Genomic DNA, 72089 nt, shown 5'->3' with positions numbered 1-72089 from the left:
AGCAGAATATGTCGACTTAATAATTTTAGTTAGATTTACTCGAGGTACAAAAGTCAAAACCGAAATTTGAAACAGGAAGCTTTGAATGAAACGAAATTTTAACGGTTACCAGTAACGGGAATGAACAAAATCCGGAAATCGTCAATTTTATAAAATAAAAAAATTCGGGGCGGGGCGATTTCAGAGGGGCGGGCGGGGATGAAAATCTATCAATTAATTTTAATTGGCCTTAACATGTTTAATATTATATAAATCAATTGAAGTTAAGTTAAGTTAAGTTATTTATTATTATATAAATCAACCGACGTTAAGTTAAGTTAAGTTATTTAATATTATATAAATCAACCGTCGTTTATGGGACTCGTACCGTTGTCCAGTCTGATTGCGTTGATATCTGCATCGTTAGCGAGAGCCTTATCCACACTGCTACCGGGGTTAACATTATCAATTGGCAATTCAAGCCATTTAAACTGTACTTTGAAAAAGATTGAAATATATGAAATAAGTCATTAAAAATCTTGATAAAACAAAAGGGGGTCTCAACACTTGCAGGTGCGTGTAGTTTACAGCTTAAGGATATGAGGAAAAGTAAATGTGTTTTATAAATCACAAGTCTACTACCAATAATTATGCACACTTTTTAGAATTTCGTAAAATTTTCGTTTGTGTACCTTTTCTTATATGGACTGGCTCATATCATACTAATACCCTTAATAATGCATAACGTTAGGCATAATATATTAATATGAAAGGCACAAAAATATTGAAATGATAAACACAATATAATTAAATGATAAGCAAAATATATATTGAATAATTGATGTTTTGTTTTTAATACTGACTTTATCAGCAATAATATCAAGCGAGCCCTTTTTGATATTTATTGTATCAGTATTAATAATATCAAGCGAGCCCACAAGGGCGGGTTGATGAAGTTAGTATTAAAATATTAACATGATTAAATGGCATAATTAAATGATAAGCACAATATAATTAAATGATAAGCAAAATATATATTGAATAATTGATGTTTTGTTTTTAATACTGACTTTATCAGCAATAATATTAAGCGAGCCCGTTTTGATATTTATTGTATCAGTATTAATAATATCAAGCGAGCCCACAAGGGCGGGTTGATGAAGTTAGTATTAAAATATTAACATGATTAAATGGCATAATGATTTTTTTTTTATCGTATTGTTTTAGCAATTGCTTTTAGGTTGAGATATGAATTAAACTGAAATTGTCATCAAAACTATTTTTACGCGTACGTACAATCTTTTTGATAAATGTTAATTTTATGCACAATATTTTAAAAATTAACATTTAATTTACAAACTAGATTTGGATGGCATCGACTATTAAAATTGAGAATGGAAATGGGGAATGTGTCAAAGAGACAACAACCCGACCAAATAAAAAACAACAGCAGAGGGTCACCAACAGGTCTTCAATGTAGCGAAAAATTCCCGCACCCGGAGGTGTCCTTCAGCTGGCCCCTAAACAAATATATACTAGTCCAGTGATAATGAACGCCATACTAATTTCCAAATTGTACACAAGAAACTAAAATTAAAATAATACAAGACTAACAAAGGCCAGAGGCTCCTGACTTGGGACAGGCGCAAAAATGCGGCGGGGTTAAACATGTTTGTGAGATCTCAACCCTCCCCCTATACCTCTAACCAATGTAGTAAAGTAAACGCATAACAATACGCACATTAAAATTCAGTTCAAGAGAAATCTGAGTCTGATGTCAGAAGATGTAACCAAAGAAAATAAACAAAATGACAATAATACATAAATAACAACAGACTACTAGCAGTTAACTGACATGCCAGCTCCAGACTGCAATTAAACTGACTGAAAGATTATGATTTCATCATATGAACATCAGGCACAATCCTTCCCGTTAGGGGTTTAGTATCATACCATCATAACATATATGAGAAGAACATAACCCGTGTCATGCCAACAACTGTTTTTAGAATAAATGTGTTTCGTTCCGATGCAAAGACCTTATCAGTGACTCAATATTAACGCCAAAATATGCAATCTTTAATGACTTGACAACAGTATCGTAATTATATCCCTTCTTAATAAGTCTATTCAAAGGTTTTGTAAGTTTCTGAGGTGAATACTGACACCTTTGTGCTTTATAAAGAATATTACCATAAAAAATTGGATGTGAAATACCTGAATTACACATTTGTCCTGTTTTTTTACATGTATATCTATTAAATTCATATTTGTTTTTACCACAATATTAACATTTAAAAAACCGTGTCCTCCATATCTAATCATATTTTACGGCACGTCTCAGAGAAATAGAGTTTTTAGCACAAACATCTGAAGGTACCAATGAAGGGAAATCAGCAACCTCAAACTGATTTCTTGTATTAAAGATCCGAACAGGAGTCCATTGCTATATGGCAAGGATCTCCCTTTCCTGGCACCACTTGTGGAATTGGTTTGAGATATATGTTGTTTTTCTTCTGCAATTTGCATTAACCTTTGAGCATACGTTTTTCTTCAACCCAAGCAGCACCTGTGCCTGTGCCGAGCTTATTTGTTAGTAGCATAATGATGTTCAACACTTGGATAAAATATAAAGGAAAAACTCATCACTTAAGAATCAAATAGTAGATCAGGAATGAAAACTGCATGTGTACTTAAACTTTCAAGGAATAAGAAATAAATGATAATTTGTCTATGTTAATTTGTTTCAACATCTTTGGATCTTTTAATTATTGATACTCACTGAAATCACGTTAGGGAATTTGTAGAATACTAATTAAAATTATCAGTGATTATGTGAAATCACTGGTAATTTTCAGGGAATCTGTATAATCACTAATGATTTTAGTGATTCTACATAATCCCTGAAAAATCAGGGATTCTACATAATCACTGATTATACAAATTCACTGTAACATATATATTGATATACTAGTTTTTGTTTGATTGTATCTGAATTATCTCCCCTTGACTTAGGTTGACATTTATTATGTGACTCTGTCCAACATGTTGTCCAATATGGGTGGAATCAGAAAAAATGAAGCAAAAGTGTGACATGGGGGGTCCAATTTCAAACTTAATATTTTGTATTTCTTTTTGTCTTGCCCTATTACCAATACTTTAAATTTTATAATTCCAAAGTTTCAGGCCGAACGAAACAGACACATTGAATAATCTTAAATTTTAATAGCATACATCTCAAAAATATTTAACAGAAACCATACTACTTAAAAACAAGTTTGGTAATAAAACAGTCAAGAAAACATTGCTCAGACCTTTTCCAAATGAAAGTCAATATAAAAAGGAAAATTTTAAAACCAAAATTTCCATCTTTTCTGCTAAATCATATAATAACAATCAAATTGAATAGCTTAATTTGAAAAAAATAATAGTAACTAGTGATTGAAGTTTTTGCCAATAAAAAGAATCTTAATATATTTCAGTTACAATAGTAAACTTTGAAAGCCCTGAGATTTTGTGATCATTTGCAAAAAACAAAATGTCATTTCATTGTACCGTTTTAATGTAATTGTATGTAGAAAAAGCCTTCTATTTTCAGTATTTTGTCACACTCCTGACATATTTTATAAAGATTGAAAAATGCTTTAAACTTTCACAAAAAATCACTAAACACATTGCTATATCATTGATTTCAATTTCTGATATCTTTACCCATAGAACAGGACTTTCTTTTTAGGACCATTTAAAAAAAACACAAAGAGAGGCACCCCAAAATGTCAGAAGTGTGACAACTGTCTTTAAACATCTACCAAAGAATACAAAGGACTTAAATATTTTATTTTTTTTATTTTTCAGTAGTGGCTATTCAAAAGAGAAGAAAAAAAATCATTACCACTGTGATATGTTTATATCATAGATGTGGGAGTGCATTATATATGTCAGGAGTGTGACGCTTTTTTAAGGCATTTTCTGTCAATTCATTATTTCACAAGAACAAGTTCCACAAGTTTCTTTATGTAAGAAATGTTAAAACCAAGTAATATTCATATCATTTACCTCTTAAATGTGTTATTTATCATGATTGTTTTGGCACAATCAGTTTTAATTAGTCATTTTTCTATTTTTTGTGCACTGAGTAATGCAAATTTATCAAAGGAAATAAGTGTGTACAACTATAATATCATATAGGAAAGTGAGGAAATGAATTTTGTACAAAATAGAACAATTATTTTGATTTAAAATGGTATATTTAAAGATGTTTCAAGGATTAACCATTCAGATGTAATTCGTCACACTCCTGACATGAATTTAACAATTTAATAAAAATATGAAAATTAGCTTTATTTTTAGGACAGATAATTGAAAGACAGCTAGTAAAATGAAGAAACTTTTGGTAAACCTTCCATTCCTTAAAACATCTACCAGATTTGCTGAAATAAGCAGGGCAAAATTATCTAGAAGAAATGATTCAAAGAAAGAGACTTCGAATGAGAGAACTCGCAAATACTGGCTGAATCTGAAATTAAAAATTGATCAGCGGAAGTTGGACCATCTTAAAATAAAAACCTATAAAACCAAGCTAACAAAAAAAAGCTTAAAGAAAGAAGAACTTCAAATTCCAAATTTTATAAACAATATAAAGAAAAACAAAGGCAGTGGCAGAAAAACAGTAGAAAAAAAGGAAGAAAGATAAAAAAGAAGTTGGGTTGAATAAGGACTTAGAATCGAACAAAAACAGCTCAAAAATTCAAATGAGAACAGATCTGTAACTGTGTCAGATTCCAGATCTACAGAGAGAAAACCTGCACAACACACAAGAAAACAACTGACACAAAACCCAAATGCTTGGACGAGTTCTTTGAAACACATCATAAAAAATGCTACACCCAGAAGGGCCTTCTAGAAGGGATCATTTATAAGCATTTTTGTTTTGTGGCAATTGTTTTCTTGTTTGTTGTGCAGGTTTTCTCACTGTAGATCTGGAATCTGACACAGTCACAGATCTGTTCTCATTTTAATTTTTGAGCTGTTTTTGTTCGATTCTAAGTCCTTATTCAACCCAACTTCTTTTTTATCTTTCTTCCTTTTTTTCTACTGTTTTTCTGCTACTGCCTTTGTTTTTCTTTATATTGTTTATCAAATTTGGAATTCAAAGTTCTTCTTTCTTTAAGCCTTTTTTTGTTAGCATGGTTTTGTAGTTTTTTATTTTGTTTAAGATTGTCCAACTTCCTCTGATAATTTTTTAATTTTATATTCAGCCAATATTTGCGGGTTTTTCTCTTTCCAAGTCTCTTTCTTTGAATCATTTCTTCCAGATAATTTTGCCTGGCTTATGTCAGCAAGTCTAGTGGATGTTTTAAGGAATGGAAGATTTACCAAAAGTTTCTAAATTACTAGCTGTCTTTCAACTATCTGTCCTAAAAATAAAGCTAATTTTCATATTTTTCTTAAATTGTTAAATTCATGTCAGGAGTGTGACGAATTACATCTGAATGGTTAATCCTTGAAACATCTTTAAATATACCATTTTAAATCAAAATAATTGTTCTATTTTGTACAAAATTCATTTCCTCACTTTCCTATATGATTTTATAGTTGTACACACTTATTTCCTTTGATAAATTTGCATTACTGTGCACAAAAAATAGAAAAATGACTAATTAAAACTTATTGTGTCAAAACAATCATGATAAATAACACATTTAAGAGGTAAATGATAGGAATATAACTTTGTTTTAACATTTCTAACACAAAGAAACCTGTTGAACTTGTCCTTGTGAAATTATGAATTGACAGAAAATGCCTTAAAAAAAGCGTCACACTCCTGACATATATAATGCACTCCCACATCTATGATATAAACATATCACAGTTGTAATAAAAATTTTTCTTCTCTTTGGAATAGCCACTACTGAAAAATAAAGAAGAAGAACATATTTAAGTCCTATGTATTCTTTGGTACATGTTTAAAGACAGTTGTCACACTCCTGACATTTTGTGGTGCTTGTATAGAAGTTAATCCAATATGTGAATTATGCACCTCAGGATGTCTGTATAGCCTTTTATGGATAGCTTATACATGTATACAATAAATTCTTACCAGTTTTACACACAAATACTCCTTTAAAATACAACCATAACACTTTAATTTAGAAATTATCAAATTTTGCCAATATTAATTTTTGGTACATACCTTTTCACAATGTATATTTATTTACATAATATTTGTGCAATGATAACACCAATCTATAATCTACAAAACCTAGTATTGAAGAATGATTATAAACCATCTTCATATACATGCATTCATCATAATAATTTTTACTCAACATGTAAATTATTAAAAAAAAATCCTGTCACACAAAAAGCGTCACACTCCTGACAAATTTGACATGTTTTTTTAATAAAACTTTTGGCTGGTACAAGATATCTAAATGAAATTTGGCTGCAAGTTAGCTGGTATTGAACTTGTTGGTTTGACATTTAATTTACTTTCCTAAATATAATGGGGGAAACAATATGCCCCAATATGTTAAAATCTTCATTTTTTCTGATTCCACCCATATGTTATCTGTTAATGATCTCTGGTGGCCTCTCCTGGTACCTCTCATGTTTTACATCACTGTATAGGCAGTGATGCATGTGGCTATAGGAGAGGGCTGATGCAATCATAAACCTTATCAGCATATTCAGGTATTCTAATCCAGAGTGATAAAGGATGTGTATGATCCAGTAGAAAATTTAGAACAATTAGCATAACTAACTTTTTAATTTTAGACTGTTATTGAAAAATTTAATATCATTATATGTATTATGAATTAATTATATAATTATGTATCACAATATATACTTGGTGTATTTTCAGATGAAATAAAAATAAATTACAAAAAAAAAATGATGACAATATTGAGACCTGCATGCTATCTATTTAAGTCAAAACTGTCAGAGGACTCCTTATAGGAGTTATAGCCCTTAAATTTCAAATTTTTTATATTTTTTTAGATTGTCAAAGGAAAAATCAGTTATTGCTTTGCAGAAAAAATCAGTTTGCTGACACTCTGACAGCCTCTTGTTGTCTATTATTTTGAAACTAATATAGATGCCAAGAAATTTTTCTAAATTACTTTACATTTATTTTATTTGTTTGTTGGCTTGATGTCACATTGACAGGTATCAAAATCTCATATTATTCATTATTATTTTTTGCCTACTTTCAGATCAATACACTGGAGGCAAGTTGAGGAGTATTTTGAACCAACCTATGAGATTTTTCAGTTGGTTCTCCATGCATGTGTCAACAATAATATATCATACATTGGCTTGGATAACATTGATCTGTTACAGCTATCCAAAGGTAACCGTAAGAATTTACTTTAATTAAACTGCTGTAAATCCATTAATTTTTGTGGATGAGGTAAAATTGTATCTTCATGGATATATAATTTCTTGGTTTTGCATAAGTTTTCGTAATAGAGCTTTGAAATATTTTTATTTTGTTAAAAAAATGGTGTACCCATGAAATCCATGAAAAATGGTAACTTGCAAATTGAAAATCGTAATGAATCCTCAATACATGCTTTGTTCAGAGATATACTATGTGAACAATAATTTATGTAACTTCATTCATTATCTTACATGTTGTTATTATGTTGTTAATATATCTTTGGTACCATCTTCAAAAATGCAAATTCCAGTTTGGTCATTTGTTCAAATGTCATCTTCAGAATTATCTTTATACACAATGATTTAAATGATATAATCTGTGACCACTAAATTAAGGCATACATTACGGTTGCCGAGAACTCGTTATGAAGTTGCTACTGTAGAATGTTATTTTTCTCAATGTCAAACTGATATATATAATATTAAATTATTGCCCTTGAATGATAATAATATTATAATATTATGCCCTAATTTAGTGGTCACAGATTATATCATTTAAATCATTGTGTATAAAGATAATTCTGAAGATGGCATATAGATATAGGAAGATGTGGTGTGAGTGCCAATGAGACAACTCTCCATCCAAATAACAATTTTAAAAAAGTAAACCGTTATAGGTCAATGTACTCTGGATTCATTTATTTTCGTGGATATCGATTTTTCGTTGATTGCTGAAAAACTTGCATATTTATGGATATTTGATATTGTGGTTTAGCTAAACTCTGTATACAAAGCCTATTGAAAATAAGTTATTCATTGAACATTTAAATTTGGGCTTCACCTGTACCCACAAAACCTGAAAATTGGTTTCCAACAAATGCTAATAAATTTAAGATGTAAAGATGTATTTTTCCACAAAGGAGTATGTTCGATAAGGTCCTAAAATGGCCCCCTTTTTTAGCGTAAATTTCAAATTCGGATTTATTTACCAATATCACGATAAATTGTAGCTAATACATTGACTAGATAGGATATAAGCCATTTTATTGAAAATTTCACGTTTCTGCGTTTCATTATGACGTCATTATGAGTTGTACTCATATTGATTTTTCACAAAAAAATCAATGAAAATGGGTAAATTTCCATAGATTATTGGACAGGAAACATAGAACGCATACCTCGACAACAAAGATCTTTTAAAATAATGTTTGTGAAGACATTTCACATGTCTTATTTGAATATTAAGCTTGTCGACGCCTGCGCTCTATGTTTCCTGGTCCTTTATTTGGTTGAAATCCAGCTGATTTTGTCAAATTTCACAAAAAATCCCTTATCTTGACCTTTTTGGGATGTAAAAATCAATGTGTTAGAATTAAACTTTGACAAAAACAGTTCTGTTTAACTTTCTCACATGTCTTTAAGGCAACTTACTCATCTGACCTGAATGGTCAAGTGAGCTTTTCTCATCACTTGGCATCCGTCGTATGGCGTCCTGGGTCCGTCGTCCGTAAACTTTTACAAAAATCTTCTCCTCTGAAACTACTGGGCCAAATTTAACCAAACTTGTCCACAATCATCCTTGGGGTATCTAGTTTAACAAACCAAGATGGCCGCCATGGCTAAAAATAGAACACAGGGGTAAAATGTATATTTTGGGTTATATCTTTAAAACCAAAGCATTAAGAGCATATCTGACATGGGGGTAAAATTGTTGATCAGGTCACGATCTATCTGCCCTGAAATTTTCAGATGAATGGGACAACCTGTTGTTGGGTTGCTGCCCCTGAATTGGTAATTTTAAGGAAATTTTGCAGTTTTTGGTTATTATCTTGAATACTATTATAGATAAAGATAAACTGTAAACAGCATTAATGTTCAGCAAAATAAGACCTAGAAATAAGTCAACATGACCAAAATTGTCAGTCAACCCCTTAAGGAGTTATTGCCCTTTATAGTCAATTTTAACAACTTTTTCATCATTTTTTGTAACTTGTACAAAAATCTTCTTCTCTAAAACTACTGGGCCAAATTTAAACTTACTTGGCCGTAATCATAATTGTGGTATATAGTTTAAAAAATGTGTCCGATGACCCCACCTACCAAACAAAATAGCTGACATGGCTAAAATTAGAACATAGTGGTAAAATGCAGTTTTTGCTTTATATCTTTGAAACTAAGACATTTAGGGCAAATCTTTCAAGATTTAAATGTCCATCAGAATAAGATCTATCCCCTCACAAATTTCAGATGAATCCTACAATCCGTTGTTGGGTTGCTGCCCTAAAATTGGTAATTTTAAGGAAATTTTGCAGTTTTTGGTTATTATCTTGAATACTATTATAGATAGAGATAAACTGTAAACAGCACTAATGTTCAACAAAGTAAGATCTACAAAAAAGTCAACATGACCAAAATTGTCGGAGAACCCCTTAAGGAGTTATTGTCCTTTATAGTCAATATTGAACAACTTGTACAAAATCTTCTTTTCTAAAACTATGGGCCAAATTTAACCAAACTTGGCCACAATCATTACTAGGGTATTTATTTTAGAAAAGTGTCTAATGACCCCACCAACCAACCAAGATGGCTGACATCAGTAAATACAGTAACAGGTGAGCGACACAGGCTCTTGAGAGCCTCTAGTTTTTAATGACATTTTTTTTGGTTTGATTATGTATGAATGTTATTTGGACTAGGTGGAAAATAGTTTGTATGCAAATTTAGAAAAAAAAATACTAAGCAATCTAAACTGTATTGTATGCCCTTGAGCTGAAGTCAGTAAGTGAGTAGAACTTACGTTCAACAGGATATCATCGTCATTCGACCTTCTGGTGGAAATTTAGATGATCTGCAACTTCAAGTATCAGAGATAATAAACATTAATATGAAAACAAGGAGATGTAGTATGATTGCCAATAAGACTAAATATAAAAATAAGGAGATGAAGTATGATTGCCAATTAGACCAAATGAGGTAGAAGTAAGCATGCAATTATAGGTCACTGTACTGTCATCTATAATTTACAACCCATACAGTTTAGTAAGTAATAGAAGGACCTGGCTGACAAAATGTGAAACCATTCAAACATGAAAATCTGAAGCCTGATATATATGACAAATAATAAATGAAAAACAAATGTGATATAGTAACTAAGGACAACCACTGAATTATTCATTCTAACATCAAACATAAAACAGATTTGACTTTCACCGAGAGACATGTGTTTGTCTAAATTACATTTTCTTCTCTAAATATGTATCCAAGGTATTTGTTCTGTTTTGTATACCGACGAGGAAACCAAAGGTTCTTCTGATATAGTTCTGATGAGTTATGTCAGCCCAAACATTTATTGCATTTATTTTTTGAAACTGAATTAAGATATTAGTTTCTGATTTATCTTGTTTATAACAATGAAAAGTAAGACTTTTGATATGGCATATATTATAATTTATGTAATGTCACAAAAATGTTGGCCTCTTGCATGTCAGTACAACATCCAAACATTATTTTAATTTACTAAATTTAAACGTGGATGTGTTTTATTTTTTTTGGAGATAAAATTTCCTGTTCAATGTTAAATCCAGTGTTAAATAAAGTACATTTTGTGTTGAATAAGAAGAAATTATGGGCAATTATGGCAATTATAGATAATTTTGTGTTGTTCCTGTCAGTAACAGCGTGGATAATTTATGGAATGACTCTTCTGAGAATTCTGTACATTCCATGGTAATTGATAGGTGATGTCATTGCTGCACGTTCCTAATGGTGTGGGAGACAACTAGATTAACTCTGCAGGAGCAGCAAGACTATTATTAGAAAATTTCCTATATAAATTGGTTGTAACATACTTTTATCATTTTAGTTGAAACATATTTATTTATAGTGAATTGGGAAACAAGTTACAACAACCTATATTAATCCCTTTCCACTTTTCCTTTTCCAATTGTTCCAAAAAGTTTCAATTTGTTTTCTTTTTGATGCAAAGTGACCAGGTGAGCTATACGGCCACCTTGGAATATCCTCTAGAATTGGTAATGATTTAAAATGATTTTATAAAATGAATTTTATAATACATGCAGCTTGAGTGTTCCAAAAAAAATGTTTACATAATAAAATATCTGTTTTGTTCATTATTTGACCAAAAATTGTGCAGAGTTTGGTGGACCAATTTGTTGATATTAGGCTAAAATCATGCTCTTTAAATAGGAAAGTAATAAATGTTAAAAACCTTAGAGGTTTATACTGGTTACAACATTGTGTTCCAATGATAAAAAAGATAGATCTGACACAGAAAGAAGCATGAATTTAGGAAATTGTAACATTTGGACTTATATATAAATTTTTATGATTCTTGAAACTTCAAACTATTTCTGATTTTTAAACCATTGCCTCTGAGAAAGACTGGATGTGAACTCTTTCTGATATTTCTTACAAGGTTTAAAGGCTTGTAATTGAAACTAATCATAATTGTGAAGTGAAGGAGAGTTCGGTTTGGGAAGACTTAATCTAATCTTGTTATTTGACATTAAGATGCAGTATTGTGACAATATGATAGCAAATAAAATAAAGTTGACAAGTATTTGCTGTTTATGTATCCAATTTCCCCCAATCTATTTATTGGATATTATCTTGTGTCTTTGTTTGGTTTGGCAGATAAATGGCAATTGACATCGCTGAAATCAGATAACGGAAAATTGTCTTTGAAAGCGTAAGGGCAAATAATCTAAAGATGTATAATTAATGTAAGATGGATTATGAAAACTTGGTCTGAGATCCACTTTTCTGGAAACAAATGCATGAGGTCCTTTATTGAATGTTTCTGTTAACAACTGCATGAGGTACATTTATTGAATGTTTCTGTTAACAACTGCATGATGTCCTTTATTGAATGTTTCGGGGTAAAAAATGTATGAGGTCCTTTATTGAATGTTTCTGTTAACAAATGCATGATGTCCTTTATTGAATGTTTCTGTTAAGGGGTCATCCATAATTGTCAACCATTTTCCAAAGTGTACAAAACGTACACTTGGGGGGAGGGGGTTAAAAAATCAACATTTTTACCGTACGCTTTTTTTTTTATTTCCGGAATTTATATCGTTTCCGTAGGGAAAGTCCATTTATAAAATCGAGAATTGGCTTGGGTGTGTTTCTCTTCTTATTTCTTCTTTATTATTTTCACTTGATGATATTGATTTCGATATCATAATTCTACTCAATCGGGATTGAACGATTACAAGATCAAATCATATGAAAACTAAATCTTTCAAAAAATATGAACTAGTAAAATTATTTAAACAAAAAGTTTGCAAGCATTTCTCAGTACCCCTGATTGTCAATTTCACCTGCTTTATTATTGATCGATATCGTTTTACTCTGTTTAATAAACAAAATTGATGGAAACACTAACATGCTAAATTCTTTGAATGTTTTGATTTTGACAAGACGTCATTTTGTGAAAAGATTTTAAACTGGTCCTTCGATTAATTTCCTTGTAATGCGTTCCAAAATAGTAAACCAGTAAACCGGAAGTAAACTGATTTTTTTTTAGTATAAGCCTCCTTTAATTAGGAGCACCTCCATATGAAGTTTAACCTTAACTTAAAAAATATCCAATATATGTACACATTAAGTATATATACATAAACGATAATAGTGCCATGAATGGCATATTTACAGGGACCTTTTAAATAGAAATACAGGCGGGAAAATTAAAAACTCAAAATGTTTTAAAACATTACACTTTTATTGATTACTGTCTTGAGCTCTGATTCCATCAACAACTGTCAGTCCATACTTTAGAAATGCAATATAACCATGCATTTCCCTTTCTTTGATTCTTAGCATAATATGTGTGCCCTTTTGATAATCTTTTGCATGCTCAAGGTGCCCTTTTTATTGGAGTTACCATTCCCACTGTGTGATAGGGGAAACACTAATTTTGTACTCTTTATTCTGACAAAACACAAGCATCATAGATGTCATCAAATAAAACAGTCAGATATGTTTTAGTTTTTTTTTCTATGCAAATTTCTGTATTAAACTAAAATATAATAGACAGGATCTTCTTTTTATTAAGAATTAATTTAATGACTGACTCTTCTCTTGAAATCTGAAAATGGTTGATGTACACTTTTTGAGGGAGGGTGGGGGGTCTGAAAAAGTGTACGTTTTGTACACTTTGGAAAATGGTTGACAATTATGGATGACCCCTAACAAATGCATGAGGTCCTTTATTGAATGTTTCAGGGTAACAAATGTACGAGGTCCTTTATGAAATGTTTCTGTTAACAAATACATAATGTCCTTTATTGCATGTTTCTGTTAACAAATGTATGAGGTCCTATATTGAATGTTTCAGTTAACAAATGTATGATGTCCTTTATTGAATGTTTCTGTTAAAAATTGTATGAGGTCCTATATTGAATGTTTCTGTTAACAAATGTATGATGTCCTTTATTGAATGTTTCTGTTAAAAATTGTATGAGGTCCTATATTGAATGTTTCTGTTAACAAATGTGTGAGGTCCTATATTGAATGTTTCTGTTAACAAATGTATGAGGTCCTATATTGAATGTTTCTGTTAACAAATGTATGAGGTCCTTTATTGAATGTTTCAGTTAACAAATGCATGATGTCCTTTATTGAATGTTTCTGTAAACAAATGTATGAGGTCCTATATTGAATGTTTCAGTTAACAAATGCAGGATGTCCTTTATTCAATGTTTCAGTTAACAAATGTATGAGGTCCTATGTTTAATGTTTCAGTTAACAAATGCATGATGACCTTTATTGAATGTTTCTGTTAACAAATACATAATGTCCTTTATTAAATGTTTCTGTTAACAAATGTATGAGGTCCTTTAGTAAATGTTTCAGTTAACAAATGTATGAGGTCCTTTATTGAATGTTTCTGTTAACAAATGTATGAGGTCCTTTATTGAATGTTTCTGTTAACAAATGTATGAGGTCCTATATTGAATGCTCCAGTTAACAAATGCAGGATGTCCTTTATTGAATATTTCTGTTAACAAATGCATGATGTCCTTTATTGAATGTTTCAGTTAACAAATGTATGAGGTCCTTTATTGAATGTTTCTGTTAACAAATGTATGAGGTCCTTTATTGAATGTTTCTGTTAACAAATGTATGAGGTCCTATATTGAATGCTCCAGTTAACAAATGCAGGATGTCCTTTATTGAATGTTTCAGTTAACAAATGCATGATGTCCTTTATTGAATGTTTCTGTTAATAAATGTATGAGGTCCTATATTGAATGTATCTGTTAACAAATGTATGAGGTCCTTTATTGAATAATTCTGTTAAAAATTGTATGAGGTCCTATATTGATTGTTTCATTTAACAAATGCATGATGTCCTTTATTGAATGTTTCTGTTAACAAATGTATGAGGTCCTTTATTGAATGTTTCTGTTAACAAATGTATGAGGTCCTTTATGGAATGTTTCTGTTAACAAATGTATGAGGTCCTATATTGAATGCTCCAGTTAACAAATGCAGGATGTCCTTTATTGAATGTTTCAGTTAACAAATGCATGATGTCCTTTATTGAATGTTTCTGTTAATAAATGTATGAGGTCCTATATTGAATGTATCTGTTAACAAATGTATGAGGTCCTTTATTGAATAATTCTGTTAAAAATTGTATGAGGTCCTATATTGATTGTTTCATTTAACAAATGCATGATGTCCTTTATTGAATGTTTCTGTTAACAAATGTATGAGGTCCTTTATTGAATGTTTCTGTTAACAAATGTATGAGGTCCTTTATGGAATGTTTCTGTTAACAAATGCATGAGGTCCTTTATTGAATATTTCAGTTAACAAATGTATGAGGTCCTATATTGAATGTTTCTATTAACAAATGTATGAGGTCCTTTATTGAATGTTTCAGTTAACAGATGCTTGATGTCCTTTATTGAATGTTTCTGTTAACAAATGTATGAGGTCCTATATTGAATGTTTCTGTTAACAAATGTATGAGGTCCTTTATTGAATTTTTCTGTTAAAAATTGTATGAGGTCGTATATTGAATGTTTCAGTTAACAAATGCATGATGTCCTTTATTGAATGTTTCTGTTAAAAAATGTATGAGGTCCTTTATGAAATGTTTCTGTTAACAAATGCATGAGGTCCTTTATTGAATATTTCAGTTAACAAATGTATGAGGTCCTATATTGAATGTTTCCGTTAACAAATGTATGAGGTCCTTTATTGAATGTTTCAGTTAACAAATACATGATGTCCTTTATTGAATGTTTCAGTTAACAAATGCATGATGTTCTTTATTGAATGTTTCTGTTAACAAATGTATGAGGTCCTATATTGAATGTTTCTGTAAACAAATGTATGAGGTTCTTTATTGAATGTTTCTGTTAACAAATGCATGATGTCCTTTATTGAATGTTTCTGTTAACAAATGTATGAGGTCCTATATTGAATGTTTCTGTTAACAAATGTATGAGGTCCTTTATTGAATGTTTCTGTTAAAAATTGTATGAGGTCCTATATTAAATGTTTCTGTTAACAAATGCATGATGTCCTTTATTGAATGTTTCTGTTAACAAATGTATGAGGTCCTTTATTGCATGTTTCTGTTAACAAATGTATGAGGTCCTTTATGAAATGTTTCTGTTAACAAATGCATGAGGTCATTTATTGAATGTTTCTGTTAACAAATACATGATGTCCTTTATTGAATGTTTCTGTTAACAAATGTATGAGGTCCTTTATTGAATGTTTCAGTTAACAAATGCATGAGTTCTTTAAGTAAATGTTTCAGTTAACAAATGTATGAGGTCCTTTGTGAATATATCTGTTAACAAATGCCTGAGGTCTGTTAGTAAATATTTCTGTTAAGAAATGAATGATGTCTGTTAGTAAATATTTCTATTAACAAATACATGAGGTCCTTAGTTAAGATTTCTGTTAACAAATGCATGAGGTCTTTTAATGAAATGTTTCTGTTAACAAATGCATGAGGTTCTTTATTGAATGTTTCTGTTAACAAATGTATGAGGTCCTTTATTGAATGTTTCTGTTAACAAATGTATGAGGTCCTTTATGAAATGTTTCTGTTAACAAATGCATGAGGTCCTTTAGTATTTTTTTCTGTCAACAAATACATGAGGTCTTTTGTGAATGTTTCTGTTAACAACTGTATGAGGTCCTTTGTGAATGTTTCTGTTAACAAATGCCTGAGGTCTTTTGGAAATATTTCTGTTAAGAAATGACTGATGTCTGTTAGTAAATATTTCTGTTAACAAATACATGAGGTCCTTTATTAAATGTTTCTGTTAACAAATGCATGAGGTCCTTTATTAAATGTTTCAGTTAACAAATGTATTAGGTCCTTTATTGAATGTTTCTGTTAACAAATGTATGAGGTCCTATATTGAATGCTTCAGTTAACAAATGCAGGATGTCCTTTATTGAATATTTCTGTTAACAAATGCATGATGTCCTTTATTGAATGTTTCAGTTAACAAATGTATGAGGTCCTTTATTGAATGTTTCTGTTAACAAATGCATGATGTCCTTTACTGAATGTTGCTGTTAACAAATGTATGAGGTCCTATATTGAATGTTTCTGTTAACAAATGTATGAGGTCCTTTATTGAATGTTTCTGTTAAAAATTGTATGAGTTCCTATATTGAATGTTTCAGTTAACAAATGCATGAGGTCCTTTATTGAATGTTTCTGTTAACAAATGCATGATGACCTTTATTGAATGTTTCTGTTAACAAATGCATGATGTCCTTTATTGAATGTTTCTGTTAACAAATGTATGAGGTCCTTTATTGCATGTTTCTGTTAACAAATGTATGAGGTCCTTTATTGCATGTTTCTGTTAACAAATGTATGAGGTCCTTTATGAAATGTTTCTGTTAACAAATGCATGAGGTCCTTTATTGAATATTTCAGTTAACAAATGTATGAGGTCCTATATTGAATGTTTCTGTTAACAAATGTATGAGGTCCTTTATTGAATGTTTCAGTTAACAAATGCATGATGTTCTTTATTGAATGTTTCTGTTAACAAATGTATGAGGTCCTTTATTGAATGTTTCAGTTAACAACTGCATGAGTTCTTTAAGTAAATGTTTCAGTTAACAAATGTATGAGGTCCTTTGTGAATATTTCTGTAAACAAATGCCTGAGGTCTGTTAGTAAATATTTCTGTTAAGAAATGAATGATGTCTGTTAGTAAATATTTCTATTAACAAATACATAAGGTCCTTAGTTAAGATTTCTGTTAACAAATGCATGAGGTCTTTTATTGAATGTTTCTGTTAACAAATGCATGAGGTCCTTTATTGAATGTTTCTGTTAACAAATGTATGAGGTCCTTTATTGAATGTTTCTGTTAACAAATGTATGAGGTCCTTTATGAAATGTTTCTGTTAACAAATGCATGAGGTCCTTTAGTAATTTTTTCTGTCAACAAATACATGAGGTCCTTTGTGAATGTTTCTGTTAACAACTGTATGAGGTCCTTTGTGAATGTTTCTGTTAACAACTGCATGAGGTCCTTTAGTAAATATTTCTGTTAACAATGTCATGAGGTCCTTTAGTTAACAACTGCATGAGTTCTTTAAGTAAATGTTTCTGTCAACAACGTCATGATGTCCTTTAGTGATTTTTTTAGTTACCTGTCTGGAAGAAATTCCTTCACCTAGTGGCTAAGGAAATATTACCTCCTCTCGACTGATATTTTGACATTTACCTCTCCTGAACAGGATATTGATCTTCAGATTATATGACCTAAAGAAATAACCCGATTTAACCAAATTAGGTTTGAAAAAAATTTGATTTTTTGTTTTACAGATGGGAAGTACACAAAATCATGCTCAGTGAAACAGTTTTCATGTGGAGACAACTCATGTATTTCTATTGATAAAATATGTGATTTTAGAGAAGACTGCTTAAATGGACAAGATGAGAGCAATATTACATGTGGTAAGTTGAAATATTATATTAGGTTTGGAATTTTTAAATTAGTTTTTGCCTTAATCATTCTGGACAAGACGTTATTTAATGAAATGCTCACCTGGTGTAGTAAAATTGGAAATGTTCATAAATATAAAAAAGAAGATGTGTCTTGATTGCCAATGAAACAATGCTTCACAAGAGACCAAATTACACAGAAATTAACAATTAATAGGTCACCATACAGCTTTCAACAATGAGCAAAGCCCATACAGCATAGTTAGTTATAAAAGGCCCCCAAAAAGACAAATGTGAAAGAATTCAAACAAGAAAACTAAAGGCCTAATTTAAATACAAAATAAACAAAAGAAAAACAAATATGTAACACAACAACAAACGACAAACACTGAATTATAGTCTCCTGACTTGAGGCAGGGACGAACATACAAAATGTGGTGAGGTTCAACATGTTACCAGGATCCCAACCCTCCTGCTAACCTCAACATGTTATCAGGATCCCAACCCTCCTGCTAACCTCAACATGTTACCAGGATCCCAACCCTCCCGCTAACCTCAACATGTTACCAGGATCCCAACCCTCCCGCTAACCTCAACATGTTACCAGGATCCCAACCCTCCCGCTAACCTCAACATGTTACCAGGATCCCAACCCTCCTGCTAACCTCAACATGTTACAAGGATCCCAACCCTCCTGATAACCTCAACATGTTACCAGGATCCCAACCCTCCCGCTAACCTCAACATGTTACCAGGATCCCAACCCTCCTGCTAACCTCAACATGTTACAAGGATCCCAACCCTCCTTATAACCTCAACATGTTACCAGGATCCCAACCCTCCCGCTAACCTGGGACAGTGGTGTAACAGTACAACATAAGAATGAACTGTAAAAATCAGTTGAAAAAGGCCTAATTCATCAGATGGATACAAATAGAATAACATCTTACAAAAACACAGAGTGGACATGGCCGGGTACTTTCCAACAACAAAAAGACACTATGTACAGATCTGTAAGTACTTGCAGTTACTGACAGCTAGTTCAAAGCCAATTATAACTAATACAATTAATCATGCATCTAAGACTGGATAAGGTTATTACTTTCTCGCTGCGTTGAAGACCTGTTGTCTCTTTGACACATTCCTCATTTCCATTCTCAATTTTATTAAAAATTAGTTGGAAATTATTATCTATAGTGGACAATTTGAGCAGGTATTTTTCCTCACATTCTTAATAAGAAAAAGACTTTTTGTCAAAATGAATGCATAGACAAAGTCACGTGGACAAAGTACTTCATGACCATCTGTGAACAACTCATTCAGGGTAAGAAAGATAACTCTACACTTTAGAATAAATATAGATGAAGATAAATAATAAAATTGGTCAACGGAACTTGGTATAACTGATTTTATTAAAGATTTGTAATTTAATTTGACTTGTAATGATGAAAGCTAAGCATAGGCCTTTGCCAAAGCATGTTATTTTAAAAGAAAGTCCATTTACATGTGTTTTTATTATAGTAAAACTTTGCAATGCAAGAATATATAACATATCCAACATTAGAAAAAAATTGCAGTATCAAATGACTAATACCACAATTATTGATACTAATCATTGCAGGTTCCTTGCCGTTAGGAGCATATTGTAACTTTGATAGTCCTGATTGGTGTGGCTGGCATAATGTAAAAAGTGGAGATTTGATCAAAGATGATTTGGACTGGAAGTGGCACACAGGTTCAACTCCCACCCAAGATACAGGTCCAATGGAAGACCACACAACAGGGAATGGTAAATAGTGTGTAATGTTATATGTGTTGATGATGTGTGTTATTGTGTAAACCTTTTACAGGTCCAACTGAGGATCACACGATAAGGAATGGTAAATAGTGTGTAATGTTATATGTGTTGATGATGTGTGTTATTGTGTACTAACCTGACTTGTCATGTTTCCATTTAGATCCTACTTTTCTCTATAATCACTGAGTGTTTTGCTATATGTAACTGCATTATACATATCCATATATAGATACCTATATATAGATACCAACAAACAGAACAGATGATCTTCATGGACACTAAATGTCTTAATTTTAGTCCTGGTATCTATGATGAGTTTATTTACCAAATTTTTAAAAACTTATTTTGGATTGGCATTTTCCCCCCTCTATACGGAAGATTTTACATTGTAAGATGTGTCTTGTCTGTTTGTAGGGCATTCTGGTCATTTGAAAAATATTAGATGTGCCATTTGCTCCATTAAAAAAAACCAATAAAAAAAAAGAAGGAAAATATATATCTCACTAGATAAATCACTGAATTGATAATGTAAAATAAACTGTTATAATATTTATTGCAGGCCATTATATGTATATGCATTCGTCAGGTGGAACCTTTCTAGAAACCACAGTGTTAGAGAGCCCTGTATTTGATGCACCTAATGAGAAACTAGGTCAAAATTGTCAGGTAAGCTTGTGAGGTTACCAGTGGGAAAATGTTCTGATATACTCCCATATGTGTCAATCTTCACCATTTAGGTGTGAACTACACAATTTATCACCTTATCCCTGATGCACAATCATGATTGTAAAAAACGCCTTAAAACAAAATTTTGTGAGTTGTGTTGGTTCACCATATTCAACTGTTTATGGGGTATTTCAATGATACTTACATCTATGTCACATGTCTTTTACAAAAGTCTGCAACGTAGACTGATAAAGAAAAGAACGTTGACCACAGTGGTCTGAATGACCTTTGAAAGCATACAAGGACTTTTAATTTCATCAGAAGAAGCCCTTCATAGCTTAGAAAACTACAAAATATAGTTGACCTATTGCATATTGCAATTTTTATGTCCCATTAATGGGCATTATGTTTCTGGTCTGTGTGTCCATTTTTTGGTTTGTTCGTCAGTCCGTTCGTTTGTTTGTTCATCCGTCTGTCTGGCTTCAGGTTAAAGTTTTAAGTCAAAGTAGTTTTTGTTAAGCCTGTAACTTTAGTCACAGAAAGCTCGACATAGGGATAGCGATTTGGCGGCTGCGGTGGCATTAGCTATCTTCTTAAAAGCTTTATATTTTAGAAGGTGGAAGACCTGGATGCTTCGTACTTTGTATATGGATGCCTCATGTTACAAAGTTTCCGTCAGTCACATGTCCAATGTCCTTGACCCTATTTTCTTGGTTCAGTGACTACTTGAAAAAAAAGTAAAGATTTTTTGTAATGTTAAATTCTCTCTTATTATAAGTAATGCATAACTATATTTGGTATGTGGGTACCTTGCAAGGTCCTCATGCCTGTCAGATAGTTTTTCACTTGACCTCGATCTCATTTCATGGATCAGTGAACAAGGTTAAGTTTTGGTGGTCAAGTCCATATCTCAGATACTATAAGCAATAGGTCTAGGTTATATAATAAAAGCTGATTTTGTCTTTTCAGAAACCTAAATCAGGGGTTATGCCCCTTACAGAAAGGTCAAATCTCTTCGGTCAAAATGTAACAAAGTTGCGCCTTAATGACCCAAACATTTTCCACTATTCAAAACTTCTATAAGTATAATGGTTTCTGAGATTATCCCATAACAAGGTGTAAGGTCAAAGGTCAAGGTCAACATACACATTTGACCTTGAGGTATTTTTCAAAGTCACATGAATTGATGATGAATGGTGAAGATCCTAGGTGTCTACGACTTACGGTTTCTGAGTTTTGGTGGTCAACCGACGCCGGTTAATTTTCATAGGGGCATAACCCTACCAATGAGTCGTTGAATCCTTTCAATCCAAATGTAACGAAGAACCGGGGTCTGGTCCTGAACAAATTTCACCCTTCGCTTTTTTTCTACCTCTTAGGGTTACAGTGTTTGAACGATAACAAGGTTTTTTGGTTTCAGAGGGATTACTCCGAACCGACAAAATATTTCGACTCACAGGGTGAGTTCAGGATAGGTATTCATGACACCGATACAAAGTGTGAATATGAAAGCGACACGTCTTACTGTTAACGCGGATAAATTTGTCAAAGTTTGGCGGAACAAAAAGAATAATAATAGTCAGAAGAAATACAGTAAGGTCTTTCCCTTTAGTAAAAGGAAAGACCTTAATGATTGCTTTTAGCAGCTAAAATGCTTCAATTTTGTTAAATTAAGCTAATAAACATTGATAATGAATTATTCACTAGCAAGTGAATAATTCCACCTCATTAAATCTCTATTCGTGTGAACTCCAATTTAACCCTGTAGAAAGAGATAGAATAACACATGCATTGTCTGTGTACGGATATTTAAAGGAAAAGAATGTCAACATTGAAAGTGAAACAAAGGTAAATACTTTGATTAACTGATTCGATCCACACAAAACCATTCTTATAAAGGAAAAAACGACGATAAACACAAATTTTTAATCTATAATACAAATTTAACAGATCTATAAAAATCTAATCGCATGAGTTGCTTAATCTATTTATATCTCTGTTTATGTTTACATCGCTTATATGGTATAAGAAGGTTAACTCGATAGTTAATTAGATGGCGTCTTGGCTAAAATTCACACGAAACAAAGCTACATCTTATTGAGACCATGTCCTGGAAATTGTTTCTTTTATACTTTTAAAATTTGGAAAAATGTTTTACATTGTTATAAATAAAATATGAGAATTTGAGTCAAATTGGTCAACATGAATTTGACAGCTAGTGTCCCTTTAAACTACAAGCAATACAGCCAACTATATTTGTTGTATGGAAGAATTGTTAGCTGTACATGCCTGCCTGGCATGGTTCATGTGACCTTGATCTTATTTTCATGGTTCATTGGTCAATGTTTAGTTTATGTGACAGTTGTAATGAAGCTATATTATTAGGACTATCAACATAATATCAACGATAAGTAAAGAAAGCGAGACATTTCAGCGTGTGCACTCTGGTTGATGAAGTTGAAGTCAAATCAACTTGAAACTTAGTACATATGTTCCCTATGATATGATCTTTCTAATTTTAATACCAAATAAGAGTTTTTACCCCAATTTCACAGTCCACTGAATAAAGAAAATGATAGTGGGGATGGTGCATTTGTGTAATATGAACACATTCTTGTTTTCAATTACCACTAGAACACACCCGCGAAATCGCGGGCATATACAGCTTGTAAACTGTTGTAGGATGATTTTTTGTAAAAGATATTTTGACTGGAGAATTTCATAAAAGGTATCAAAAAGCCCTCCGTTATGTGTTTCCTTTCTGTTAAATCTCGTATAAATGATCAACGCTCATTTGAGGGGTGGTCTGAGGGGCCCTGATTCTGAAATCCCCGGCTTAAAAACATGAAATCCCGAGATGCGTATTTTAACGAAATTCATATCCCGACATCCCGAAATAAAAAAAAAATATTCCCGCATCCCGTAAAAATCAGTTCCGAAATCTTAAAAGCACCAGATCCCGACGTTCCTAATAAGTCTTGCCTCCCGCTAATCTCTACCCTAATTTCATTTTGATCCAATCACTACTTTCACTTTCAACAATAAATTTGTATGCCCAATTCCTCCGTTCGTTTGTAAGTCCGTCCTTCTGTCCGGCTTCAGGTTAAAGTTTTTACTTTCAACAATAAATTTTCATGCCCCATTTATGGGAATTACATTTTCTAGTTTGTTCTTCCGTCCGTCTGTCCCGCTTCAGGTTAAAGTTTTTGTCGAGGTAGTTTTTGATGAAGTTGAAGTTCAATCAAATCGAAACTTAGTAAATATGTTCTCTATGATATGATGTTTCTAATTTTAATGCCAAATTAGATTTTACCCCATTTCACGGTCAAAACATAGCAAATGATAGTGCCGATCGGATGTGGCATCTGTAAACTATGGACACATTCTTGTTTTTCATAGGGCCTGTGTCGTTAAATCTTAAACAAAACATGATAATTTAGGCTATGTCTGTGTCGTTATTTACGTGACGATAAGTGAATGAAAAAATGATTGTGTTTATTTTCACACCGGCTGGTTCGTTGCTTACACTTGGGACAACATATAACGATTCAGTCAATGTGAAAATGGCTTGCATGAATCTTAAATAAAACATGATAATATAGGCTATGCATGTGTCGTTATTTACGTGACGATAAGTGAATTACACAAATGATTTGTTTATTTTCACACGGCCTGGATTGTTGTTTACACTTGGGACAATATTCTTATAAAACGATTCAGTCAATGAATCTTAAATAAAACATGATAATATAGGGTATGTAAGGGAGCTACCATTTGATTTTTATGGGGGGGGGGGGGGGGGTGGCTAGGATGAAATTTGAAAAAAATAGGCAGGACAGGAGTTTTGAGATAATTTAGGTAAAAAAAGTCAGGATAAACTAAAAAAAAAAAAGGCAGGACCGAACAGAGTGAAAAATAAAAAGGCAGGACAGAGATTACAGCTAAAAAAAAATGCAGGACAAAATTTTTCATCCTAGCCCCCCCCCCCCCCCCCTAAAAATCAAATGGTAGCTCCCTAATGTCAATTTACAAAACTTCTGGGAAAATAAACGGAAGAGGAAGTTGTCTATGAATAAAAGCCGGTGTGATGACGGACACATATCCGGACTTCTTTTTTTCCGTTTTTCTCCCAAAAAAAACGAAACTGAATAATCATAAGAATGGATGACAAATGCGACTATGCATGGTACCTATTGGACATACAGTTACAATGATCAATTTATTGTGGAAGGAGGAGAAGCGACACCCAAAATGAGGTCTTCTCGTTTAATAGTATAGATAAGCAACAGGTCAACTTTATTTGGTGTATGGAGTAATTGTAAGGTGTGCATGCCTGTCTGATATTGAAAATTGTTAATCCTTTTGCACTTTTGTTTAGGAAACTATAAAAGTAATTTTTCTGCAAGGTAAGCTGATATTGTTAGTCTGTCTGATCTTTACAACTTTCTTGTTTTTGCCGGTACAATTATTAATTGCTGAAATTATGAACACAAGGAGATGTAGTATGATTGCCAATGATACAGCTATCTCAAAAGACTATTTGAAAAGAAAAAAAAGGTCAACAATTATTTGATTTAAAGTTAATGGTCACTGCAGCAATTAATAGACAGAAAAATTAATTGTAACTAGTTTTAAAGTAGTCAAGACATTATGGCATGCGCACATATTGCTGAAACTTTTATATTATTGGCTTATTTTAGATGGAAAGTTATTGAGGTAATATCTATGAAATGTTTGCCTGGCTCAATGGGTATCATACTGTTTAGACAAACTGAATAGTTTTATTGCTAACCTATGTCTTTAAATACAATGTTTAAAACAAATTCATACTTATATATGGTAATTGTTTTTGCAGGTACACTTCCATTACTATATGTATGGGGGATATGTCAGCAAGTTAGTGTTAAAACTTGTTCCATTGAACGATGATGATTTAAAGCCATGTGAGGAGAAGAATCGTGTTATACTATTTGACAAATTCAAAGATCAAGGACAAAAATGGCATTTTGCAGCAGTGGATATTAAAAACATAACAAAAAGGTAGATAACTCCATCTTATATTTAAAAGAAGAAAAAAGACTCCGAAATTTTTTGAGTTGCCTTTCTTTGAATTGAGGAACAGAAAGCTCTCTTTGATAATTTAGATTAATAAGAAAACTAGGTTTATTTAGGCTTCAATCACATTAAGTAGATTAACTTTATTGTATTTCAAATATTGAAACAGCAACAATGTTATCCTAATTTTTATATAAAATTAGAATATGAAATGACTGATAGCTATGTATAATCCAATAGACTTAAAACATATTCTAATTTACCAAATAATTTAAGAGAACATTGTATGGTCTTCTATGTGTATACAGGGAATCTGTTCGTTAATTTTCAGAATAAGCCGAAACATATAAAATGCTTATGTCAATAAATAGAAGTTAATATAAACTGCTTAACACAAATAATAGATAAATTTGTAAATTGTAATTTGCAATAAGAGTACTAAATAAAGTGTTCCTATGAATTTTTTTGGTAATCATTAATAGGGCTCTGGTAATTATAAAAACTAGAATGGCAGCTTATATTGACACTCAAGGTGTATATCTGGTTTGGACACAATTGTTTTTCCCCTAATTGTCTTTGTTAAATTTGCACGTTTCAAAGAATTGTGCAGAATGTATCTTTGATTCAAACAAAGAAATATTTGGCATGAGTTAAGTTTTATCCTGTGCCGTACTTTAGACCAAAAAAAATCACATATTTCATTGCAAAATTATAAGAAAAAAACCCATCACTGGAATTTAACACATACAATTGTTACATCAGTGTACTAAAACGTATTCTAATTTACCAAATAAATGAAAGACAAAATTGTATGATCTTCTATGTGTATACTGGGAATCTGTTAATTTTCAGGATAAGCTGACACATATCAATAAATAGAAGTTAATATAAACTGATTAACACAAATAATAGATAAATTTATAAATTGTAATTTGAAATAAGAGTACTAAATTATTTTTTTGTAAAAAAAGAAGAGTTCCTATGAATTTTTATTCCCCACATACGATAGTAGAGGGGCATTATGTTTTCTGGTCTGTTAGTCCTTTCGTCCGTCCGTCTGTTCGTCCGTTCGTTCGTTCGTCCGTCTGTCCCGCTTCAGGTTAAAGTTTTTGGTCAAGGTAGTTTTTTATGAAGTTGAAGTCCAATCGACTTCAAACTTAGTATACATGTTCCCTATGATATGATCTTTCTAATTTTAATGCCAAATTAGAGGGTTTACCCCAATTTCAGGGTCCACTGAACATAGAAAATGATAGTGCGAGTGGGGCATTCGTGTACTGGGGACACATTCTTGTTTTGGTAATCATTCATAGGGCTCTGGTAATTATAAAAACTGTAGGCTGGCAGTTTATATCCACACTCAAGGTGTAATACCTGGTTTTACCACCATTGAATCCCCTAATAGTCTGTTAAATTTGCACTTTTCAAAAAGTTATGTGGAATTTATGTTTCATTCAAATAACGAAATACTTGGCATGAGAAAAGTTTAATCCTGTGCCGTAGTGTAGAAAAGAAAATTCCATAACATTTCATTGCAAAATTTATAAGAAAATAACCATCACTGGAAGTTAATACATAAAACTGTAACCTAAATATTCCAAAATGTTCTATAGAAACCCCAAATAAAAAAACATTGGTGCTTTGAAACACCCAAGATATATATATTTATGACCTAGAATTTTTTTACTGCAATTAAATTTAGAATTAATTTCCTACAACTGTCAAATTCTAAGTTTGTTTTTTTTCCAGCTCTTTTTCGTATGCAACTTGATGTGATGTACTATTGAACTTTTCCCTTAAATGGTAAAAAAACTGGCTGTATGTACTTAAACCATAAAGTTTTATCAAAATATTTTCCTCTGACACTTTTGGGCCAAGTTCATTATAGATAGAGATAATTGTAAGCAGCAAGATTGTTCAGTAAAGTAAGATCTACAAACACATCACCAACACCAAAACACAATTTTGTCATAAATCCATCTGTGTCCTTTAAATTTGTTAAATATGCACATAGACCAAGGTGAGCAACGCAGGCTCTTTAGAGCCTTTAGTTTTATATTACGTCTTTAAAAAAAAAACATCATGTTTGTGTCCACATGTGTTATTGAAATTGCAGAGTTTACAACTTTTTGAGACGGCGCCATTCGTGTTGTTTTGACCGTCTAGTTTCAATTATTTTCTTTATTTACAGGTAAAAAAAGTTGTCTACCTAATTCTTTTGTTTTATTTATGAACATAATTATATATTTAACTTTTTGCATTTCAGATTTAAACTTCATTTTATTGGATACATAGGGTTCAGTAAACAAAGTGATATAGCTCTGGATGACATCTCGCTTAGCCCTTCATGTTTTGGTAAGTCATACAGCCCTTGATGATATCTCACTTAGCCCTTTATGTTTTGGTAAGTCATACAGCCCTTGATGATATCTCGCTTAGCCCTTCATGTTTTGGTAAGTTATATAGCCCTTGATGATATCTCAAGCGGCCCTTTATGTTTTGGTAAGTCATACAGCACTTGATGATATCTAGCTTACCCCTTTATGTTTTGGTAAGTCAGAGAGCTCTGGATGATATCTCAAGCGGCCCTTTATGTTTTGGTATGTCAGAGAGCTCTGGATGACACCTCTCTTTAAAAGCCCTTCATATTTTTGGAGGTCATAAAGCTCTGGATTTAGAATATGTACATTTTTTCCTGATAATTTTATAAGCTGAAAGGGTTGAATTTAAAAAGGAAATTAATACTGATAATTTATTAGTGAAATAATAATGAATAAGGCCTCAACTAATATATTGTTTGTTTCCCAAATCCAGAACGTGTCAAAGCAGTTGTGGGAAGGTAGGTAGGGAAATAATTTAAATTTTTCCAAAAAGCTGGAACAATACCAGTCAATTTAACAAGCCTGAAAATCAGAAATGAATAAAATGATATTTGTCTTAGGTTTGACAATAAAATTTTATGAGTAGCACCAATTTTGCAGGGTCAATCAGGATTGGGGAAACAAACTATTTTTAATTTTAGGCCTAAGATAAAGTTTATATTTCAATCCTAGTGTTGCCTTTTTTTTAAAACTTTTTTATTTTATATACTGGTAGTCCCTTGGTTTAAATGTCTTACAGATGCTTGTATAAAGAAAGAAATAATCAAAATGAGATAAAATGTCTGACTGTCTGTAGCTAAAAAACATGCTGGAAAACAGAACTGACAGTGCTTTGATTTGCTAATTATTATGATTTTGACAATTATCTCAAAAACTTTAATATAGGTATATACTGTAAACAGTAAAAATATCATTAATGTAGGATCTACAAAAATATCATAAATGTAGGATCTACAAAAATATCATTAATGTAGGATCTACAAAAATTTCATTAATGTAGGATCTACAAAAATTTCATTAATGTAGGATCTACAAAAATATCATTAATAAAATTGAGAATGGAAATGGGGAATGTGTCAAAGAGACAACAACCCGACCAAATAAAAAACAACAGCAGAGGGTCACCAACAGGTCTTCAATGTAGCGAGAAATTCCCGCACCCGGAGGCGTCCTTCAGCTGGCCCCTAAACAAATATATACTAGTCCAGTGATAATAAATGCCATACTAATTTCCAAATTGTACACAAGAAACTAAAATTAAAATAATACAAGACTAACAAAGGCCAGAGGCTCCTGACTTGGGACAGGCGCAAAAATGCGGCGGGGTTAAACATGTTTGTGAGATCTCAACCCTCCCCCTATACCTCTATCCAATGTAGTAAAGTAAACGCATAACAATACGCACATTAAAATTCAGTTCAAGAGAAATCCGAGTCTGATGTCAAAAGATGTAACCAAAGAAAATAAACAAAATGACAATAATACATAAATAACAACAGACTACTAGCAGTTAACTGACATGCCAGCTCCAGACTTCAATTAAACTGACTGAAAGATTATGATTTCATCATATGAACATCAGGCACAATCCTTAACCGTTAGGGGTTTATATATATACCATCATAACATATATGAGAAGAACATAACCCGTGTCATGCCAACAACTGTTTTTAAAAAAAAAATGTGTTTAGTTCCGATGCAAAGACCTTAACAGTGACTCAATATTAACGCCAAAATATGCAATCTTTAATGACTTGACAACAGTATCGTAATTATATCCCTTCTTAATAAGTCTATTCAAAGGTTTTGTAAGTTTCTGAGGTGAATACTGACAATACTGATAATGTAGGATCTACAAAAATATCATTAATAGGAGCTTCAAAAACATCACTAAATAAAATTTACAGATAAGCATACATAGCTAATTGGAATAAAAGTAAAATAAATATCAAAATGGAATATTTTTACTAGAAGGTAAGCAATTCATCCATTTGTTTATTCCAGCCCCACAGGTTTCTAGGTGGAAGACTAATATAACACATGTTATTTTTATATTAATTAAGTTGACATGTGTTGCTGAAGCCCTACAGTACTGTACACATAACAAGGAAAAAAATTGTTCAGGTCACCGTACATGTAGGCGACATTTCTAATAATCAAACACCTTGATATTAATTAATGCCTGCTGATATCGTGATTATTTGTTGGCTGAAATAGAAATGAGTTATATGAAACTTTCTCAGACCTCTGCTCCTTTAACTGACAATTCAATTAACTAATACATGTACTTGAACATTGACTTAGATAACTGTCATATTTTTATTTGATATTTTATAACCTTGTGCTTTTATAAATAAAGAATTTGTTTGACATCAGTTGTGCTGTTTTTGTCTCAACCTGATGTTGTATATGTCATACTTACTACTATTAGGGTTATTTATAGATACATGAAATAAATATTAAACCACAAATACATTAAAAAGGAAAGCTTTCAGGTTTTGAATGTTTCAAGTTACTATAAAATCAGAAATTATTGCGATGTTTTTATTTCAATAACAGGGTAAATATCATCACAATAAGTTGAACTCACATTTTGAAATTTTTTATTATGCCCCACCTACGATAGTAGAGGGGCATTATGTTTTCTGGTCTGTTGCTCCGTTCGTCTGTGCGTCCGTCCGTTCAGGTTAAAGTTTTTGGTCGAGGTAGTTTTTGATGACGCTGAAGTCCAATCAACTTGAAACTAAGTACACTTGTTGCTTATGATATGATCTTTTTAATTTTAAAGCCAAATTAGTCTTTTGACCCCAATTTCACGGTCCACTGAACATAATAAATGAAAGTCGGAGTTTCAGGTTAAAGTTTTTGGTTAAGGTAGTTTTTGATGAGGTTGTAGTCAATCAAGTTGAAACTTAGTACACATGTTCCATATGATATGATCTTTATAATTTTAATGCCAAATTAGATTTTTTACCCAATTTCATGGTCCATTGAACATGAAAAATGATAGTGCGAGTGGGGCATCCGTGTACTTTGGACACATTCTTGTTTGAACTAAAACAGGATTTTTCTCAAATATCTCAAAAATTAAAATTGCATTACTAGTCTAAGATGACAAAATCACAATAATAAGTGCATGCAATAACTTCTGAATTTATAGTAAATAAAAGCCTTGTTATCATGTTTTTGCCATCCTAGATCACTAAGAGTTATGTCACTTTTTATATGACCGCAAAAATTTTAATTTTTTGGTCGTATATTGCTATCACGTTGGCATCGTCGTCGTCGTCATCGTCGTCGTCGTCCGAATACTTTTAGTTTTCGCACTCTAACTTTAGTAAAAGTGAATAGAAATCAATGAAATTTTAACACAAGGTTTATGACCACAAAAGGAAGGTTGGGATTGATTTTGGGAGTTTTGGTCCAAACATTTTAGGAATTAGGGGCCAAAAAGGGCCCAAATAAGCATTTTCTTGGTTTTAGCACTATAACTTTAGTTTAAGTGAATAGAAATCTATGAAATTTTGACACAAGGTTTATGACCACAAAAGGACGGTTGGGATTGATTTTGGGAGTTTTGGTTCCAACAGTTTAGGAATAAAGGGCCAAAAAAGGGCCCAAATAAGCATTATTCTTGGTTTTCGCACAATAACCTTAGGTTAAGTAAAAAGAAATCAATGAAATTTAAACACAAGGTTTATGACCACAAAAGGAAGGTTGGGATTGATTTTTGGAGTTGAGGTCACAACAGTTTATGAATTAGGGGCCAAAAAGGGGCCCAAATAAGCATTATTTTTGGTTTTTGCACCATAACTTTAGTATAAGTAAATAGAAATCTATGAAATTTAAACACAAGGAAGGTTGGGTTTGATTTTGGGAGTTTTGGTCCCAACAGTTTAGGAATAAGGGGCCCAAAGGGTCCAAAATTAAACTTTGTTTGATTTCATCAAAAATTGAATAAATGGGTTCTTTGATATGCCAAATCTAACTGTGTATGTAGATTCTTAATTTTCGGTCCCGTTTTCAAATTGGTCTACATTAAGGTCCAAAGGGTCCAAAATTAAACTATGTTTGATTTTAACAAAAATTAAATTATTGGGCTTATTTGATATGCTTTATCTAAACATGTACTTTGATTTTTGATTATGGGCCCAGTTTTCAAGTTGGTCCAAATCAGGATTACATATCATGTATTGTGCAATAGCAAGAAATTTTCAATTGCACAGTATTGCACAATAGCAAGAAATATCTAATTGCACAATATTGTGCAATAGCAATTAATTTTTAATTGGAGTTATCTTTCTTTGTATAGAATAGTAGTTGATAATATATGTTGGAAATTTGCCAGACATGACTATGATGTCATTTTCTATTTTTATTTGCCAATAACTTTATGTAAATAACTTCATTGGAAATTTGCCAATATAAAATGTTGCTGATGAAGTTTTTTTTCCCTTATCTTATCTAAAATATTTTTAGCTTAAAAGTTGTGTCCATACTTGTTATCATTTCAGATTTCATAAATAAAAAGAAAATTTCTTCAAACATTTTTTTGACAGGATTAATATTCAACAGCATAGTGAATTGCTCAAAGGCAAAAAAAAATTTAAGTTCATTAGACCACATTCATTCTGTGTCAGAAACCTATGCTGTGTCAACTATTTAATTTTAGATTTAAATAAGTTTGAAGAAGAAATTTTTAATTGATTTGTAAAATCTTGACATTCGTTTTGTGTAAAAAACCCATATAATGTCAAAAATTTGATCACAATCCAAATTCAGAGCTGTATCACGCTTAAATGTTTTGTCCATACCTGCCCCAACTGTTCAGGGATCGACCTCTGCGGTCGTATAAAGCTGCGCCCTGCAGAGCACCTGGTTTTATCTTAAAATTTATGAAAGCTTATTTCACTACAGTCATGAAACTTTATTAAGATAGTAAATAAATCACATGGTTTACAATTATACTTCATTTTATACAAAATTGAACCACACAATTGTTTTGTGACAATCTACTATTTTTCACCATTTTAACAAAACTAGCACTTTTAGTTTTGATATCATGATTTATTTTATTTCTGTTTGACTGTATTCTAGACTGACGTATTGATTTTGGCGTGTTAGATATATGTCATTATGGTTATATACTTTGCTAGTCTATTTTTTGGGTTAAGATTCCATGAAATGCAATCAAAACCCTATCAAGTACTGTAAAATACAAGTACCTAAATATTACAATAAAGTAAAGAAATAGTACTAAATATTAAAAGTAAATTTCCAGTACTACATATTTTAAGTACAGATATAATACCTATGCAAAAGTAGCTGTGTAGGATTGTCAGTTTTTCTATTGAAGGTTGTGGTTTTCTCTGGGCTTTCCGGCTGCCTCCACAAATAAAAACAGACTGCCATGAAATAGCCTAAATGCGGTGCTTAAAAGTAGCGTTAAAACACCAAAAATTGAATCAAATCAAGTCTAAATCTTCCAAGGCTTATCACTACCTTTTTGATACACAAAATATAGTGCAATGATTATAACATTCTATACATCCTATCCATGAACTTTTCTGGAAATTTATCAATGTAATGTAATATATGCTCAGATATTCAAGTTACAAAATGTTGTTTCACCTGTCAAGAAAATAACATAACTTTTGCAATGTGCAGAAATCTAATATCTGCTCTAAAAATATATAAATTATGTCAATTGTTTAAGTCATCTTGAATAATATAAAAATATCATAATCTATTGTTATCATTAAATTTATTTAAAATCAGTTTCTATTGAGTAGATACCTGCTGTTTTCGTGGATTAGGGAAAACCAGGAACATATATATTTAGATATACTGTTCCCAGGAAAAACTGACAAGTTTGTTGATATTTAATTTCGTGGTTTTACAGAAATCTTCTTGCAAGCTATATATATATGGAAATTTTGCTATTCATTGAACATGTTTCCGTGGTTCAACTTTACCCACAAAATCCACGAAAATTGGTATCCAACTTATTATAATAACTCCACAGTATTTGGAGTGTTTTATGTTATTTTACTGTAATGTTGCTGTATTATCCTTTTACAGGTGGGAAGAAAGATTTTAACATTACAGGTATGTACTTACATCTGCTATTTGTAAATAAAAAGAATAGCAATCATCTTTATGGAATGGAAAAAAAAAATTTAATATGATGATGAATTAGGAAATTTTGATTTAAGATACCACAATTATTTTGATTATGTCAAGTGGCAGTAAATAGTTATATTTTATATTTTATATTTAATACTAATAATTTTGTGATTTGTGATAAAGGGTCTAATTATATGATGAAAAACGGGTACACCTGCACCTTGCATATTGCTTGTATACAGCATGTTGTTTTTAAAGCAATTGCTTTTATGCCGTCGCGTATGGCCATCTTTGTGACCCAGATCAGAGACTCCGCCCAGATCAAGCCATAGTATTTTGCTAAACAGGCTCCTGGTCAGTCATTCTTTAACACCTATGTATGTTTGCTAATGCAATACATAGCTTGAAACTTTAAAAAAAAGTTAGTGGATTTAAGAAGTTTCAGAATATGTTCTTGTAGATGTATTTTTGTATTTAAAGGGTCAACCGTTTGACTATCAAATAACATAGAAGTCCGAGTGAAAAAAAGTACATTTTTATAAATGCGATTCCGTTTTCCGCCGTTCGTACGATGTTTCAACAAAATATGGATTCATTTCAGTTGTTGATTTAGTATTGAAAATTTAACTGAATTATCTCCTAATAAATACGGTTTTTTATGTTTAATTTGTGTTTCTTTAAGAGGTCAGGTGCTCTTGTTCATTCATAAAATTATCGTTCATTCATACATTTATCGTAAAATCAAAATCACTACACAGGTTAATGCGTAGTGTCAAATTATTACCTGTAATCTAAAAATAGACAAACTTTATTTGTGCAAATAATTTAGCGGAACGAAACCCTTGTTGAAAACACATAACAATAAGTTCGTTTTCCTTTTCTGTCAAAACTCCGTAATATTTATCGATCACCTTACTAATGAAATGGACCCGTCCAAACGTAGTAGATGCCAAGTCGGTCCAGACGAAGAGATATTTACAATTTGGAATTTTCTAGTTTATTAATACATAGATTGAAAAAAAGTACGTCTTTTTAAATATCATGATCAAAACTGGGTTTGCATAACAAATGTCAGATGGAACCATTATCCTCGTCTTTTCAGTGAACAAGTCTACTACGTTTGTTGACACTCGACGGTCCACCGTGTTAGCAATTTTATTTCACATGTTTTCGAAATATTGAAGATCATTTTTCGCAATGTTTCCTGAAAATTGATAAATATCAAAGCAACGTAGAGCTGTTTGTTGTTGTTCGTATAATAAAATTGAGAATGGAAATGGGGAATTTGTCAAAGAGACAACAACCCGACCATAGAAAAACATACAACAGCAGAATTAAGGTCACCAACAGGTCTTCAATGCAGCGAAAAATTCCCGCACCCGGAGGCGTCCTTCAGCTGGCCCCTATACAATATATATACTAGTTCAGTGATAACGATTTAATGTCATGTTTGTCTGTGATGACTCCCCTTTTCGGGATTGCATGAGAATTGTAGTTATCTCGTACCCACATGCACTTGTTTCTATCCATAGGAAGGTCAACTATCCATATAAAACTATTTATATGGATAATCGACCTTCCTATGGATAGAAACAAGTGCCTGTGCTCGTACCGCATCAGAAGGACACATATCAACTGAGCAATAATGTTTGGAACTTAGTTTTAAAAATGATGACAAAGTAACATTATGAAAATATTTTTATTAAGCTGAAATATACATTTATTCTTTACATGTTTATGTCTTGTAAGATATTTTATTTCTTTCCCGTTTTTTAACATTTGCGTCTGGAAAGTTGAAATGTTTTAACTTAATCATTTGTGTTAATGGTTAAATATAAATTAATAATGAAAATTGTTAAAATTAAATCAATAAAGGAAATTATTGCCAAGGAAGTTACAAACACTACCAGGGGATAATCCATGATGATTTCTTTTTGAGTTATATGTTTCAGCACATGTATATTTGACCCCAACTTTAGCCTGGTAATTAAACGTGTTGTCTCCTTGTGAAATATAAAACATATTAAAAATGACTTTCTGCTAAAGTCTTTTATTTATATAAAGTTAAAACCTTCTTACTTTTAACTAGACAACACTCATGTCAGGTTTAATTCTTGTATATATGTGGATGAAAAATAAAAGTCCCCAAACATTAACATGGCAGCAATTGCTTTTACAGCCTTTAAGGCTTTGATTTCTAGTTCTCATGCACTTGGATTTAGTAAATAAGTTTTTCCTTTCTCATAATTAAGCGACCAATAGTGCATCCTACATCTTGTTTATATTCCAGGCTGCTGCAGTTTCCACATTATTAAAAATATAATTGGTGTTTGTTTTTTTTATAATTCTGTGAGCTAAACATGCAAAAATAGAAAAGAATATGGTAAAACCATTGATAAATGTTTATAATTTAGAACAGTCACAGTGGGTTAAGATTGATAGCTGCTCAATTAAAATGAACGCTTATAAATTTGGTCAGAAACAACAACTTATTTCATGTTTTTTTTAACCGGATTTTTGTGACCAAATTTTTTTTTTATTGATTTGGGGGTATACAGCAGGTAGACGGTTGGTTGGGCGGGTGGCAGTCAAATGTTATCTGTGCATTTACTCATGAACTGTTCAACCAAAGCTTTTAAAATCTTAAGATGTTGTTACTGACAACAAAATGGAGGTCAAGTTCAATAATGACGATTTTGACTTTTACCGTTCAGGAGTTATGGTTCTTGAAAGATTGAAAAATGGTGTTTCCAGTCGTATTTACTCATGAACCGTTCAACCAAAGCTTTTCAAATTAAAATATGTTGTTACTGATGAAAAAATGGAGGTCACATTTGATATGGACGATTTTCACTTTCACTATTCATCAGTTATGGTTCTTGTAATATGGAAAAATCCAAGGACACAAATAAATGTTAATAAATCTGGTTTGCTGTTGGTCTGACAGCCTCTTGTTGGGTTTTGTTTACTAAAAGAATATTAAGGTACTATATTTTGGCTAAGGATTTCAATAATATAATTTGTCAAATTTTATTTCAGTAACCCCAAAATGCATGGTATCAGAATGGTCGGACTGGACTGAATCTGATCTGAAAGGGGTCAGTTACAGAATAGGCAATATTACAAGATCCTCTGAGAATGAGAAATGTCGTAAACATGGTCAGGTCCAATATGCTAAAGGTTTGTTGACCTGTCTGAATTTTTATGCCCCTTTTAAGATAGTAGAAGGAGATTCTGTATTCCAGTCCCCATTTCATTCAGTCTAAACCAAATAAACTTTAATTTCAACTCATCAGGAGTGCAAATACATATGTTTATATGGAACGAAGTTAAGGACCACAGGAAAACTTCAACTCATCCAAAATGTTTAGATAACCGAAGTTACCTTGAAGTTATGGTCACATGAACTTGAAACTTGGTACACATGTGCATTATGAGGCAAACTTTCTAAAATATTGCCTAATAATGATTTTGACCAATATTTTATTGAAGACTGACTTAAATGGAAATTTGATAGTGCTAGCAAAAACTGATAACCTATGGAAACATAAATTGAGGACTTAGTATTGGCCATTTGGAATAAGTTCCATAGTAATGAAAAAATTACTTTTCAAAGTAATTGAGGACTCTTAACCTTTTTTGTAAAATTGAAGGGGGAAAAAATCTGCTGCTAGGTGAAGTGGGCATTAAGTGTTACCCTTGTCCGTCCACACGTACATCTCAAAATAGTTTCTGTTCTCTTAACTTTAGATGCCTCAACAAAATATTATGAAACTTATACACCAGGCTTATTACCATAAAACAAAGATCAAGTTACAGTTGATCACTTTCAGAGTTCTCTAATATTTGACTTTAACATGTTGCTCCTTTGTTCTTTCTCTTTCTTATCTGTAATGTTTGACTAGTTATGTCCTTTTATTAGGTTATATTTGCACTGTGTTAAGTTATCAACAGCAACCCATATACAAAAACCACATAGAAAATCTTATATAAGTCACTTGACTTTGTGGAATAGCTTTCTATTTGACAATCATATAACCTCATCTTACTTTTAAATAATAATTTGAGTTCATTGGCTGTTAGTTGTACCTAAAAGTATAAAAGAAAATAAAAAATCTACCCCAATCTTTATGGTATATGGAGAGCTAGGCGCTTATTCTATGTCAGTATATGTGGAACACCGCATGGTATCTTTTTGGTCTAACAATTTTAACAGTTCCGAGAGTAAATTGACAAATATTCTATATAGATATATTTATGAACTCAACGTATATGGTGGATTTACTTTTGATTGGTTGATTTGTATAAAAAATATCCTAAATAAATATGGATTTTCAAATATTTGGTTAAATCAGAGTAACTATAGTTTTAATCCAAAAGGGTTAAAGTTGAGCATTAAACAGAGATTTTTTGACCAATTTCAGCAGACTTGGAAATCAGAAATGGAATATTCTCCCAAAGCATTATGTTAGAAACTGTTTAAAGAAAACTTTGAATTTGAAGAATATTTAGACTTATTAAGTTATAAAGATAAGATAACGTTATGAAGGTTTAGAACTGGAAATCATCGGTTACCTATAGAAATCGGTAGATGGCGTAGAATTATGAGACAGGAAAGGTACTGTGTACTTTGTAACTCTCAACAGATAAGTTGATGTATTTCACTATATATATTCTAAACTGCACAGCTCTAACAGAAAGTAGAAGAGCTTTTCTTAAACCTTTCTATGTAAGACGAGTAAATGTTTCGAAATTGGGCACTTTATTTATTTCAAAAAATATTGTGTTTTGAAAAATTTGTGTAAATTAATTTGAATTATATATACAAATCAAACTTATTTTATCGAGGAATAAATTGAATCAGGAACATATATATTGTTAGGTATACTGTTCCCAGATTGACAAATCCTTGTTCTTATATAAATAGTAATAATTTTTCATCAGCGAAAAAGATAGTTACTTTTATTGTGTTGGAAGAATCGTAAAAATGTTTTATTTTCTAAATTCTATTTATTTACTCGGTTTAAAATATTTTTTTTTACCATATTAGACTTCATATTGTCAAGGACGTATATACGTCCTTGATATTGTGTATTGAATTGAAACACGAACGCAGACCTCGATGAGAACACCTGGATTGAAAGTTTGCAAACCTTCTGACCAATGAAATTCATTTTACTATGTAAGGCGAACTTTAACGAAAGCACCTAGATGAAATAATGTGTATTGAATTGAAACATGAACGCGGACCTCGATGAGAACACCTGGATTGAAAGTTTGCAATTGTTCCGACCAATGAAATTCATTTTGATATGTAACACGAACTTCAACAAAAGCACCTAGATGAAATATTTTATTTCTACTACAAGAAATTTTTATTTAGAAATTATCGCTAAAATACAGTAAATAAATATTATATCAGAGCAACAATGCATAGTTGTTTCTTTTTCATTCTTGTTTTTTTTTTAATAATGTTGATGTTGATTTTAATTTGGTAGGTAGACTTATATTAAATGCCCTAAACGTAAATATACGAGTTTATAAATGCATTAGACGTAAGAGAATGTCGACTTAGAGCAAGTCATGGTCGTTAAACTTAAATCAACCTACCCATTGTTATCGCAGACTAAAATTTATCTCATATAAACAGAATACATGTTTATTTATAGCAAGACTTTTTGTACGTCACGGTGCATGACAACACAATAATCCCTTTACAGAATCGGAACCACAATTCACAATTTTCATATTTTGCTGCTTTTCCACAATTAACGCCCGTTTCGCGTCAGTGACCGGTATTACAATTTGACACAGTTTTAAAAGTTTATTGAGCTGTTACTTCATTTACAATTTTGAGCAAGACTTAATTGTTTATTAAATTCAACAAATGTCAGCACTTTCTTCCTCTTACAAGCTACTCCATATATCAATATACAGCTAGGGAATATTTGTTGTTGACCGAAAATATAAGAAACATCGATTTAAACTATGTAAAAAATAAATAATTTTTGTAAGTTACTTTAATTTCCGTGTCCTTATTTAATTTACGAGTACACTCTAGCAAGGAGGTTATATTATATAACATCCTTGACTCTAGTAAGACAGAAAAAGAGAAACGGAAATATACAGGAATACATAAAGTTTCGTAAGTAATTTCAATGGACCATACTTACATGTCACGAGTTTTCATAGCACTCAGCAAGTTTTGAAACGAATATGTGAGATAAAGATCTACTACATTTGGGCAAATTAAAAATGTTAAACATCTAACTATTTTATTTTTAACAGATTCACAAGTTTTGCATTTTTTAAACCGTGCATCAGTATTTTAATGTTTTCTTTTAAATTCCTTATATGTTACGTGTATTGATCATTCATTTGTTTAAATTGTGCAGTATGTGACTTTAATAAGAATACACACATTTACATATATAAGTCGATAAAGTTTGAAACAAATTTAGAAAGTTACATCGATGTTGTTTTGCTTGAGTGATTTACCTGTTAAAAGCTCGGGTCTCAACACGGTTTAAAACGAATAAATACCAGTTTGAAATAGTTTAACGGGGGCGTGGCCTATTTGTTTGACGTAACTTACCACCAACTTGAATTAAATTGAACGACTGCAAGCAAATTTATTTTACTGGCATTAAAATGATTTGATATGATTTGAAATAAATTAAAAATGATTTTTATTTTTGTCAATCTTTATCAAATGACGATTAATCTCATTTAAACAGCGTTAATGCGTTTTTGTCCGATCAAGTTAAATTCGGGTTACTAGTGATGGAAGTGTTTTAAGTTAATGAAATATATTAAATGCATGCCAATTTGATAAAATTCATTATTCTGCAGTAGTCAATTTACGCATGTGCAAAAATAATATATTGGATTTAGAGCATGGGTTTATTCATAAAGCCAAAGAAGCGCGTCATATTAGAATAAATGATTAAGCTTAAGAGGTGTCATTCCTATATGATTTTTATTACAAATATTTACTTTCAGACTTCGCATGATTGCCATAAAAATCTTACATAATAGCTAAAAATTGTTTAAAAACACTTGCATATATAATATGTGCCAAGAACCTTGTAAATGGGGTAAAAACGAATATCAACCGTTCCAACATTACAAACAGTCTTTACCATCTATTTAGGCAAGTCCTGGGCACACAAATTTAAAGATAAAATAGCAAAACAGCGAAAATGTGTCCATGGTGAATATGCTCCACCCACTCTAAATGATTACTTTTCATATTTATAAACAGTTTTTATAAAGATGGTCTAATCATGTCTTTGAAGTGAGTTTACATCCTTGCACATTTAAGAGCCCAGGACCAGATGACAGTTGAAATATAGTTTACATTCATATGCCCTGAGTCCTGAAATGATATAAAAAAATATTTGGTTATTTATATACTGTGGATTCATTTTTATTCGTGGTATACCAATTTTCGTGGATTTCGTGGGTAACAGCGAACCACGAATTTAAGAATTCAATGAAGAATAATCCCGAGAAATGTGTATTGAGTCTTGAGTCGGATGTTTATTTCGGGTTATGTTATGCAGTTCAAGTATAGTGTTGACTAGCGATAAACATTGTAACATAACACATGTTTTTTTATTGAAAGAAGATACAAGTATTTTAATTAAATCTATGATAAATGTATCTAATATCAGTGATAATTTACTTTTTAAATTGATTAAAACTGTTCATGGAAAATAACTGCAAGTTGTTATTACCGTGTCATAGTTTAGTTTACCAGTGATTAAACATCAATAGATTAAGTACGGGGATATTGCCCGTAGGTAATATTGATTATGACAGGAACATTTATTTTGACACCTTATACTTATATCACTGTTTATTATATCGTGATTAGGGAACTGAGCTTTCAATCATAAAGTTTTGAATGCCTTATAGGATTCAGACAAGAATCTATAAATTGTAAAACAAACAAATAATTAGTTGTCTCTGTCCATTATTGTAATGGGAGTTATCAATGAACACTTTAACCTAGAATGACCAAGCAAGCTTTTTTAATGAATTCCTTCTTTTTTGTTTTGTTTTATAATTGATCAAACCAAGGAGGTTATATGATCTCCTAAATCAAAAAGAAATCCACAAATTACGTATCTAATTTTTTGTTGTTGTAATCAGCGATCCACGAATTTACGTTTACCACGAAATTTTTTTTCTTCTCTATCCACAAAAATTGATACCCACGAAAATAAATGAATCCACAGTACCGTATAAATCGTTAAATAAGCCGCAGGTTTTTTTCTCTGTCTTTGTCCCTGCGTGTTATACTCGGGTGCGTGTTATGTAAGTATTATTTTCTGTTTTCAGGACGACGGTGAAAGAAAAAAATATCTGGATTTGTTTTCTGGAGACAGTCAGATTGTCAAGTGCTTGCAGTGACTTGATAAATTGTTAATGTTGCATATTTTGTTATGAATAAATAAATATATTAACTAAATCGTTTGTTTTTATTTCATTCAATCATTGTTGGTTTACAGGAAGTAGATAACCATGTGTTTAGTGTTCATTTCGTAAACAAAGAAAGATAACTGTGTCCATACAGGATATTAATTGTGTATTTATCATAAATATGTAGTTGTTAGTTGATTTAATGTGTTTTAATATAAAATTTTCTAATGAACTAATAAAGAAAGTGATTGTGTGTCTTGCCAATATTACAAGTTTCTTTAAATGACGATGGTGATGCATGTGCTTAAATCGACACTTTAAAGTGCTTCATAAACAAAGAGAGATAATCGTGTTTGAGAAGAGGTACCAAACAGGATAAAATACTGAAGAGTAACTGTTTGTCGTTTTATTGTGTTTCAAAACGAAATATCTTTACGAAATACTATTGGATGTTTTACTAAAAAAAAAAAGAATACTAATTTTTATAATTTAATCTGTTAAAACATTTATTTATTGCCGTCTTCTTTTAATCCCCCTTGTCATTGCTCATAACACTTTCATTTAAAAATAGACAATGACTTGCAAAAAGTAAATTGTTTTGTTTGTTGTATTCATCCAAATTAAAATTGAAAAATGTTTGTTACGTTCAGAACTTCAACTTTTATTTTATAGACAACAATAAGATTCTTAAGATTGATTTAATTAAAAAAAAATCTTGACTTTTGGGTGAACAGTTTTCACACGTGGGTACAGGTAAGTAGGTCATAATCAAGGTAAACAATGGCAGTTTTATGGCTTGGGTGACCTTTCATGCATACATTTTTAAGATTAATTTAAATCCTTAATACCAATTCAAACAATAAACAAGCAATCAATACCATACTAATTTTAATCAAAACAACAAGGTTCAATGGACACCCAAGCTGTCAACACATGGCCATTGTTGACAAAAAACATCAAACGAAACTGGCATAATTAAAACAATGAGAAAAGTATAATTATTTTATTACGATTTTTTATTTTAATATGACACAAATAAATATATTCAAAAATACTCTCAACTTTCTCACCAATCTGAAAATAGAAATGAAACAAATTACGGTGTGAGTTACAAAAGGAGAAAATATTCATGACACTATCAGGTCAGTAGAATAAATATACGTTGTCTTCAGTGTGCGCTTAATATTCAGGTGCGTTTTATGTAAGGACAAAAACAATCTTCCCCCCAAAAAACGGCCGTGCGGCTTATAAAACGATGCGCTTTAAATTCGAAAATATACGGTATATAAAATTACATCACTTTTACAGCTTTTTCAGTTTCATGACTTTCTTGGATACAGTTTCAGCTGGTGAAAATAAACAAACCCTGTATTATTAATATTACAATATTGTGTAATTCATCACAGTCTCTAAGGATTGTGGAAAACAATTAATAAGATGGACTCAGTATCTCTTTATTGGATAAATATCAGCTTCGTCTTAGGTTTGATAGCTTGTTGACATTTATATTGAAAAAATAAAACATATTGATAAATATACAAGTTAGGAGATGAGGGATGATTTCCAACAAGACAACAATGCACTAACTGACAAAGAGTCCAAATAAATATGAAAACCATGAAAAACAATTTTTTTTATCTATTATGCCTGATAGGGGAATTTGAATATTAATAGTGCCAAACATTTTTAAAACTTTTGAGAGTGGCTCTTTCCTTGCTCAAAGTCGGACTGTCTGTGGCCTCAAATTTGGCACACAAGAAAAAAGAGGTTATCAGAAACAATGATTTATATATGTTTGTGACCATATGAGTATGTGGACCATACACATATGAGATTGATGTATGGATTATTCAGAAAATTTGACAACCAATTTTAGAGTTGATGATACATTTAGAAAATTTCAGGTTTTGGCTGATATTTCAAAAATTTAAAAGTATAAAGTAGGATATAATATGTTAATATAACCAACAGAAGGTCAAACATGAATGATTCAGTCCCTCTACTTGATGTACTAAAATTTACTCTCCTGCTTGAGAGGGCCTGGTAACTTGGATGAAAAATGTCTCATGATTCAAGTGTTGATTTTGATTGTAGCTCACTGGATAAGAATACCGACCAGTTTGTAGCTTAATGTTTTTGGGATAGGAAAATACTGATGCAGTACCAAAAGAAAAGGCCTTCATGTATTTATACAGCCATTAAAGAGCAGTAAAAATATTGATAAATTGAATTGGGTCAGTCAAGGCCTATCTATTGAATTGGGTCAGTCAAGGCCTATCTTCTATGGCATTTCACAAAAATAAAACAAAACTGAGATACTTCTCCAATCAGGGCATACAGTTTTGATCCGACACTGATTTTTATGCCCTATTTATGGACATTATGTTTTCTGGTCTGTGGGTTCGTTCATCTGTCTGTTCTTTTGTTGCTTCATCCGTTCTTTTGTCAGTCCTGCTTCAGGTTAAAGTAATTGGTCAAGGTAGTTTTTGATGAAGTTGAAGTCCAATCAACTAGAAACTTAGTACACATGTTCTATTTGATATGATCTTTCTAATTTTAATGTCAAATTAGAGATTTCCCCCATTTTCATTGTCCATTGAACATAGAAAATGATAGTCCGTATTGGGCATCTGTGTACTATGAACACATTCTTGTTTTAAGAAAATTTGCATACAAGCTATTTTTCACCTTGTTGATTAGAATTTGTAATAAAAAACACATTAGAAGTTTAATGTGTTTAGAAAAATGAAGGCATTTTTATGTCCTATTTATGGGCATTATGTTTTCTGGTCTGTTTGTCTGTCTTGCTTCATGCTAAAGTTTTTGGTCAAGGTAGATTTTGATGAAGGTGAAGTCCAACAACTTGACACTTAGTACACATATTTTGTATGATTTGATCTTTCTAATTTTAATACCAAATTACAGTTTTGACCCCAATTTCACAGTCCACTGAACATAGCAAATTATAGTGTGATTGGGGCATCCTATGCTATGGACACATGTATATTTATCTAATTAAATTAAATTTTCATCTGTGACTTTTTCAAAACAATTGGTACATGTATTCAAACCAAAGTTATTTTAAAAAAACATGGTAAAAATCAATAAAAAAAAAAAATGCATCTTATCTAGATATGTCACAGTTTGACATCCCTCAAAATATCATATTACTTAAGAAACATCATTACCTTTTATTGTATATATGCCTTTAAATTTCATTTAAGCAAATTTTTGAAGTTTTTGGTTTTAATCTTGATTATAATAGAGTAACTAAAACCAGTTGAAATGACCAGAACAATAAGATCTACATTTAAGTCAAGTTGACAGAATGTGTTAACTCGGACCCCCTTAGAAGTGATGATTATTACTCTTTTTTGCATTTTTTATGTCCCATTTATGAGCATTATGTTTTCTGCTCTGTGCTTCTGTTGGTTCAGTTCCTCTGTCTGTCCCGCTTCAGGTTAAAGATTTTAGTTGAGGTAGGTTAAAGTTTTTGGTCGAGGTAGTTTTTGATGAAGTTGAAGTCCAATCAACTTGAAACTTAGTACACATGTTCCTTATGATATGATCTTTCTTATTTTGATACCAAATTAGAGATTTTACACCATTTTCATGGTCCAATGAACATAGAAAATGATAGTGAGGGTGGGGGGCATCTGTGTATTTAGGACACATTCTTGTTTTAGATATATAAGAGATAAAGAGAATCTTTCTATATTAATTTATTATAAAATTTCAGAAATTTTAATTGGTTTTTGTTGGAAACTGATTGATGAAGTATTTAATGATAACTTGGTTACTTTTTCAAATATTATCTTTTTCATATAGTGAGATTGGTAAATGTAATTGATTTGTCATATCATGAAAAATGGAATGAGTTGCTTCCCTTTGTCAATATAATGACTTGTGTGATGATAGTTTAGATCAATCATGATTGTCATTCTCATCTCTACTGTAGTGTTACTACGGAATTACTATATACAGGCTGCTAAATTTGAAACAGTTTCTCAAAATGTTAATAAAACTGTCTGTAAGTACATTTTTTTCAATAGATATTTTATCTTTTGTATGGTTTTCAATGAAATAAATAAATCCAGATTGTATAACATCTATTGGTTATGATATCAGAATTAAAAGGTTTTTTTTTAGATAATTTCTTTTCAAACAATTGAAATGATAGAATTTTAAACATCGGAAGTCAAGTTTGTAGATATATAAATAAAATAAATTCATATTGAAAATAAATTTCTCTCCAAGACTTGAGCATGGTAGCTAAATGATTTTAGATAACAATAAAAAAAATATAAAGTTAAGCTTCCTTATCATATGGACAAGAAAAAAATCTTATATCATTAAAGTATAAGGAGCTATGTTGTAGGGGAAAAAATGTGTTCATATATTGTAATTTTACAAATTATGTAGAGCACAACACTAATGCATAAGCTTTATTCCATGAAAGTTACTTTAAAAGTAATTTATATACAGTTTTGACTTTAATTTTGTTTCAATTTAACAAAATCATATTATTTTTGGGTTGAGTGTTATGTTTGCCAAACTCAATATCTGGTTAAGAAAAAGAATTTCAAGTTAAAGGTTTAATTAACACACAGAGATAATGTTACATAAAGTTTGTAAGGGGATTTTCTACAGCCATTATTTTTATATAAAAAGAAGAATTAATAATTTTGCATTAATATTGAATATGTCTTTGAACTCTATGTTAACTTTTCTCTAGCTCATCAGGTCATCTGGTCAGAGAACAGCTGATGTCTCTACACGGAAATAAATCCATCTTAATGCTAATAAATGATTATTTTAAGTATAATGTAAGGACACTTCAAAATTGAAAATTTATCATATTTTAGAAGAAGAAAGGTTAAAAACGACATTTGGAAAAATTGTGATTGCAATTTAAATTCATTTGTATTGTATAGTCCGTGTTCTACTAAGTTTAAGTAACCAATGACATCAAAAGCAATATTTTTTGTCAAATTAGAGCTCCTTTTACATACATTCTAAATAATAGTGGGTGAATTGGTGGGCTGAGACAGCTACACCAAGTTAAAGTATGGAAGATCACACATTATTGAAGATGTGAAAAGCAATATCAGATATTCTGTTTTAAATATTAATTAAAGTGGCTGTCAACTGTAAAGTATCTTAAGTCATGTGACCTTCTTTATATGACGCATGATTAGTCTCACCAACCTACTCCTTCACACCTATTGATGTGGCTGTAGCATGGTAGATGTGACGTTAGAGTACTCAAATAGATCCTTTATTAAACTTGATTGGTGTGAAATAAATAAAGTACTGGAAACCCACCTTTTTTGCATATACTGTTTTGTCCAGGATTTTCTGAGGGTCCATCAAGAATAGTTAACCAAAGTTCTTTGTAAGAAGGCATTGTCACTTGTACTTTTCTAGCATATCAAAACAACAGGGTGTTTAAATTGATGGTGTTATTTTTTGTGTTACATTTAAATTAAAGATCAAGTAATAATGTGTTAATTATCATCCAAAGATCAACCAATTCACACTAATTAATTTTTAATATTTACACCTACGGTTTTACAATTTTTTACTATACTCAGAGCATTGTCCCTATATCTGGACACTCATCAGATTAAACATCTTAGTTCTGATCAAATGGTGGCTTTAATGTATTTATAGAACAAACAAAGCCAACTAGACGTGTGTTACTTTACTCTACATGTCTAGAGGTATACTGGAGGGTTGAGATCTCGAAAAACATGTTTAGCCCGCTCACATTTTTGTGCCCTGTCCGCAGTTCGGAGCATCTGGTCTTTGATAGTCTTGTAAGACCCATTGGTGACCTTCAGCTGTTATCTGCTGGTCTGGTTGTTGCCTCTTTGACCTCTTCCAATTTCCATAATAATTTTATCCATTTCTGCATGATTTTTATTGTCAAACCAACATCCCTATCAGTATAGTTGTATGTGCCAAACCAACACCTCATTCTGCATGGTTATAAGTGCCAAACCTACACCTCTTTCTGCATGGTTATAAGTGCCTAACAGACGTCCCTTTCTGCATGGTTATAAGTGCCAAACAGACACCTCTTTCTGCATGATTATCAGTGCCAAACTGACACCTCTTTCTGCATGGTTATAAGTGTCTAACAGACACCCCTTTTTGCATGGTCATAAGTGCCTAACAGACGTCTCTTTCTGCATGGTTATAAGTGCCAAACAGACACTCCTTTATGCATGGTCATAAGTGCCTAACAGACGTCCCTTTCTGCATGATTATCAGTGCCAAACTGACACCTCTTTCTGCATGGTTATAAGTGCCAAACAGACACTCCTTTCTGCATGGTTATAAGTGCCAAACAGACACCCCTTTCTGCATGGTCATAAGTGCCTAACAGACGTCTCTTTCTGCATGGTTATAAGTGCCAAACAGACACCCCTTTCTGCATGGTTATAAGTGCAAAACAGACACCTCTTTCTGCGTGGTTATAAGTGCCAAACAGACGTCCCTTTCTGCATGGTTATAAGTGCCAAACTGACACCTCTTTCTGCATTGTTATAATTGCCAAACAGACACCCCTTTCTGCGTGGTTATAAGTGCCTAACAGACATCCCTTTCTGCATGGTTATAATTGCCAAACAGACACCCCTTTCTGCATGGTCATCAGTACCAAACTGACACCTCTTTCTGCGTGATAATAAGTGCCAAATAGACACCTCTTTCTGCATGGTTATAAGTGCCAAACAGACATCCCTTTCTGCATGGTTATAAGTGCCAAACAGACACCCCTTTCTGCATGGTTATCAGTGCCAAACTGACACCTCTTTCTGCATGGTTATAAGTGCCTAACAGACACCTCTTTCTGCAAAGTTATAAGTGCCTAACAGACACCTCTTTCTGCATGGTTATAAGTGCCAAACAAACACCCCTTTCTGCATGGTTATAAGTGCCAAACAGACACCTCTTTCTGCATGGTTATAAGTGCCAAACAGACACCTCTTTCTGCGTGGTTATAAGTGCCAAACAGACACCTCTTTCTGCATGGTTATAAGTGCCAAACAGACACCCCTTTCTGCATGGTTATAAGTGCCAAACAGACACCTCTTTCTGCATGGTTATAAGTGCCAAACAGACACCCCTTTCTGCATGGTTATAAGTGCCAAACAGACACCTCTTTCTGCATGGTTATAAGTGCCAAACAGACACCTCTTTCTGCGTGGTTATAAGTGCCAAACAGACACCCCTTTCTGCATGGTTATCAGTGCCAAACTGACACCTCTTTCTGCATGGTTATAAGTGCCTAACAGACACCCCTTTCTGCATGGTTATAAGTGCCTAACAGACACCTCTTTCTGCATGGTTATAAGTGCCTAACAGACACCTCTTTCTGCATGGTTATAAGTGCCTAACAGACACCTCTTTCTGCATGGTTATAAGTGCCTAACAGACACCCCTTTCTACATGATTATAAGTGCCAAACAGACACCTCTTTCTGTATGGTTATAAGTGCCATACAGCTACCCCTTTCTGCATGGTTATAAGTGCCAAACAGACACCCCTTTCTGCATGGTTATAAGTGCCAAACTGACACCCTTTTCTGCATGGTTATAAGTGCCTAACAGACGTCTCTTTCTGCATGGTTATAAGTGCCTAACAGACATCCCTTTCTGCATGGTTGTAAGTGCCAAACAGACACCCCTTTCTGCATGGTTATAAGTGCCTAACAGACACCCCTTTTTGCATGGTTATAATGCAAACAGACACCCATTTCTGCATGGTTATAAGTGCCAAACCAAGTATTGTTGATAACCAACACCAACAAACTAAAGTGAAATAGACACATAGTTAATTATTATTATCAATAAGTACAGTAGATTTCCAATAGAAACACCACCAAGTATAGTGGATTACCAAAACCATCCAGTATAGTGGATTACCAAAACCATCCAGTATAGTGGATTTACCAACACCACCAAGTATAGTGGATTACCAACACCACCAAGTATAGTGGATTACCAACACTACCAAGTATAGTGGATTAAGAACATCACAAAGTATAGTGGATAACCATCATCACCACGTATAGTATATAACAAACACAACTAAGTACAGGGGATTACCAACACCACCAACTATAGTATATTACCAACACAATCAAGTATAGTATATTACCATCACCACCAAGTATAGTGGATTACAATCAAGTATAGTATATTACCATCACCATCAAGTATAGTGGATTACCAACACTACCAAGTATAGTGGATTACCAACACCACCAAGTATAGTGGATTAACAACACCACCAAGTATAGTGGATTACCAACACCACCAAGTATAGTGGATTACCAACACTACCAAGTATAGTGGATTAACAAACACCATCAAGTATAATGGATTACCAATACTACCAAGTATAGTGGATTACCAACACTACCAAGTATAGTGGATTAACAAACACCATCAAGTATAGTGGATTAACAATACTACCAAGTATAGTGGATTACCAACACTACCAAGTATAGTATATTACCAAAACCATCAAGTATAGTGCATTACAAACACCACCAAGTATAGTGATTTACCAACACCACCAAGTATAGTGGATTACCATCACCATCAAGTATAGTGGATTACCAACAGAATCAAGTATAGTGGATTACCAACACTACCAAGTATAGTGGATTAACAACTCCACCAAGTATAGTGGATTAACAACATCACCAAGAATAGTATATTACCAACACAACCAAGTATAGTGGATTGCCACAACCATCAAGTATAGTGGATTACCAACACCATCAAGTATAGTGGATTACCAACACCACCAAGTATAGTGGATTACCAAAACCATCAAGTAAAGTGGATTACCAACACAATCAAGTATAGTATATTACCAACACCATCAAGAATAGTGGATTACCAACACAACCAAGTATAGTGGATTACCATCACCATCAGGTATAGTGGATTACCAACACCACAAAGTAAAGTATATTACCAAAACCATCAAGTATAGTGGATTACCAACACCACCAAGCATAGTATATTACAAAAACCATCAAGTATAGCGAATTACCATCACAACCAAGTTTAATGATTTGCCATCACCACCAAGTTAAATGGATTACCAACACCACCAAGTATAGTGGATTACCATCACCATCAAGTATAGTGGATTACCAACCCCATCAAATATAGTGGATTACCAACATCACCAAATATAGTGGATAACCAACATCACCATGTATAGTATATTACCATCACCACCAGGTATAGGGGATTACCAAGATCACCAAATATAGTGGATTACTAACATCACCAAATATAGTGGATTACCAACACCACCAAATATAATGGATTACCAACACCACCAAATATAGTGGATTACCAACACCACCAAATTTAGTGGATGACCAACACCACCAAATATAGTGGATTACCAAAACCATCAAGTATAGTGGATTACCATCACCACCAAGTATAGTGATTTACCAACACCACCAAGTATAGTGGACTACCACCACCATGTATAGTATATTACCAACACCACCAAGTATAGTATTTTACCAACACCACCAAGTATAGTATATTACCAAAACCATCAAGTATAGTGGATTACCATCACCACCAAGTATAGTGATTTACCAACACCACCAAGTATAGTATATTACCAAAACCATCAAGTATAGTGGATTACCATCACCACCAAGTATAGTGGATAAACATCACCACCAAGTATAGTGATTTACCAACACCATCAAGTATAGTGGATTACCTGGCAAGTGAACACCACCAAGTATAGTTGGTTGCCAACATCATCAAGTATAGTGGATTAACCAACACCATCAAGTATAGTGGATTAACAAACACCATCAAGTATAATGGATTACCAACACCACCAAGTATAGTGGATTACAAATAGAATTGTGTCTTTAACAATGCTCATTTAATGCTCATTGTTCAAGGAACATCATAGTAAAACTTTTCTTGGTTTCTATAGAAAGGAATGATTAACATTTGGTCCGCAGCTTGATAATGATGAGTTATAATGTGCAATAACATTGTAGAAGGTTTAATGGTTTATGTTAAGGTTTGATTTCAGAATGGACATATGACATTATATTGTATGCTCAAAAGACTTGATCAATTAGTCAGAATTTGGTTTTTTTTATGAAGATCAATTTTTACCAATAAGAGAAATAGGTTTAACAACTCCTGAAAATTGGAAATCACTGTATTTTAACTTCATTATTTTAATTTAAATAGTAATAATAAACTGGCCAAAGGCCTGTTTATCATTATATTGAAATTAAAAAACTCAAGTTGATATCCAAATCTCACTGGATATGAAACCTTTTATGACAGTTGTTATCTATCCGTTTGAAGTGTTTGAGCTTTTGAATTTGCCATTTGATTAGGGACTTTAAATTCCTCAGAGTTCAGTATTTTTGTGACTTTACTTTTTTCTATTAATATTCAATTATATAGCCTGACACTTGAAGGCATTATTTGGCATAGTTTTTATATACTTGTAAATAGTCCTAAATATGCATGTTATGTATATATAACTACCCACTGGGTGTCCGGCAGATGATCAATATTGTACAGCTGTTGCCCAGACATGATAACAGGCTAGTCAGAACCTTAGTCACAAAATTAAAAGGCAACTTGACATATTTTGAAGCCTAACTTGTTTAACATTGAACCGTTTTCTAAAAAAGCAAGAACAAATATTTTAGTTATAAATTTTGAAGAAAATAAAAAAGAAAAAAATTCCTGATTTTTTCTTTAGTTCTGTGGAATGATTTTATAATTGATCTGGAGCTTGATCATATTGTGTATGCAATGTTTACATCTACCATGCTGCCACTGTTTACTGATAGGTTGAAATTTACAACACTCATTGTTGAAGGATTTTTAATTCTAAAAAGGTGTTGCATGCATTGTTCTAATTTTGATTTGATGTCACTGAAATTGAGGTCAACTTTAATATTGTAGAGCAAGCCTTATTTATGTTGTACATTCCTACATTCTGCCATTGGTGTCAGTGGCGTCAACATTTAAGTTCAGATTTTGGTTAAAGTAATGTTTTTTTGGACATCAATAACTGTGTTGAATCTTCATTTAATTTTATGAAATTTTGACTGAAGCTTTAATTTTATGACCAAAAGACAGCATTAAGAGAAAAATTTTGAAAAAAAATTTGAAAAACATTTTTCATTCTATTTTCAGTATTTTACTGATAACTAAACTTAGTTTTTGGAGTTCACATAAACAAACATTGGGATTTTACGTTTTGACATGATAAATTGATTGTTATGAAACTTGGACAGAAGCTTAGAGTCTCCAATATCAAGCAATAGAATATCTATTTTTTTAGGTTTTTGTTCAATGCCTTTATTTCGTCCAATCAGAATAAAGATTTGTGACATCCTGCATGCAACAAAAACAACTATATTGACTGCGTCAGAAAAAAATGCATTGTATTTGTTTGTGACTAAAATGATTATTGAGAATATAATATAAGGTGTGAAGTTTCCATTTAATTATTTCTATAGCAATGTGCCTCTTACAAGTGGATGAAAAGGAGTGGGTGGGGGAGGGGTTGTTGATTTATTTTGATAGTTATAGTCTACTAATTATGCTCAAACTTATAGTCACATAAATGATACAATTATATCTTACCTATTGAAATGCAATGTAAAAGTGAATATCTTTTTGAAGGAGCTAGGCTATCTATGTCGAACCTTACTTATATTGTAATTTTAATGTAAAAAAGCTGCTTTTAAGTCAATTGCTGAATCTCTCATATCATATATGGTTTCAAAATTGAAGAATTTTTAAATTGTGACTAGAAATCTTAATTTATATTTTAATGAAGTACTTATATTTGATGGTACAAATGTAATTTAAATGGTTTCCAACTTTAGGGTACACTTTAAAAACAGATTGAAATTATAATATAAATGTCAAATTTGTAGCACTTTGAAGTAGAGGAATAAACTGATGTGGATGTATTGGTATCTAAAACAGGTAAAATACTAGGAGTGAGATATTTCAGAGGTCACTTAACTTGTATTGATTACTTTAAAATTTTTTCATTACTTTCATAGCTGTTGGAACAGTATAGCAGATCCATCTAGTTTAATAATGAATAAAACTTTTTTATATTTGCGCTCATTAAGTTATAAATGGTGAATTGATAACACTGAAAACGTTCATTTCTCAAAAAAGAAAGTCTTAGTAAGATACTGACAGCTACCACTATTCACCTTTAGAAATCTCTTAAGTTGGTTTACCATTGGGAATTTTTGTAACAGATAATGACGATAATGTTAGGAAAAACCTTGCCACTTTGATGAAAGTGTAACATTGACAATATTAGTGATCTATTAATATAGAAAAAAAGACATTCTTAGTGTTAATGAAAATGAATTAACAAAAAAAAAAAAATAATTTATTATCCAGAAAAATTGAGTATTTATGAAAATTAGAAAAATAAGATGTGGTCTGTTAACAATGAGACAACTCTCCACCAGAGACCAAATGACCTATAAGTAAGCAACTATATGTAGTCAGCATAGTTACTTTTTAGTTGACACTCGTTAATTACAATGCGCAAAACCCATATCAAGCTATATTTGACCCCTAAATGACAAAGGTAATGTTCTGCAGATTTCTGAACAAAACAAACAAAAAACAATTATAACATATAGCAAAAAACAACCACCACTGAATTAAAGGATCCTAACTTGGGAATCCGGCACATTCAGCATGTGGCAGAGTTAAACATGTTTGGGGCACCCAACCCTCCCCCTTACATGGGACAGTGGTGTAAAAGCACAACATAAGAACAAACTATACACATGGAAAAAAGTATTGCAACACCAAATTGAAATTCAAATAAAAAAAACACTATTTTTTTGTGATATAATTTGTTGAAATAGAACTAGTTAAACATTATTTTAATATCACCTGAGTTTAATCAATAAATATCGATAAGTTCTTATCTGCATATGCAGTGACTGTACTCGTAAACAACAAAACAGATGTTTTTATCCTCATAGTTTTCAACACTTTAAATAACTAAGTTGATAAAATTATTTGATTGACACCTTGTAAAAGGTCATCAACAACTCATAACTGCTGCAAGATGGCAGATAATCAGCATGAGAGAAGCAGGTATGTCGCTGTGACAATTGCACGTATCGTTGGTCATCACCATTCCACTATAAGTTATTTTGAGAATACAAATCAGGCAACAAATGATGTTAAAGACCTTCCGAGATCAAGATGACCCCCTATAACATCTGTTAGGGAAAATCAAGCATAATAAAGGTTGATCAGAAGGAAACCCATTGCAAACAACACAATCCTAAAAAGAGAGTGATGACCATACATGAGCCTTTAAACAAGAACTGTTCGAGATCGGCTCATCACTACTGGTTATGTTGCGATAAGACCATTTCGGGGACCTTTGCCTACGAACAGACACACAGTTTCCCAGTATCCAATATAGTGCAGAGCTCGCCAAAGTTGAAAATTAGCATCGTGAAGGAAGATCCATTGTTCCAATGGAATTCTATTTATCTTCCTTGGCCCGATCGTAGCCCGAGTTTGAACCATCTCGAGCATATATGGGACACTATTGGGCGTAAAGTGCACAAAACGACACCCCAATTCAAACACGTCATGAAATAAACAATACCCTTCGTCAGGAATGGTTGCTGCTACCTTAGCAACAAATAAGTCGACTTATGGCAGGTATCAGAAGATGTTAAGATGCGGTTATCCGTTTGAATGGAGGCTGCGCACAAAGTACTAATTATTTGGCCAATAACGATCAACCATGATGTGAACAATCATCTAAAGATTAATTTTGAAATGTCTGACATTGTAAGGTTAGACTACAGTAAAAGTTGTAAAATGCACTTTTTTTGTACAAAAACACTTCATTTTGTAATAAAAAATTTGGTTAGATAAAACATCTTTTTTTCATACATTTTTTGTTTGTTTAAATGCCAATGTTATCATCAACTACGTTTCAATATTATTTTACAAATATTTTATCATAGACCATCCAAAATGAGAGGCTGATTTTTCAAGTTTTAAAAAATCAAGGTGTTGCAATACTTTTTTCCATGTGTATATAAAAAAAACAGTTGAAAAGGGTTAAACTCATTAGAACAATACATTTTTAGCACAGAAAACAACTAACATAAATTCTATAAACATGAAGTACAGATCTGAGAGTACTCTGAATTACTGGTTACCTCAAAGAAATTTCAAAGCCAAATAAAACTAATAAAAAAATATATATCTGAGACTACACAATGTTTGCATACTTCTAATTTCATAGACTTGAGTGATGTTATTATATGGCCCTCAGTTATTGAGAGCTCATTGCTCTTTTAAAAAAGGTCTCATTATTGAAGCAGCAATTTTTACATATTACACAGAAACTCCATTACACCTGGATTGATTTCCGTTAAAGGACAGTTTAGTTGGGATTAATAAAATGAAGCCCATTCATGTTTTGTTTTAAGTTTCTGGTTTGTTTTTCCAGTGGAAGGGGACTGAAGTGTCAGATTTAAGTGAATTATTTTCATTCTCAATTTTATGTTGTTTGATAACTTGAATATATTCTTGGATGTATGAATGAACAGTTGGAATTAGGAAAAGAAAGATTATACTGTTGGATAATTTTTTTTTTATCAAATTATGGAAATTTGATGTCTGATTAATAAAGGGCAAATGTTGTATATGTTATGAAATACCATAGATGTAGAATACTTTGATCAAGTGTGGCTACTGTTAATGACATTACCAGATTCTTCTATGAAACTTCTAATTCTTATCAAAAGCATATCAGTTCCATTTTATTGATTCCAGAAAAGACGTTAATATCTGATTTAATCACATATCTCTGTAGCAAAGTATAATTAATATGTCTTATAACAAATTTATGGTCATCTTAGTATTGGTCTTCAGTATGGTCATTACAGGTCAATGTTAGTACTATAGATCCTTAGCATGATCATCTAATGTCTTGGTCTTCATTAGGGTCATCTAACATAATTGTCTTCAGTAATGGTCATCTAACATATTGGTCTTGAGTATCAGGTCATTACAGGTCAGTGTTAGGACTATAGATCTTTAGCATGGTCATCTAATGTCTTGGTCTTCATTAGGGTCATCTAACATAATTGTCTTCTGTATGGTCATCTTACCTATTGGTCTTCAGTATGTTCATTTTAACAGGTCAATGTTAGGACCATAGATCCTTAGCGTGATCATCTAATGTCTTGGTCTTCATTAGGGTCATCTAACATAATTGTCTTCAGTAATGGTCATTTAGCATAATGGTCTTCAGTATGGTGATCTTACGTATTGGTCTTCAGTATGGTCATTACAGGTCAATGTTAGGACTATAGATCCTTATTGTGTTCATCTAATGTCATGGTTTTCATCAGGGTCATCTAACATAATGGTCTTCAGTAATGGTCATCTAACATATTGGTCTTGAGTATGGTCATTACAGGTCAGTGTTAGGACTATAGATCTTTAGCATGGTCATCTAATGTCTTGGTCTTCATTAGGGTCATCTAACATAATGGTCTTCAGTAATGGTCATCTAACATATTGGTCTTCAGTATGGTCATTACAGGTCAGTGTTAGGACCATAGATCTTCAGCATGGTCAGCTAATATCTTGGTCTTCATTAGGGTCATCTAACATAATGGTCTTCAGTAATGGTCATCTAACATATTGGTCTTGAGTATGGTCATTACAGGTCAGTGTTAGGACTATAGATCTTCAGCATGGTCAGCTAATATCCATGCCAATTGCACTAAGGGGACATATGCACAGATTCATTACAGCAAGATGATTTAAACCTTTTTTCTTGCGCCAATAAATGGAATGTCTTTGAGACCATTCATCAGAAACATTAAATACAAAATAAAAGAGAAAAAGAAAACATTGTTTATCTTTTTTTACCAAGATTCCAAACCTGTTAATTGCTGGTTGTATAAGAATGGAATGGATGCAAATTATATATACATGTAACTGTTATATTATTATAATATATAACAACAAACCATTGTATACTGATTTGTATCACTACAATATGATAGTTATTACGGTGATGTTGAATTTCCTGTCATTTATTCATCATCATCCACGCACAAACTTGTCTCCGAAAAAAATATAGCTCTGTACATTAACCTTAGTTTCAGGTATAGCTAGCTTAAGAGATGTGATTTTTTCTGTGACAAGTGCTTTAGACCACCCACAAGAACTTGTGGTCATCTGATGTCACAGTGGCTGATTCAGAACTTTTCATAAGGGGGGCCCGCTGACTGACCTAAGGGGGGCCCACTCCAGTCATGCTTTAGTGATTCCCAATATAAATAACCAAATTTTTCCCTCAAAAGAGGGGGGTGCTGGGTCCCCCTAGGCCCCCTGGATCTGCCTTTGGATTTTCAGTACTTCAGTACTTTGAAGTTATTTTGCCGTTAATAATATATAAGGTCTCAGGCCTCTCCCGGAGAGAGATTTTTGACCACATTTTATCTGATACAACTTAGATGTTTTAATGCAGGTTATGCAAATTTTTGGCGCATTTCTAATATTACCACTAAAAGGAATATTTAAAAATGACCATTTTAGATCAAACATATAATTTTCAACATGTTTATCATATTAGGTTTCAACACACTGTAGCTAATTTAACAGGCTATTATTTGAACTTGGAATTATTTTTAATTATGGAATTCGCATAATTTCTTGTGTTTAAATTTTTTTTATAGATTCCATGTTTATTTTGTATTATGATCTTTTGAGCGGTTAATAACACTTTCCATACAATATATTTTGGTTAGATAGTGTTGTGCGCGGCACAGTACATTCTATTGAAAATATACTATTTTCTTTGTAATAGAAAGTGTTGTGCGCAGCACAGAACATTTCAGTACAGAACAATCATGGAATTTATTAAAAATTTCAATAACAAGAAATCAAGCAAATTCCATAGTTAAAAATAATTCCAAGTTCAAATAATAGACTGGTTTTTTTATAGTTTTGTATGATTTGTAGCTCTTTTTATATTAATAATGGATACTGAATAGCAAGTAAAAAAGCCTTGCAGGTTATATCTGTGAAATTTAGCTGAATATTTCAGAATCTATGGTTATTTATCAAATATCAGCTTTAGAACCAATAACACCTGAACCTAATAAGGAATTGTTTACATTAACTCTCAGTTGACCAGAGATTCTAAGGAATTGTTTACATTAACTCTCAGTTGACCAGAGATTCAAAGGAATTGTTTACATTAACTCTCAGTTGACCACAGATTCTAAGGAATTGTTTACATTAACTCTCAGTTGACCAGAGATTCAAAGGAATTGTTTACATTAACTCTCAGTTGACCACAGATTCTAAGAAATTGTTTACATTAACTCTCAGTTGACCAGAGATTCTAAGGAATTGTTTACATTAACTCTCAGTTGACCACAGATTCTAAGGAATTGTTTACATTAACTCTCAGTTGACCACAGATTCTAAGGAATTGTTTACATTAACTCTCAGTTGACCACAGATTCTCTGCATGTTGACATGCACAGCTAGTTAATTAATTTAAGTAATGGTGATACAATGTACTTGAAATTCCAATTACTGGGATATACATATAATTTATACTGTCAAAACCAACCTTACAAACTTACAAGAGAAGTAATGAAAAAGATTGATTCTTTGATTTTAGTCTTTGGCAGTACACAGAGTTCAAACCTATAAACAGTCAATCTTAATGGGTTCAGAAATATTGAAATGCTCACTTTAAAACATGCTACTTATAAATATTGAATTATATTTAGGCATTTAATACTTACAAATAAAAGAAAAACCTAATATTAGACAGATACCATAAATACTTAATTAAAGATTGAGGAAAGATTTGAATATTTTATATCTTAAAAGGTAAATATTATTTTTATTTTATTATTTTTCATTTTGCTAATAGAAATATAGGGAAAAATTCAATAATACTTGTAATTTAAGTACGGACCATAAAATATGATTGAAATTGACATCAATTAAGTTTTATAAAGCCCAGATAAGAGACAGTAAACTAGGGCTTTCAATAAGTTTGGTATACCTTAACCCTTTCCTCCATGGATTTTTTTTACATACTTGATTCACATAGGATTTATTGAATATAAAAAAATTCATCAGATTTAAAGTAGTAATGCATTGCGAAACTAATATTTCATCAATGAAATTCCAGTCTGATATTCTCATGAATATCCTTTTTATATAAGATACAAATTTTATTTATAGATATAGGAAGATGTGGTGTGAGTGCCAATGAGACAACTCTCCATACAAATAACAATTTAAAAAGTAAACCATTATAGGTTAAAGTACGGCCTTCAACACGGAGCCTTAGCTCACACCGAACAACAAGCTATAAAGGGCCCCAAAATTACTAGTGTAAAACCATTCAAACGGGAAAACCAACGGTCTAATCTATATTAACAAAAAGTTAGTCTGATAAAGAATTATTTTGTAGGCAAGATTTTCAACTGAGGCAATACACTGGTGTCAAAAGGCATCATTATGGGGTAAAGGGGGTGGTGTCAAAAGGCATCATTATGAGGTAAAGGGGGTGGTGTCAAAAGGCATCATTATGAGGTAAAGGGGGTGGTGTCAAAAGGCGTCATTATGGAGGAAATTAGTTTGATATAGCGCTCAAACAAGAGTGTTATTAATTTTTGAATTCCAATAAGTCTGATATGGCCCAAACAATAGATACTATTAAAATTGAAAAACATATTTTGCCTATGGATATATTAAACTTTATCAATACAAACTCAAAATACAATTTTAAAGAACATTCTCCTGAAAAATGAAGAAACTATAAAACATGACGAAATACAAGTAAAATCAAGTCCTAAATCTTAAAGGAAAACTACAGTTCATTCGAGGACCTGTGAGACACATCATTCCTGAAATTATTTTAGTTTAGGGTTAAAAAGGAGTTATTTTTTAAAAATAGTTTGGAAGAATCTAATTTCAGAAAAAAAATTGGGTGTGAGGAAGAGAAATTAAAGTTTTGATTATCTATAATAGATTTCATTCATTGTATGATTTTGGTAGTAGGTCAAACAACCAAATGTCTCCATTGATTGTAAGTTCTGCCTTCATAATTTTCATCATGAAGCTGTTTCCCTTAATGAATGAATTATTATTTTTGATGTTTGAATCAATCCAAAGAGAAATACATTTATTTGTGGTCTTGTATTACAAGACAAATTGCAATTCAGTCAATTTTAATAGCAGAATTCTAATATTAAAGAAAAGAGCCCACCTTAGTAATTTTAATTTCAAGTAAAATCATCTTAGACTGCAAATTTTTAGCTGTATGATATGAAATGAATTAATCTTTTGATAATCAAATTTTTACTATTCCGTCACAGCACCTGTATAATATAAAGTGAATTAAACTCTTTTAATGAAAAATTTTATTTTCCAAGAAGGTCACGGCACCAATAAAATATGATATGATGTGAGGTGAACTTTTAGAAATCAACTTTTTTCTATAACGTCGCGGCACTATCTTCTATTCTCATATAAAATTACAGTACAGAATTGTGAATTATAAAAATTGCATTTTTTAACAGAAATATGATGATGATGCAATTTTAACAATTATAACTCTTTTATTGGTAGTAATTTTGTTATATGAAATCTATAACCTTATAAAAATATGGAGATGAAAAAAGATATGATGATGTGTTATGAATACCAATGAAACAACTATTGACACTAAGAGACCAAAGATGAAAGAGTAAAGGATGGTCACTGTACTACGACTATAGGTGGCAGTACTTAACCCTCCAATAGGAGTAAAACCTTTTAAAGTAGTCTATCAAATAAAACCAACACTGCATCATTTTTGTACAATATACACTTGTGTGCTATACTTAGGTAACAACATTCAAAAGTAGATCTTTTTACAGACAGCAGTTGTTTATTAAGTAAAATATGAAGATAGTTCTCTTGCTATGTCCCATATATTAATAGATGACAATTAGTTTATGATAATATTTATATTACTTCATATATGCATTTCTACAAAATAGACTGTTGCAATTTGATGTCAAAGGCCAAATTGTATTTGGTCAAAATAAATACTATATTACCATATATTTATAAGAAGATTTTCCTTAATGTTTTTTGGTGAATCTTGAATACTATTCTCTTTTATTAAGACAATGCTTTGCCATTCTGGACATGCCTAAAGTTTTGTTATATTTATATATATCATATAGGAACAGTAAAAGACTAATAGTATGTTCTTTTCTGTGTGATTTAAATGTTGTTGGGTTAATTCTGTAAATAAATTAATGTTTTCTTGATAAAAGTAAGATACTTAATTTTTTAAATTTGTATAGGTGGGAGAAATGATGACCATAAAATATTTCAAGCCCTCAAGGCGTAACCAATTTTTTCCTTTCAGTCGATTAAACTTTTAGTTTCTGTGTTTTCATTCATAAAAAAAAGTTTGCAAAATAATCAAAATATATGTAAAAATATTAACTCAAAATAAATTAAAAACTTTTCAAAGATACCAGACTTATTATATGGTGTTCTAGACAGGCTTTTTGTCTACTTAAACCTCATCATTGATGCTTGAATTTAAACAGGAAAACTTCTTTTATTCTCCCAATGGATTAGGATGGTCACCTCTGTAAAACATTCAGTATGCCTTCGCAATATACAAATATTATATAACCGGATATTATAATCAGGATATTGTAAAACCTGTCACAAACATTATATACAGTTATTTGAGTAATTGCACTGGCTTCTCAGTGTACTCTTTAATGAGGAAACAGTAGATACATTTATTTGAGTTATTGCAGGCTAATAGGACATCTATACTGTATGGAAAATGATTGTGTTAACTTATATCATAGTTACTATAATGCTTGATTCTTTTTTGTCGAGCCTTCGACTTTAGTCGAAAAAGCGAGACTAAGCGATCCTACATTCCGTCGTCGGCGTCATCCACAAATATTCACTCTGTGGTTAAAGTTTTTGAAATTTTAATAACTTTCATAAACTATACTGAATTTCTACCAAACTTGGACAGAAGCTTGTTTATGATCATAAAAAAGTATCCAGAAGTAAATTTTGTAAAAATAAAATTCCATTTTTTCCGTATTTTACTTATAAATAGACTTAGTTTTTCTGTGAGGAAACATTACATTCACTCTGTGGTTAAAGTTTTTAAAATTTTAATAACTTTCATAAACTATCCTTGATTTGTACCAAACTTGGACAGAAGCTTGTTTATGATCATAAAATAGTATCCAGAAGTAAATTTTGTAAAAATAAATTTCCACTTTTCGGTATTTTACTTATAAATGGACTTAGTTTTTTTGCCAGAAACAAAACATTCACTCTGTGGTTTAAGTTTTTAAAATTTTTATAATGTTCTTAAACTATCCTGGATTTCTACCAAACTTAGACAAAAGCTTGTTTCTGATCATAAGATATTATTCAGAAGTAAATTTTGTAAAAATAAAAATCACTTTTTCCGTATTTTACTTATAAATGGACTTAGTTTTTCTTCCAGTTAACATTACATACAGTCTACAGTTAAAGTTTATAAAACATTTATTAGATTCATAAACTATCCTGGATTTTTTACCAAACTTGGAAGCTTCTTTCAATCAAAAGACAGTATCGAGAGGGAAATTTTTATTGATGTTTGTCCTCATTTTTGTTGAGTCTGTGATTAACAGCAAAAGTAGGCGAGACACTGGGTTCCGTGGAACCGTTACAAATTTTTCTGAACGGTTAAGTGATCAAAACCAAATAAAAATATAATTGTGTTTGATAGACAGAACTGAATATGCAATATTGGCTGATTTTGAGACGTGTAGGTGATAATTGTCCTCCTCATGTTAGGGAAGTGATTGTGAGACGCGTAGGTGGTATTCGTTCTCCTAATTGGGAAGTGATTAAAACAAGGAGCTTCTTCATACATCTGTCTGATAAATTCACTAATAGGCAATTTATAGATGAATGACTTGAAACAGTCACAGTTTGTTATATAAAGTACAAAATATTCTAATATTCAATAAATTCTCATTTTGAATAGAATAAATAAAATAAGATTAACATACATGTAGGCTGTTTAAATCACCTTCAACAAAGTATAGTGAAAATGTAATTTTTACTAGAAAACCACACAAATGATGTTTAGCTTGGCTGATGAATGTAGATTAATAAGAATAGCCAGCTACAAGAACAAATGTAATGTCTGTGTTTCTTAAACATGTTATATATTTTAATCCATCGGGAGCAGTCCATGGTTATATAGAAAACTAAATTACCATGTTTATTTATTTTTAAGTTGACTATATAAGTTCATACCCTTATTGTTCTGATGGACTTCCAACCATTAGTCTTTTTCATAAGTCATAGACTGTATTTCACTTAATAGTAATATAGAAATAAGTAAAGAACCAAAAAAAATTAAATGTCATGCATGCAAAGTGTTTCTGGATTTACCTTCATCACAAGTGCTTAAAGTCGAATATTTGAAAGCCAAGGGCCTATTAGATGTTTAAACTTTTTGTTAACCAGATTTTGTTCTGAGTGATGGTACAATAACTCTTTCTAAACACCAGGGCTCAATGAATCTGGCTTACCTTAGAGTTGATGTTTCTTTTCCAGCTATTACTTGCACTTATATCCAGAAGGTATCAATCAGTGCTTGGTTTTAAGTGCTGAAAAAATATTGAGAGTTACCAATAAAAAAGGGTAAAAAACTGACATGTGAGAAAAAACAAGTCCCATTTATGAGCATTATGCTTTTCGGTCAAGATGTCAGTTCATTTGTTCGTCTGTGCGTTCATCCGTCTGTCCTGCTTCAAGTTAATGTTTTCATGTTAAAGTCCAATCAACTTGTAACTTAGTACACATGTTCCCTATAGATATGGTCTTTCTAATTTTAATGCCAAATTAGAGTTTTTACCCCAACTTTACGGTCGACTGAACATAGAAAATGATAGCTGGTGTGGGGCATCCATGTACTTTGCACACATTCTTGTTTTTATATATATAAGGCTTACAATGTGCCAAAAATAAATGTTACTTTGAATAAAATGTTGAATGTAAAATGATAGCATATCTGTGGAATTTGAAATACAGTTGCACTTCTAAAAGAGTGAACACAAGAGATTTATATATAATTGGTGCAGGCACCAAATTTTTGGGCTGGAAATATGGAGGTTTTTGGTGTAAAAAAAAGTGCAAAATATTAAATAAACAATCTTTATATTGAGTTGACTTTTATCCTCAATTATGACAGACCTCAGGTCCAATACAATTAGTTATGATAATGATATAACTTAATTGTGCAGTTGATGAAATCGAATATCTTTTAAGTGCAGTTGATGAAATCAAATATCTTCTAAGTGCAGCTGATGAAATCAAATATCTTCTAAGTGCAGCTGATGAAATCAAATATCTTCTAAGTGCAGCTGATGAAATCGAATATCTTTTAAGTGCAGTTGATGAAATCAAATATCTTCTAAGTGCAGCTGATGAAATCAAATATCTTCTAAGTGCAGCTGATGAAATCAAATATCTTCTAAGTGCAGCTGATGAAATCAAATATCTTTTAAATGCAGTTGATGGAACATCATCTGATTCATTTTCAAGACTTGATTTTGAAACTCGTGACTATTAAAGTTGTATCTACTGACAAAATATTTGTATTCCTCATCTCGGATATAGCTTAAATGCAGCCTTTCACCTCATTTACTCATCCATGAATTTTATGTCAAGATGAAATATTTTTTAGGACATTCGATTCTGATAATAACAGCCACATCTACTGACAAAATATTATTTCTCCAGGAGTTGTATATCAGATATGGACTCTTAACACAAACTTTAATCAGTCACTTATATGTGAAATGTAGGTCAAGATGACCTTATTTTTATAAGGACCCCTTGCTTATTCAAGACACATCTATCAACAAAATGTCATCAACTATAACTATAATTGTGTAGTTTGGAAGTGGTGGTGTAGTGATTAGTGCATTGGACTACTAACACAAAGGTTCCTGGTTTGATCCATGTTCAGACTCTACCTTGATACCATTTACATGTGTGGTCTTGAGAAACGATGATTGTCGGAAGGGGACGATAAATGGTTGACCCGTGTTAAGAGAGTGAGCCCTATCTCTTGCACTTTAAAGACATCCTTGTAGACTTCGAAAAAGAGAAGGCTAATTCCATAAAAAGACAGCACTCGCATCCGCTAAGTGGAAAAGGGATTAATATAAGTTGCAATAACTTGTTTCCCAATCCACTATGAATTAATGTGTTTAAACTAAATAGATGGATTTTAACTTTATGATGGACAGATGACACACTAAATCCTTTCGCAAACTTCGTTTGACAAAAGATATAAAAATCTTAAAGCAAACAAATATAAAATTATTCCTCTCAGTAACTGAAAGGTTGAGAAATCGTAGACATAATGTTTTTATTTCTATTCCCTTTTCCTGAAATTTAAAGCAGTCCAGTATTGTTTAGGAGTAACATTGTAAGCAGGATGTAAACATTGGGTCAATAAAATGTTGTTCATCACTGAGATTGGGTTTCAAGAATGAATTTGGCCTACAACATGTACATTATGTTCCTTGTGTTCATAACAATAACAAAGCAGTTATGTACAAGATACAGGTGAGGTAGGCAACAGTAACTTTTCATAATACAAAATAGTTTTAGGTCTCAAGATTTATGATCCCTTAAAAGTCTTGGATATAAACACTGAGATTGTAAATACACAGCTATTTTTCATACAAGTAATCTTGATGTACAGTTCTAAAGCTGCATATCAAATGAACATCTGTAAAGCTGTATATAAACTGTGGATAGATATTGTATCACACAAGATGCAGTGGTAGAATCTATATGTTTAGCTTATACACAGAGTTAATGTACATTTTTACAGCATTGCAGTTTATTTAAGAATTGAATGCTCTTTTTTGTAAATTTATTGGGGTGTAAAAGCGTTGACCGAAGTACATTTTGTATGAAGCGTGGAAGCGCTTCATACTAAAAATGTGCGCACGATCAACGCTTTTACAACCCTATAAAGTTACAAAAAAAAGCATTCAATACTTATAATTACATTTTTACATATGGGATCATGAAAACATGCCTTTTATCAAGTTTTTATTTCATTTACCTGTGCACTTTATTGTGGGACCTCGTGTCATCATGAATGAAAAGTTGCATTGTGTAATGCAATTGATTAAGGAATATCACGAGATGGCTAGTTAGCCAATCAGAATAACGTATTATAATGAAACATACATGGAATGTAATTATATACAGCTTTAAAAATGTATAGTTTATATACAGTTTAACAGATATACAGTTTTTATACAGCTTTACAGATGTACAGTTTATATACAGCTTTACAGATGTACATTTGATATGCATCTTTAGAAATGTACATCAAGATAACTTGTACTAAAGTAGCTGTGTAGAATTAAACAAATGGTATAAATGTACTCCTGGCTTTGACAGCTTTTGTTGTGGGTTACTTATAAGTACTGTTGTTTAAGTTTCATGTTATTTAAGTAAGATACTGTGTTCTGAATGCCAGTATTATAAACTTATTCCACCAATGTATACAAGTTTTAAGTTTCAACAGACGCTGTGTATTGTTATATTAAAACATTTTGAATGCAATGTATTGTTGTTTGTAAATATATTAAGTAACATCATGGTACATTTCAATTCCATGAACAAGACTCTGATTAATTTTTATGGCCCTGCAACGAAGTTGTTGGTGCCATATAGTTTTACCCTTGTCCGTAATTCCAAAATTCCGTAATTCTCTAATTCTGAAATTCCATAATTCCATAATTCCCAAATTCCCAAATTCCCAAATTCCCAAATTCCAAATTCCGCAACAAACCATTATACAGAGTTTTTTTCTTAACGCCTTCAGATATTGGGCTGATTTTTAGTATGTGAGTTGACCATGATGAGTTTCAGATCAAATTTAAGTTTCGTTCCACTCCTCTTATTTTTGCCGAAATTACGGGCTTTGGACTTTGATAAATTGTTGAAAATTACAGTTACACAGATTTTTTTATCTAAACGCCTTCAGATATTGGGTTGAATTTTTGGTATGTGACTTAACCATGATAAGTTACAGATCAAGTCAAAGTTTCGTTCAGCTCTGCTAATTTTTGCCAAAATTACGGGCTTTGGACTTTGATAAATTGTTGAAAACCACAGTTATAGGTTGTTTTTTTATCTAAACACCTTCAGATATTGGGCTGATTTTTGGTATGTGAGTTAACCATGATGAGTTACAGATCAAGTTAAAGTTTCGTTCGGCTCCACTAATTTTTGCCGAAATAACGGGCTTTGGACTTTGATAAATTGATGAAAATCACAGTTACACAGATTTTTTTTCTAAATGCCTTCAGATATTGGGCTATTTTTGGTATGTGAGTTACTCATGATGAGTTACAGATCAAGTTTAAGTTTCGTTCCGCTTCTCTAATTTTTGCCGAAATTACGGGTTTACAACTTGAAAAATTGTTGAACATCACAGTTATACAGACTTTTTTTCTATAAGCCTCCAGATTTTGAGCTGATTTATTATATGTGAGACTACCGTCATGTTTGTGTCCACATGTGTTATTGAAATTGCAGATTTTTCAAATTATTGAGACAGGGCCATTCGTGTTGATTTGACAAATCTAGTTTTTAATTAAAATCATGAATGCCTGAAGATAGGTTATTCTAATCTAGAATAACTAATATAAATATTTACTGAAAAAATGTAAATTAGTAGCCTGGTTGTATAGCTGGAAATTAAATTAGATATCATAAATATATACTATGTCTCAGTGTTATCCAGTTACCAATAACTTAACCTTTTTTTTTTTTTTTTAAATACAAATGTTCTAAAAAAAATAATTTAAATCCTACAAAATAGCAATTTGAAGCCAACTTGAAGCATCTATTATTTGGTAAGATGTAAAATGTGATGTAATATTGTCATAACCTGAGTATAATTAATGTTTATAGTAATGTTTTAGTAAATAATAAATGAATGAAGGACACTTTTGCTCTAATTTGAAATACATTGACTCAGCACTATGATGAATTTTGATCTCAGTTCGTTATTGTTTTACATTTATACTAAATACAATTATAGTTTGTGTTACATAATCCTTTGATTAGATTTAAATTTTTGATTAGATTAAACTTTTGAATGATGTGGTCTATTTTAGTATTAGTTGCTAGAAATCCATTTGAAACAAGACTAACTGTGCTTCTAAAATTTCAAAATTGTTAGTTTTGACTTTGAATATTTCAATTTTTCATTTCCAATTTAACATTTTTTTACCATATACTTTTAATCATACCTCCATACGAAGAGGGCTAATATAGTGAAGTACAAGGCAGTCTTTTTGTCCCCAAAAAGTTTAGTATAAATGGTAAAGTAACACTCAGTCAGCTAATGGTAAAGTAACACTAGTCAGCAAAATAAGTGTAATCAAAAGAAGTAAATTCAAACATGTCATTGTGGCGGGGGAAAGTTAACTGTTGTCCGATTACTTTGTTTTGTTTAGAAAACATAATACAGTTAATTTCCCCCCAAATTTGTACCAATTCAATTCTTTATTGTGCTTCTTAACGTTGCTCTTACATGACAATGTACCAGGATGTCCTACCATAGAGTAGGGAACCTGTTAAAACAAAATCAACTCTGGGCAACTTACAAATTATATTGGCACAAATGAATATGTTTTTTTTATGTACTTTTGTCTATTTTATTGAGAACTACAAAATATTGAGAGAAAACTTAAAAAGCAATAAAGATTAGCAAAACAAGATTTACTAATAAGTTAATGATTAGCTAAAATTCTCAGTCAATACCAAGTATTAAGTTATTGTTGTCATATTGATGCTGGGGATCAGATTAAGTAGAGGGGATTACATTTTCTCATCTTATTATGTATTGCTCCATCTGTCTCTTTGTCTGTCTGAGGCTGTTTAAAGTTTATGGCCAAGATAGATAACAATAAAGTACCGTGGTAACATTCACCTTGAACTCAGTACACATGCTCTTTGTAATGGAAATTCTTAAACTATTATGCCAAATTTAGGTTTTGATGATTGTGAGGATACATAGAAATGTGGTTGTGTGGAATAAGCATATTAATGGTAAATTGTTTGGTACAGTTAGTTGACCATAAAGTATATACTTTAAACAGCAAACATATCAGTAAGACAAGATCTACAAATAGGTCAACATGAGTTATAAGTCTCCTCCTTGTAAAAGTTATTTCCCTTTTACAACAATTAATTAATATTATAATTAAAATTATTAAACATGTTTGTACATTATTATTTTTAGTGTACAGTTTTGGTTCCTGTGGTTACCATGGGCCTACTGGACCAACCCAGTTCAAATGTGATTCAGCCTACAAATCTAGTTCAGTCAAAGTGAAGGTCATTTCTAGTGGTACTTTAAAAGGGACTCAAGTGTGGACTGTTCCTGAAAATGGAACATATGGGTAAGTTATCTACAGAGAAATCATACAATATAATGGAGCAGTCAAATTATATACAAATGCATAAGATCCCATGGATTTATCATGAACCAGTATGAAGCTATAACCAATGGTTCATAAAAAAGATCAAGAGTAATAGAGTAATATATATCCTCTGATGTGTTCATACCAAATATTTAAAATCTTAGCCATAATGTCCTAAAGATTATTCTCTCTGCCTGTCCAGCAGTAAAAAAGCAATGACAAGCAAAGGTCAAAATCTAGAACATCAAAAATTGACTCGACCTTGACCTCAATTTTGATTCTTTTGGTTTTGCTCAATTAAACAGTTGTATAGGCATTATGTTTGTTAATGATTTAAACCTCTTATGCTTGGTGTAAGTATATTTGTAATGAAACAATGATTTTTTTTAATTCATTATGCAAATTGTCATCAGTTGCATAGAAGATTGCATCATAGTTGTTACATGATATTAACATGAAACAAGTTCAATTCTTAAACCTGAGACTTACATATAACACATAAAAGTACATGGTTAGTGAAACAGATGTCTACTGTATATAGTTGCTGCCCTTGTCAATAAGCTGTCTCCTGCACACCTGATGTAATTACAAATGTACTCTTCATTCTATTGTTGTTACAGTAATTTCCTCATGCTGGACTTAAATCTA

General features: G+C 31.7%; 1 protein-coding gene across 1 annotated transcript; it reads left to right on the top strand.

Annotated features, from left to right (window-relative positions):
• The first annotated feature begins 19624 nt into the window (after positions 1–19624).
• LOC143069868 (neuropilin-1a-like) lies at positions 19625–58555 on the top strand. The gene is made up of 7 exons (XM_076244673.1): positions 19625–19652; positions 19950–20117; positions 20686–20792; positions 25648–25832; positions 26330–26336; positions 57810–57886; positions 58402–58555. The coding sequence occupies exons 1-7, from the start codon at positions 19625–19627 to the stop codon at positions 58553–58555; spliced, it is 726 nt and encodes a 241-aa protein (XP_076100788.1).
• The last annotated feature ends 13534 nt before the right edge of the window (positions 58556–72089 follow it).

Source organism: Mytilus galloprovincialis, chromosome 3 (genome assembly GCF_965363235.1).
Source record: "Mytilus galloprovincialis chromosome 3, xbMytGall1.hap1.1, whole genome shotgun sequence".
NCBI lineage: Eukaryota > Metazoa > Mollusca > Bivalvia > Mytilida > Mytilidae > Mytilus > Mytilus galloprovincialis.
This window is presented reverse-complemented; position numbering and strand designations above follow the sequence as displayed.

Bases quoted from the DNA above. Each gene is read 5' to 3' on its own strand.
- LOC143069868 (XM_076244673.1), top strand. From the start codon at position 19,625: ATGACCATCTGTGAACAACTCATTCAGG. The intron at 19,653-19,949 runs GTAAGAAAGATA...TAATCATTGCAG, and splicing joins CTGTGAACAACTCATTCAGG to GTTCCTTGCCGTTAGGAGCA. The intron at 20,118-20,685 runs GTAAATAGTGTG...TATTTATTGCAG, and splicing joins AGACCACACAACAGGGAATG to GCCATTATATGTATATGCAT.